The 71753-nt window shown below is 39.1% G+C and overlaps 2 protein-coding genes and 1 pseudogene across 10 annotated transcripts in view; 1 reads left to right on the top strand and 2 right to left on the bottom strand.

Annotated features, from left to right (window-relative positions):
• The window catches only part of TASL (TLR adaptor interacting with endolysosomal SLC15A4), a 22957-nt gene extending 8123 nt beyond the window's left edge, over nt 1-14834 (bottom strand). Inside the window, exons 1-6 of one of the 7 annotated variants that reach the window (XM_083881612.1) lie at nt 14695-14834; nt 13945-14022; nt 12304-12399; nt 10579-10774; nt 6675-6803; nt 1761-1846 (exon numbers count right to left, since the gene is read on the bottom strand). In XM_083881612.1, coding sequence (XP_083737738.1) covers nt 1761-1831 — 71 coding nt within the window. In that variant the 5' untranslated portion in view covers nt 1832-1846; nt 6675-6803; nt 10579-10774; ... (1 more) ...; nt 13945-14022; nt 14695-14834. Of the gene's footprint in view, nt 84-1386; nt 1496-1760; nt 1847-6674; nt 6804-9209; nt 9243-10578; nt 10797-12303; nt 12400-13384; nt 13567-13944; nt 14023-14694 lie in introns of those variants that run through there. The other 6 variants (XM_083881615.1, XM_083881613.1, XM_083881611.1 and 3 more) reach the window with 6 other exon arrangements.
• Nucleotides 14835-19911: 5077 nt separating this feature from the next.
• Nucleotides 19912-55613, top strand: GK (glycerol kinase). 2 transcript variants are annotated; one of them, XM_083885060.1, is made up of 20 exons: nt 19912-20027; nt 27690-27763; nt 28349-28455; nt 29000-29077; nt 30040-30119; nt 31118-31255; nt 31681-31790; nt 33137-33203; nt 35702-35737; nt 36338-36405; nt 37769-37811; nt 38488-38568; nt 40475-40553; nt 42392-42488; nt 44013-44097; nt 47387-47507; nt 47698-47841; nt 48429-48509; nt 49957-50043; nt 53203-55613. In XM_083885060.1, exons 1-20 carry the CDS (start codon nt 19962-19964, stop codon nt 53208-53210), a joined length of 1650 nt encoding a protein of 549 aa, XP_083741186.1. In that variant the 5' UTR covers nt 19912-19961; the 3' UTR covers nt 53211-55613. The 2 variants fall into 2 exon arrangements, with proteins under 2 accessions (XP_083741186.1, XP_083741187.1); XM_083885061.1 differs by lacking the exon at nt 49957-50043.
• A 12723-nt stretch (nt 55614-68336) lies between these two features.
• LOC310905769 (pre-mRNA-splicing factor 38A-like) lies at nt 68337-68936 on the bottom strand (annotated as a pseudogene). Its single transcript has one exon. The product of its transcript is annotated as a pre-mRNA-splicing factor 38A-like (transcript).
• Between the last annotated feature and the right edge of the window lie 2817 nt (nt 68937-71753).

Genomic DNA, 71753 nt, shown 5'->3' with positions numbered 1-71753 from the left:
TTTTTAATTACACTTCTAAGATAACATCTGTTTTACTTCTAATCCTCTAGAGCAAAGAAGTATAGAAAGAAAGTCCCTTAGGAGATGAGGGGGTTTTATAACTAACTGAACTGCAACATGCTGAACTTGCTTCCTCTTTTATGTCCAAATGAAACTTTGTTGTGAAACTGTGTACTGTTAAAATAACTCGTTGCAACACACTCAGTCCAGGCAGATGGACAGTTGTAAGAAAAAAAGCCCTGGCAAGTCAAATGCTCAGAACAATCTTAGAGAAACTGTTCATCTGTTGGCAGCTTACAGTGCACCCCATTCCAGCCCTCACTCTCCTTTTAGCTGACATGGTGAGACATCTTGACATATCGAGACTGTCATGCCAAATAAGTTGGAAGAGTGAAGTACCAAAGCAGAAATGCCTTGCACAGCATGCCTACTTTGTTGTCTGCAGACCCTTGTACATGTAATTTTCCACCAAGCAGCACAGCACAGCCGCTTTCTCAGATTTTGCTTTGGCAAGCTTGACAACACTTGTCAGGACAAAAGTTTGACCTGAAAGTTAGGCCTTGTCTGTTTTAGCGCTCAGTGCCATACCCAGGAAGTTTGTCTTAGTAGGAGCAGTGGATGAAAATACCTGGGGCAAGCAGGAATTCATCCACCAAGTGTGAGGTGTGAGAACAGTGAATATGGCTTTGAGATTGACGTTGGAATATTCCTTAAAGGCAGATGACAAATACTGTTTGAAACACATAACTGGACTGTTTGAATTGATCCCAATAGGACATACAGAATTTGCTTTAAGAGGTATAATTATGCATCCATATGTTGCAATAATAAGAGAAATATATTAGAAATGTATTTTAGTTCTCAGTGAATTTTAACTTCCTCATTCAGTACCATGTGTTTTTCTCAGAAGCCTCCAACTCTGCCAGCCAGAAACAATACTTCTATTAATGTCATTTTCCCAAATATTCACTATGATGCAACATATGATTGGGACCAATATCAAAGACTTCTTCCAAAGTCTTCTTAGACATAGGCATGAAGACAGTACAAGTGTCAGTCTGTCCCTACCTACAGATTTGTAGCTAATTCATACAACATTTTAACAAGTAATATTGTACCCAGACATATGCCATGCTAGGATCAACAGCATCCAAACAGCACAAAAACTGGACGAAACTGGCAGTTTGATGCAAGTCTCATCAGATATCTTTGCTATAAAAGTTCTCCCTGTGGAAACAAAGCTCCTGTTGTAACAGACCAACTGTTTTATGCTTAACATTAACATTATTGTAATTTTTGCTCTGATCTCTCATTTGTACTATGGATCCAATGTCAGACCTTGTCACATTTATACTGCCCAATACTTTTTTTTCCATGTTTCCTTACCTGGATGATATGTATCAAGAGAAGTAAGAAATAAATCTCTGTGAGGTTTTATCTCTTCTGTAGATCCAGAGAGCTTTATATTGACAGATGCTCAATATTTCTAGTTAGACTGTTGGGGGGGAAAAAATGGTAGTACAAAAAAAGCATTTCTGTAAATGTCCTCAGAGAATTTTCAAAATGTTTTTTTAATAATCTAAATCCATGCAAAACCAGGAAGATACAAACAGGCAGATACTTTTAAGTAAAAGTGCTTCTACTGTCAGAATAGCACAGCTATCCAGACCCACTGTAAAATCAATCTACTATCATAGATTTACCTAAGTATGGATTTAAGACTTATCTTCAGGCATCTAGATTTGGATAAACTAAATTACCCTGTTTTGTAGTGCATGTGGAATGTTTTCAGTTTTCTAGAAGAACTCAAACATTGTCTGCATTTCTGCATAGTAGCTTTGTGTACCTATGGAAGGGAAACATAAAACTGTAATTTCTTGTCACTGAAATTGCACATTAACATTTTGACATTTCTAGGCTTTCAGGACACCCACTTATTCTAGTGACCTTTTCCACATTCACTCCTGACCTTGGAAGAGTTATCCTCAGCTAACAAGCACTCTCCTATATGAAGTTTTGCCATGTGGCTGATAAACTGCTCTGAGTGCAGCCCTCTGAGGGCCAGATCCAGATCTGAATGAGCTGGGCACAACACAGCAGCACCTGACGCTTTTTGCAAAGATCCCCACATGCACTGTGCCTCCCATGCCCAGCAAAACAGATGTGAGAGAGAGGAAAGCTCCAGCACCTTAGGGGATCTTTCAGTCAGTCTCTTCATCTGTAAATGCAGCTCGGATTGTCTGAGGCCATGCCAAATTATTTTTGTCAGTGTAATTCACTACAGCAAGCCCAATGCATCAAGATTGTCTATCCCTATCCACCCCCACCTCTCCCCTCCCCAAACAAAAAAAACCCAAAAACAAACAAACAAACAAACAAAAAACCAAGAAAAAAAAACACATTTTGAGTAAATTACCATCTTTCCTTCTCTACCACATTATTCTACTCACAAGGAATTTCCTTGAGGAAATTGCTTTAATTTTGATCCTAAGTAGTTCTGATCCTTAGTTTTTTACTTCAGCTCAAGAGTTTGTCTTCAAGACAAATGTGCCAGTTGTTTGCCATTACTCTGCTTTGGTTGGCCTCTGCTTAGCCTGGCCTGTTTGGTCAGAGAGTGCAAAAGCAGCTGCCTGTCATTTTCAGGTGAAATGTTTATATTCTAGAAATTATAAATTGGAATCTTTTGAAAAGACAATATTCCATGGTGTTTTGTTACATTTAATAGTGGGAATAAGTGCATAAAATAAATCAATTTTCCTGTATGTATACTCAAGCAGGTATGTACACAGGAAGCTCTCTCTGGTTATCAAACTATTTTAGCTCCATTCTTATTTGGTGTGTCTATACCTTTAACCACAAGTTTTGAAATTGAAAAGGTTAAAGATACCACCTTAAGATTACTACCTAGTTTATAAGTGCTTTGTGCAATAGGACAAAGGAGTTATTTTTAGACCTTCTGATCTTTGGAAGGAAAGATTTTATAGGAAGCAGATAAGCATGCTATCCAGTACTCTATCATAAAAAAATAATCATAAATGATTTATATTCCTTACAGCAGCAAAATCAGATATATTTCAAGCTTTCCTGTATATGTGAAAGTTTAACTTGTTTTGACCTAAAAACCCAGTTTTCAATGCATTGATTGCACCAGTATAATCAATTTGAGTAAATCAGCAGTCTTTAAACAGGGAAGAATCTCCATCATACACCAAAATCTCTCCTCTTCCTTCATTGCTGGTAGTAGAAAATAGATCAGTAGAATTTTCTAGGTAAAATGTAGAATTCCCATCTTCCAAATGAGCGCCAGGCAAGTCTGGGTTTGAGATATCTCAGGCCAAAGGGGGTCTCCTGGATTAATTACTCCAGCCCTTTACCTGTTGTGTGGAAAAAATGTGGTTGTGACATGGTTGTCTTGGCCATGCATTTCCAAGGAAGAAAAAAAAAAGACCATGGATACACAGAGATCCCTGCCATTCTAGAAAAGGTGAAGGAGTTTTGATGCCCACCAAAACTGTATTTGCTGTTTCCAGCTGCCCATGGCTAGTGATTGCCCACACAGCAATGCGAAGTCTGACTGTCCTTGGGGCCCAGAACTTAAACTCCAGGAACTTAAGGAGCACAACACCTTCCACAACAAGGCTGGTGAAGGATTTGGAAAACAAGCCATATGAAGAATGACTGAAGGGGCTGGGGTTGTTTAGCCTGGAGAAAAGAAGACTCAGAGGTGACCTTATCACACTCTACAACTTCCTGAAGGGTGGTTGTAGTCAGGTGGAGGTTGGTCTCTTTCTCCACGCAGCAACTGACAGAATGAGAGGACACAGTCTCAGGCTGCATCAAGGGAAATATAGGTTGGATATTAGGAAGAAGTTTTTCACAGAAAGTGTGATAAAGTACTGGAATGGTCTGCCCGGGAAGGTGGTGGAGTCACCATCCCTGGATGTGTTGAAAAAAAGACAGGATGTGGCACTCAGTGCCATGATCTAGTTGAGGTGTTTGGGCTGGGTTTGACTCAATGATCTTGAAGGTCTCTTCCAACCTACACATTCTGTGATTCTGTTATATAGTCATATCTATCAAGTTCTGCACCCAGACCACGATACTTCAAAATGATGCAATTGTTTCATCATACAAGTGACCACTAAATCTTTTAGTTAACTACAGAGGCACTTGTACTTCAGTTACAAATAGGGTAATAATAGGGAACATTTGCTGCTTTTCATGCTCCTTGTCCATTAAATATACAATTTATTCTTGTGTTAAATTTCTCTTCTCCTTTGTGGATCACATAAATATTTAGTTATATGCAGATATCTCTACAGGTTCAATCTAGGTGCAAATCAAGGAAACAAAAGCAAGGCCTTGGATATGATAAAATTATAAACAAGAACATTGCACCCTCTGATAAAATCTCCAAGGCCAAGAGAAGTTTGCTTTGGGAAGAGATAACAGTATTGGATATAGCATATTGAAACTGATCTACATTACATTCCCAGCACTAGTCCTCTGTAGTAACAAGTAGCCAATTAGTGAAGTCTTTTCAGTTCATTTTCTTTTCTTCTCTCACTAATTTACACAAACCAGGAGACTGATCTTGTCACAGTTCATAATTCTTTCCCTTCAGTCTCAACCTCTCTTCATTCATGACCTCTTATTTACCTTTCTGTTCTGCCTGTATCCTTTTTCTCAATGGTCACAAATAATGCACTGATGTATCCTGAACAAAGTGCCTTATTGTACAAGCGATCCCACTGAGGGCAGAGACTATCCTGAGGTTTCCATGCATAACCACACATGGGCACATAAGCCTTTAAGCACTGCAGAGCGTGAATCAAATGAATCACGAGCAGCCTGTAAAGCATGAGAAGGCAGCAGGCTGGGCAAGCTGCCTTCTTTCCATTGTCTGTGTCTGGCCAAAAGCCAAAAACCTCTCTTTTTTTAAATGCTCTCTCGGGTTTTTTTGTTGTTTTTTTGTTTGGTTTTTTTTTGTTGTTGTTGTTTTGTTGTTTTTTTTTGTTTTTTTTTTTTTTTTTTTGTTTTGTTTTGTTTTTGTTTTTGTTTTTGTTTTTTTTTTGTTGTTTTTTGTTTTTTGTTTTTTGTTGTTTTGTTGTTTTGTTGTTTTTTTTGGCTCCAGCTAGTACCATGTTAACTTAAAAATGGATAGTTTTAAACCAACAATCAAGAAGATCTAAATGTAAATGCCATCTACTTTTTAGCACTCTCAAATAACAACATGCATAAAAGGTGATCTGGAGGGTGCAGATACATAGAAATATATTTACTGAAATCCTGATGCACACCACAGATACTATGCATGGCTTGCTCTTTGCTGCTGACTGAAATACCTCAGGGTCAGCAGCAGAGAGGAGCCTCCTCAACACACTGCGGAGAGTGCAAACCACAACTACTCCTCAAGCAATGAAGCATATTATTCCCCAGCTCACCACCCAGCTCAGCAAAAAGCTTTATCAGCACCTATAATGCTCATGTTTGCACCTTCCAGATCTTGTTAGACATTCTTCTGTGGTCATTTTTTAAGCTTCCCAGGATGCAGACATTAGTTCTGATCCTTTAATAGAGTTTGTGTTCTGGTAGGCCTCATCATTCCTTTAAAAGTCTATTTTTAGAGAGGAAGTTTGGCAATTACCTTTTTTTTGGGGGGGGGAAGGGTGATTTTTGCTCAAGATGTATCATTCCTCCGTAAGTTTTTAAATTTTCAAAATATGTCCATATACACTGAAGGTTTGGTGGTTTATCTCAGATTTATTTAATGATTCTCATACACTGAAAACTTCTTTAAATGCTCGAAGTTCATATAAATAATTTCAGCAATATTAAAAAAAAAATTATAAACCTGAGTGTGGATAGCAAATAGAAGTGACGAAAATCAGTATTTCAGGTATCATACAAACAAAACAGCTACTCCAAATCCCTGAACCCAGAGCATCTCCTGCAGAATAAAAAAGGGCTTGAGTTCCTGACTATGTCAGATCACTTCCTACCATAGGAAACCCCTAGGGATATTACACTGCATTCTTGGCTTCGCAAGTCTGAAATGATTATCCACAGGTGCTCACCTAATTAAGTAGAAGCTAATTGCATCTTACCTATCAGACAGAAAGGTGTACCATTGGATTACTGATAAAACTAGCCAGTAGGTTGGGAAGGAAATATTTTTGCTGCCTCCACCTTTTATTGAAAGAATCTTTTTGCAGATGCAGCGTCTACAGCAGAGATTCCAGCAGCCCACACCATCCTAAGGAGAGGGCAGCTTGACAGAGCTTGAATTTCTTTTCACAAGACTTTTTTTCTGCTTTCTTGCCTCTGGGTGAGCTCATGATTCCCTTCTCAGCAGGTCTCTAGATTTAATAAACTCTAAGCCTCAGCAAATCCCAGCTGATAAGAGGAGGAGCTTGTTCTTTCACCTGGCTGCACCTTGAGGACAAGGAAGACTATTCATCTCTGCAGGACAAGTGCACCACAGTATTTGCAGTTTTCTTCCTGGCTTTCTGCCAGATTCCCTCTGTGGCTACACACACCCTCTAGGATAAAACAGGATATTCCTAAGGAAAGAACTGGTTAATTATATTATAAAAGTTTCAAATGTCATTTCCAAGAACAATAAAGATTGAAAGAATGCCTACCTGTACAAAATCCTGTCATATGATACATACCCTAATTCCAATGCTTGCATTGGGTCTTTGTTAAAAATAAATCATGCATCCAGCTGCTAATGTACTTCTTGGTTCAGTGACAACTCTTCACTAGTGGACAGGATTTATGATCAGGCAAAGAGCTTTTATCTGTAAAACAGGACTCAGCAATAGATGAGGGCTTTACACATCTCTGTTCAACAAAATTGAAGGCAGTCAGGCTACTAAGAAATTACTTTTTTGTTAGTGTACCAAAATACCACAAAAAATGCAGAAATCCAAGAAGTGTTACAGCATTCTGGCTTCTTTGGGTGCATTGGCATGTCTGTAATTTCTAGGTAGAACAATCCCATGATAATTGGGTGATTTTCATGTTTGTTTTTTTTTTTTCCTCAAGTACTGGCTCTTAATTTGACTCTGATTTCTACATTCCTCCCTTTCTAACTCTTTCATCTTTCCAGCAGTCACCTTTTACAGCTATTCTAAATTCTGTATCAGTAACATTAATTTGAAAATTTTGTCTGAATGTAGCAATAGAATACACAATTGATCTGCTGAGTACTTTTAACAAAATAATGATAGAAAACCCTCCTGCACTTTGGTCCATGCAAGCTGTCACTGCCCACAGGGTTTTTTTTTTTAGTTAGGTAATCCTGGGCAACCATGCCATGAGAAAAGAAAAACAGGAAAAGCAGAAAATGTGAGGGTCTGGAACAAGTGTGGACAAATCTCTGGTTCCATCTGCTAAGAAATGATGCTCAGCACAGTTTCAGCTGCTGCTGAACATTATCCAGGGGCATAAGACCTGCCAAAGGAAGTGAGAGGGAGGAATGTTTTAATGGAAAACTTTCTGAAAAGCAGATTGAAAGCAAAGGGTCACCGGGTTGATTTTTTTAAAAGAGGTGGTTGCTGGAAAGGGGCAGAAAACCACGAAATTGAGCAATTACACAAGGCATGGGGAACCAGGGAAGCTTTTTCAGATGGAGCCTGCAACTGAGATTTTGCAAGGAAGACTAGTAGAAAAAGGTTATGTAGTTACATGAGTAAGAGGGAAAAAAAAAAAATCAGAAAAATGGATCCAGTGTGGTTTCTGGAGAAAACAAACATATTTATGTGAAGATGGAACTCAGTGAGTTAAGGACAAGTGTATGTTTGATGTGGTACTTAGGGAATATATGGAAGATGTATATATGTATTCAGGAAGACTGGGACAGAAACAATACAAAGATTTAGAAATAAGATAGAGCATTTTAAATTTAAAAATTTAAATTATGAGCCAGCAATGTGTGATTGTAGAAAGAAGGCAAATATTATCTTGTGCTGCAATAGGTAGAGCATTGTCTACAGTTTCAGAGCTGATCCTTCCTCTCTGCTCCAGCCTTGAAGATACCCAAAACCAAATTGACACTGCCCTGAGCAACCTGCTCTCACAGACTCGACTTTGAGCAGGTATTTGGACCAGAGGATTATCACAGGTGTTGTGATCCTTCCTGTGTCAGCTACTCTCTCATCCTAAACAGGAAGGAGGCAGAAAATACAGCATTTGGTACAACAGTCAACAAATATTTCTCTGCAGATGTTTGTTGCTACTGCAGCATAAAAGAGCATTGATGTGTGAATACAATAAAATGAAATACACAAATATGTGTGACTGTAAGCACAATGACACAATAGACAATAGCTGGAAATAAAACTAGACAAAGAGGTAGCAGAATAACCACAAAGGAGGAAAATTCAAAGAAAGGTTTTTTCCCCTCAAAGTAGCATTTTATACTTGAGAATTGGGGCTATATTGGCAACACTGCCAAAATCCTCTGTTTTCAAATGAGACCCGTAAATATTACATGACTAATTTTCTCAACTGGTAAAATCACTTAATAACAACCATGAGTTTACATAACACTTTCAGGGAAAGAAGACAATCTCTTGGATTTGATTACACAAAAGGAAAAAAAAAAAAGTGATTTCAGTAACCACTAAACAAAACAACAAAGACAGTGGCCATATATATTTCCATGGTGAAAGGTATGAGTGCTGCCATGAAGAATTTCAAAAGAGCAGAGAAATTTCTGAAAACCAGTAAGGAGCAGGAAACTTACAGATTAGGATAAAGTGGATTACTCCTAAGTCAGTATTAAGGAATGCTTGTATCTTTCTGGGCATTACAGAAATGTTGAAAAAGTGTAAGGCTGTAATGTCAAGTAAAATTTGTTCTTTCCTTTTTTTTCATTAAATTGTTTATCTTTTATTTCATGTTACATAGCTGGCATCTTTAATGACTTGGTAAAGCTACTGGTAAAGGGAAGAATGAGATAAATCATCAGAAATTAGAGATGTTTAGTATTTGTGTCTTTTTTTTACCTCACATCACATCAAGCTGCACAAACGTCATTATTTACACAGAAATTGTAACCTAAGTATTACAGTGACCTATCAGATATCTGTATCATCAAACTCAAGAGCTATTCGTGCTAAGTCAGACAAGGCAAAATAAAATAATAGAGGAGCTCTATAAAATAATTATACATACCAGATACCATGATAAGGAGCACTTACCAAGCATAATTCACATTTTGCTATGGATTTACTATTACCAGTAAAAGGGAAATATTTCACAATACCCTTGACTCACCCATGTGTGATACATGATGCAATCAATTTCCATGGAAATTTGTATCTAGCCCTTTACTAGAACAGTACTTTGAACCCCATAATATTATGCCTCGGCACAATTCAGGATTAAGGCTGCCTGCTGTCAAAGCAGGTTGTTTAGCACCCACAGACTGCTGGGAAAAGTGAGCATATTATTGACAATGTTCTATGGTGGCACTGAGAAACTCTAAAGTACAACTGCTTAGGTCAATGCTCCTGGTCTCTGATGACTACCCTGAAGGGTTGGCTTTTATTTTACTGAAGTGTTTGAATCACTTAAGTCGTTCTAGAGAGAAGGTGAGACTATGGAGACCATATCTCCACATCTCCCCACTTACATCCCACAGCTTCTCTGCAGACCCAGCTGTACCTTCAGTGGGAAGCATAAACTCTCCTAAATAGAGCAGCGGCTGCTTGGTCACTGCCTTGCTGCCTTTGAGATATGGTTAAGGAGAGGACAGAGAGGAGACAATTTCAGCCATTCTGTTGTTGGCTTTGCTGCCAAGCAATGTGTCCTCTGGGATGAGCTGAGCAGGTCTGACCAGCTCTGCACAGCAGTGCATGGGCACTTCCCATTAACTCTGTGGGTTCTTAGAGCAGCTCAGGGAAAAGGACAAACTACCAGCACCTTGACTCACAGCCCTGGCAGCTATGGAGAGAGGGGAGGGGAGGAGAAGCAAAGTTATCCCTTTTGCTGTTTTAAGTGTTAAATTGAATTACTTATGATTAGGACATACCTCTTACACAGTGGAATGTTTCTTAATGCAATAAACATCAACCTGACATGAGGAACTGTGGGTATCTTTGTAAAACAGGAGGGAAGGAGCTTTATCCTGTCCTCTAAAAAAATGTATTCTTATGAAACCACTTGAACACTTGTTTTAACTGAAAACTGATTTTTTCCCCTTAATTCTCCAGCCCTGGAGGTCCACAAACACAGAATATTATTGGACTGACCTGCTCCAGGTGACATCATGCATATTTAAAGGCAAAAAGCTGAGAAGGAACATTTGGGCCTCTTAAGATTTGAATTGATAAGACTTAATTTTTAAGATTTTCTAATAAATGGACACTCCACCTTCAAACAGCTTCTGTTGCAGAAAACAGACCAGTTCTTCATTCTTTGCCTTCTGAGGTAAATTAACTGAGCATTGCTCATGAAAGTGCAGAATGAACTTTCCTAGTGAAATTCCCTATAATCAAGACAGCCTAGGAACTTGAACCAACAAATGAGGGGCAGATCAACTGTGGAATAAATACAGCATCCACTCACCTGCTGTTCTACATGTAGAAGGCCACTCCACATGCAAGGAAAGTATCTTCTCACCTTTCTTCCACAGCAGCCTCTTCCTCAGTGAGCGATTACATATCAGATTTCCTTGGGAAGCTGATTGTTTGAAGTTTACCCAATGAGGGCTTTTTGCATAGCCAAAAGATAGTGTGCCATTCTTAAATCCTCTCTCTCCTGCCTACAAAGCTCCCAGGAGAAACCTTTGTGAGTGGGACCACATGTTTTACATACACTGTCTCAGCTGTCAAAATTACAAAAAGGTTACACCTGCTGCTGCTGTGTATAAGGAAAACAGCATTTCAGGCACACAAGACATCTGTGTTTTACATCAGGCTTCTAATAATTTCAAAATTTTAAAGACAAAGAGGCAAAAAGAAAATAGGAATTGGTCTTTTTGGAGAAGATATGGAGAAAATTCTTTTATTTGGATGTTGTGGCCTCTGATAAATTAAAGCACAGCATAACTAAATGTCTAGGCAAAAAACAGATGGTGTTTTCAACCTCAGAAGAGGGTGATGGGGGGACTTTCTAATTTCCCTTCCAACCTAGATTATTTTATGAAAATAATGACATTGAACTATAAGAAAGCCACCTACTACTCTATGCTATTTGATGTATATTGTGATGTTATTTTAATGTAATATCTGGAACTATTATATTATACAAAAAATTATCTCTTTTTTATTACATATATATATAAAAGAAGACTTTTACTCAATCATATGTATTATATCTATGTGTACTAATTATAATTATTTAGTATACACACCATTTATTTTCAAAGTTCACATCATGCATATATTGTGAATTAATAGAACTGTATTTCTATATGTTTCATATGCCCCCGAGATTTCTAATACCCTCAGTTCTTTTTTGTTTCAGCAGACTCACATGCTCCACCATCTGAGAAGTCTGTACAAAATACACCATGGATGTAGGTCTTTTCCTTTCACTCACTGTTTTCATGTTGTTTACAAAAGTACAGCAAACAAAAGAGTACGCCAAGATAAGAGAAATAAACTAATTTTTATGTTAAAATTTTAATCTCGTTTCTTTCTTAAGTAAACAGTGACAAAGCAAAGCAAACACACATATCAATCCCCTTTTAAGGCATCCACAGGAGAAAGGCACATCTCCTTGGCCTTCTTAAATTCACTGCAAAAGCTTCCTTTGACTGCAGGGGGAGCAAGAATTTTCCTAAAGTATTTCTGAAGCACTTAGCTATGGTGCACTCACTGTGCAGTGTCTTGCTCATTATCTAGATAATTATTTCTCCATAGAACAGAAAGAATAAACTACATAGCATATGAAACACTGAGAAGTGTGTTGCCTCAGGCTGACTCCCTGTGTAAACAAATGTATAAAAGATGCTAAAGTTAGTAATTTAATTTCTTTGTATTATTATACCAAAAATATAATTTCATACAGAATGAACAGCTAGATATAGATTTATCTTAAAATAAAAGGAAACTTATCTCGTTAGAAAGGTCATTTTTTCTACTTCTGCAATAAATAGATGAATTTTACCAGTGCTATACTGATGTTCATCACCTGAATGTGTAGCCTTATGATTTTATCTATGGCCCTATTTTGTCCTAATATCCTCAATAAGGAGTATATATGGACAAATCATTCTTTTGTAGTCATTAGAATTTTATTAAGCTGCATAGAAGAATCAGTGCAGCTTCTGGAAGCTAATGTACTCACAGGGATGATTCAGAAATAAGGCAGCTGGAACAGTTTCCGCCCCAGCTCTAACTCTGACCCCAAGGAGCTTCTGTTCCTGCAGAGGAGCACTGTAACCTGGAAAGAACCAAATGCTGTGAGTAAGCTCTTCTGATAATGAACCAAGAGCATTATTGCAATTAGCAGTTGATAACAAGGAGCTGCAATATGAAGGTTGGCATACATTCTGTTAACAAACCACTCATAGGTAGATTGAAATGCTAAAGGGCCTGGAATATGAGGGGATAACATGACTGCAGTGTGCTGCAGGTATCAGGAACTCACCTCAGGAAACACAAGCAGGAAACTATATATGAAAGGAAAACAGGAACCTGCTGTTGGGAAACCGCTCAAACAGTGGATAAATTCAATATAATTTGACCATGTATGGAACTCCACAATAACCCATTGAAATAGCCATAAGTGACAGCAGAGGTGGAGCCATCCTCAAGTTGCAAATATAAGCCTGTAACAAATACCTCCTGCTGCACAAGTGCTTTAGAATCCAGAATGCAAACCTGACCACTTGCCTGCAGTGCTCTCACCTAAGTGCTATCTTACTGTCATCCCAGGGAAAGACACCTCTTATCTTCACCTCTGCTCCAGCATCCTGCCCAGCAGGTTTGGCTGTAAACCAGCTGGGTCTGGCAGAGGCAGGTGTTAACCCCAGCGCTGCCCTGGGTTTCCAGGACTGACAAAGGCCTGGTGTCTATGCTGGATCAGGACAGTATGATCAGCAGTTCATCCTCACCTTCTAGGACTGGAGCAGGAAGAGCTGAACTGGTCACTGTTTCAGACAAGTGTCTTTGTGTGTCATGCTCCTCCATTAAGTGCACCAGGGAAGTGCATTCTTTAGATCAGCTTTCCTAAGGATTGCTTAAAATATGTGGTCTTGGCAGATGCTCAGAAAGCAAACAATAAATCATCAAAATGTCCAATTGAGACTTTGAAGATCATCCACATATCCACTTTCTCTTTGGGTGACTGGGCTTTTTGCCTTAGTGATATCTCCTAGATATGTCATGGCTTTCTCATGCCTTCCTCAGGATATTTTTGAGCTTACCTCACAAACTCAGCTACCCTCCACTACTGAAGAGCCTTTTTCTCTTGGGCAACTTCATGGATAGCTTAGTTATCTTCCTCTCTGTGTTTTGCTGGGAGTTTATTTTAGTGGATTACATCTGAGAGTTTCGTCTTTCTAGAGCAGGGTTGTTAATTTCTTTCTCCATGAGCACAGCTTTGAGGTTCTGCTTTGGCAACCACAGAAAAAAATATATGCAATATCACCCAGATTCATTTCAAATCCAATTCAATTCTCAATACAAACACAGCAAGACATCTTTTATGAAGCTAGTCAAAACTGGTGTTCATTTCATGTGCCTAGTGAGGAGTATTTTCCAGCCATCATGGGTTAGGAGTACTATTCCTCAATTTAGTATTCCCACTGTAAAGAAAACCATAAGATTCCCCTCCTACACTCCAGCAAAAGAGACAAAAGGCAGAGATTACAGGTTGAGATTTACTGTAAGCAGCAATGAGATAAGAAAGTGAACAGTAAAACAGGATTAATAACAAAAACATACAAGAAGTGGGTGATTTACACACAAAAAGATGCTCACTGACATTCCAAGAGATCCATCTCCTCTATATTCTCCCACTAGGCAAAGCTATACACAGCAGTGAGATGTCCCAAGATTTTCTCTTCCTAGGGCCACGCAAACACATCTCTCTCAGCAGGTGCCTGTACATTATCTATGACCCCCCCAGAACTCCACCTGCAGGTAAGTAACACCATTTTGCCTTCTTGGTAGAAGCAGAGCATAAAGACTCTGCAGAAGACCTCAGTGTAGCTGTTTGTGATGTAAAATTGGAAACTTCAATGTATTAAAGTTGTTCTCAAAAGCAGACAGTACAGTCTAGTCCTCATGATAATAATGCAGCCATTAACATCTCCAGAATTTCCTAATAGATGGCTAACATTTGATTTGATGATATGGAGGCTGAAGGTCTGTCAGCAGCTGAGGCAATCTAAGAGGTTGCAGCTGCTGAATATTTCATGCTGTCCCAGTCTCCTTCACATCATCTCCTACTTATTCTTAACCTTTCCCATGCTCCTTGCTGTGGTAAGCTCTGCTTTTCCACCAGCTCTGGCACTCATTACAGCAAGTGAGTCAATTCAGCTTCTTGGCAGAGAACAATCCACTTTTATTTTGTCTGGGTATGTTTTCTGCCATATAAATGAGCTCAGAGGACTTGAGAAAGGATCCAATAAAAACCAGATCCCTTGCACAACAAAAAGAAACTGCATGGCCAGGACCAGGATGGTAGTGGTAAAAACAGCATCCTTTAGAATCTGTGTGAGGCTAGATCTACTTAGCCTGTGGAATCCTGCCTCTGCTAGTCATAACCAGTTTATTCAGTCCTGTCCTCTCTGAGGGCAACGGGAATGTAGTTACTGATTCCTGAGAAAAGCAGTGGCCAAGGAAAGCAATGCCTTTGGACCTCAGAGAAATCTGTGCTTTAGCTCTGCTCTGTTAAGCACTTGCTACGTGACCATTGGCCTGCAATTTAGCTGCTCTAGGCCCACCTCCATATCTGTAAAAGAAAAAGCCACAGGCATTACATTTTCACAAGAGGTTTCACAGAGATAATACATAAAAACCCTTAGAGAAATGTACAGATCTTGAGGGCATCTAATTACCTAGAATAAATTACTAGATGGCTTTATAATAATCGGTACTGAATTCTCAATTTCTATCTGAGGGTGTTGCACAGTAATTCAGCATGCCATCACCCAACTGAAACAGAAAACCAAAAAGATGGGATATATTTTCTTTACTAAGTACGTATTTTCCTTATTAGAACATCTATTTGACAGTATGCTTTAATAAAAACTATCCTTCTGTACTCCCTAGAGACATATGGCATCTTCCACTTGAAACTTACATTCTCTTCCTTTGTTTTAGTTCTTCTGCATGATATAAGAGCTCAGGTTTGTGCAGGATTAACAGAATTTAAACTCATTGTAGCAACAGCCTCAGGGTCTTAATGTAGTTCTATTGTTGCTTCTTGGTCTTAATATCTTTACCACATATGAAAACCAGAGCCTAGAGTGTACATCACTAAATTTTCAACCTCCAACTAGGATGTGTAGAGGCAAAACTATCAAGTATTAGTATTTAGAGCAATTTGCATTTTTTCTAATCCTATTATCATAAGCAGCAATTTCACATAAGCCTATTTTTGGAAATATTCACTGTGCAGTTGTCCTAGCACCCTAGGACTTTATGATGCTTGCATCCCCAATCATCTGTTCTGTTTGTGCTGTATATTCAGTTCTGTACCTTTAAGACTGGTTCTGAGAGCAAAGGGAGGGAAGAAGTGATAAAAAAAAAAAGTGAAAATATGTCCTTTATGACCAGCAGTTGCCTTGGCTCTGCTAACTTAAAGCTAAAGAAAAGTACAGAATGAGCCTATGAGAATTGGCCCTATCATCATCTTATAGAACACTAATTAGATTAGCTCGTTTGATTAAATATGAAAAAAAAAAGCAAAATACAGTTTTTATGAAAACTGTAGAAAGTTAGCTCGTATTTGATGTCCTTTCAATGCAGTGTTTAGTTTCAGGAGTAAATTTTGCAGTAAGTGGCCATAATTTTTTATGGAAGTTAGAAGACCAAGTATTGTAATTAAGGGTTTTGAAGCATGGAGTAGCTATTATTACCACTAATTAATATTTATATTCTTTGAATTATTCATTTTAATTCCCATGAACATTTACTTTTATCTATACAAAATTCTTGTATTTTTTTTTTTTTCTGATTTCCCCATTTTGATTTGAATAATAGAGCTTTGAGCAACCTGGTCTAGTGAAAGGTGTCCCTAGTCATTGGCAGGGGAATTACCACCAGATGTACTTTGACATCCCTTCCAACCTAAGCCATGTGTGGTTCTATGACCCTTGTAAAGACTCACTAGCTTAATAACTAGCTTTTCAAAGGATTTAGTATTATCTGTCTTCAAAATGTGATTTTATTTTTATTATTGATTTATTGCTCACCAGAAAGACAGCAACTGCAACAATGATTACTCAGGGTCTGAACACTGTGCAAGTGATTCTAAATATAAAATGTCATTCAGGGAAAACTATTGTCTAATACCAGGTCAGAAGTAAAACATATCCTGCGAAACATCCATTGCCTCACTGCAGTCATGGCTTCACAATAAAACGGTTCTTGCCAAATGGTGACAGAGTCGTGCATGTGCCAAAACAAAAGTAGAAGATAGAACATATCATGGGTCACAGCAATGGCCCTGCCCTCCTCAGGATCCACGGAAAGGTTCCCTGCACACGGGAGCTGCAGATGAGCTACAGGAACGTGAGGGCAGCCAAGGTCACGGCCTGTTTGTGCCGGCTCCCTGCGCCAGAGTGACGGAGTTTATCCACTTGTGCAGGCACAGGCACCCTCACACATACCACTCATCTTCCCAGTAGGCAAAAGGGTGCGTGTGGCAGCGTGACTCATTACCCTGGTGCCCTGGACACTTTAAAAATACACCTGTTCCAGCCTAGCCCCAAATATGAGCCTTCTGTCCCTCCTGGAGGAACGTAAGGATCTGACATCTGTGAGGAAGTGCAGGATCTGACAGCCGAGCCCTCTCTGTCACTAAGAGGCAGAAGGGAAAGACAAGAACCTCTGGCATCCACTCTTTAATTCACACTGTATCACATGCTTGGAGTAGCCTGACACAGTCACATTTTGTCCTTAGCTTGAGGTCAGTAAAGAAGAATCAGCCACAAAAAGCAGAATGTAATTGCCAACTTCCCTTCACTCTGCTGAGATTAAAGACAAAAATCAAACTGAAACTAAAAAAACCCAAACCAAAAGCAAACAACTGGGTTTATGTGCTATTGAAACTAGTTCTTTAGGAACTAAATTATGTCAGCTCTGAAAAATGCACTGCAAATATTTATGTGCCTAATGAATGTCTTCCGATGTGTCCACTACCTTAAAAATACATTTTAAAAAAGTAGTGGGGCTGTATTCAAAGATGGAAAAACCTACCATCTGAGTTCAGTTTACAGAACAAGAGGTCAAAAAACTGCATGTGGAACAAAAGTATCATTTACAGGAATCTGCATTGCGTGGGCAGTTGAAAATAATCAGCAACTTTATGGATGTTACATTTTGAGGAACTGAATTCAAGTTTCTTATAATTAAGTCTTCCAAAATCAATGACAGCCTCCATTATTTCTACCAGGCTGGAAATTGTTATAGCAAGTATATCTAAATTCCAAAATCTCTCCTTCTGTCCAAAATAATACACACAAGGGTCTCAACTAGCACTTGAGCTTTATTTTCTTTTCTTTTCTTTTTTTTTTTTCCCATTTTGCAACAACTTCAGCAGGAAAACAGAACAGCAAACAACTTCAGCTGCCTTGTGTAGACTTGCCTCAGTGAGATCTGAGCAGAAGAAATTAGTCCACACAGATATCCACGCTCCTTCCTTTAAAGGAAGCTAATTCCTCAGCCGAGTGTGGCCTCACACCATTTTACTGTAAAGGTACGGCCAGAGCTCCACCCTTCCTTCCCCTGCAGGCTTCCCTGGGACAGTACCCTCTTATCCCTACTCTGCAAATAGCATTGCATAATAAATACTGCAAGGAAAAAATGTTCTATTCAAACAGTGAATAGGAATGTGAAGGAAACGAGAGCACACTGTTGAATGAGCTAGGAAGAACAAACTCTTCTCCCTGACTCAATTTTTTCTAGTTTTGGACTAAATTATTTCCCCTTTCTGCCTGTGTTGCATGTCTGTTGAGGGTTAAGGAAGTATCACAGGTTATTGCTGCCACGCCTCCTGTTCCTGGTCTATAAACATCCACAGCATTGCTAAAGAACACCTAAGGAAATGGCACCTCCCAGAGAATTTCTGTAACTCTTAATCCTTACCAGTACAGTGGTATTTCATGTTTTGCACAAATGTCTGCCATGATATTGCTTCCTCCCTTCTTGGATGTAGAGAGACCTCAACCTTTCCTGAAAATTGTCACATCCTATCTTGAGTTGAAATACACTAAGAATGCAATACTACAGCTTTTGAAAGAAATGAAAGAAATAACACAAATCCCACACTTTTCCTACAAATTATACTAATTAATTCAGATTTAACTAAAATCCCATGGGATTAATTCCTTGAATTCCTAATCTACATAGGGATGTTGTAGCCTTGCATAAGTATTCCTAATGAACTGGATTTCTTGGCCATGGCTTTAGAGTAGAAGCTCCCTGTGACAAGCAAGGGAAGTAGAGGGGGGATCTCTGGCAAAGCCAGAAGGGATCATTATGACCTTGTAATACAAACTCTGTGGATCCCTCTCTAAGAGCTGCAGCATGTTCTTGAGCAAGATGATCTCTAAACTATAGCTAGGTTCCAAGAAAAAAAATTACCAGCCTTGGCAATAAGATTTGAGAAGAATCAGTAAGTGAGAACATTTGGCAAATGGTCCAAGTGGTACTTTATTGTCAGTCTTGAAAATGTGGAGGTGGATCTTACCACAAGACTGTGTTTGCCTCATTTCAGATGTTGTAGTTAAGAGTGCAATGAAATCCCCCACTATTACACACGAGCAGTAAGTGCTGTTCACGCCCATCCAAGGCTCCTCGATGCCAGCCAAAGCACTAACAAAAAAATGAAGGAGCTGGGTAAGGTATCTCACAAAACATTCCTAAGTGGCAGCAATCAGATTTTGCTTATCACGGAGCAATTGCAGTAAAACACCCCAAGTTTGGACAACTACCAGTAATGTGGAGCAATGGCAAAGACAAATCTTTTTAATGGTGTTTGTGGGGGCTGGTTTACTGGTTTACCGTGTGTCACTGGGATCTTTTCAGGCCCTTCAGTCAGCATTGTTGGCTTTTGCAATTCCATCCCAGCTCTTACAACACCAGCGGTTTTTCTTGAACCACAAGTTACCAACACGCAGTAAGGAAGGAAGACCGAGATTCCATTTTTTTTAAGCCAATGATAATTGGGTAAAGCTTTAAAAGATAAAAGAAGCCGCTCTGGGGATGTATCATAAATACGCGTAACATATATTGGCGATCCATGATCAGCCTTGCCCAGCTCCTCAGCAGTATTTGCTCCGAACGAAGATTTCCAGCGGATACCCCGGCCTGGCGCCTCCCCAGCGGGGTCCCGCCTCAGAGCGAGTCGGGTTTCTTTCCGCTCTCTCCGATAACGAGCGAGACACGTTTCGCCCCGCGGAACGCCGCCTCAAGGCACAAGTGACCCGAAAAGGGCTCCCGGGGCCGGGTCCCGCCGCTCTCCCGGGAGTGACCCGGGCCGCCCTCAGAGCCCCGTGCGCGCTCCCGCCGCCCGCGCGCCGCCGCCTGAGGGGCGCTGGGGCGGGGCCAGGCCGGGGGCGCGCCGCGCGTCACGTGACACACCCCCCTCCCGCGGGCCGGGCCCCGCCCCCGCCGCTCCGCCCCCGCCGCGCCCCGGGCGCCGATTGGCCGCGGGCTGACAATGCGCGAGGCAGCGCCCCCCGCCCCGCCCCCCCGCCGGCTTCACCCCGGCCGCCACGCGCCGCCGGCCGCGAGCTGCCCGCGGCCGTTACGGGAGCGCTGAGGGGCCCCATGGCCGCGTCGCTGGGGCCGCTGGTGGGAGCCATCGACCAGGGCACCAGCTCCACCCGCTTCCTGGTGAGCACAGCACGGTACAGCACGGCGCGGCGGTCGGGGCGGCACCGGGGGCAGGCGGCGCCCCCGCGGCCTGAGGGGAGCCGCGCCTTTACTCCCCTCCATCCCGGCGGGAGCCTCTGCCGTGCCCTTGGGGAAGGGCAGGGGAACGGGCCCGCGGGGCCGGCCGGGCTGTCCCGGCTGCAGCCTCCTGTCTCCCGGGTCGGCCCGGGGGTGCCGGACCCGCCGCTGTCCCTCGGTGGCGTTCCCGGCGCGGCGCGGGGAGCAGCGCCCGTCCCGCCGGGGGCCGCCCGGGGCGAGCCCGGGACCAGCGTGTCCCGCTGCCGCTCCCGGGACTGCGAGACCCCCTGCCCCGAGCAGGCGGCGTCTGCGACCTGTCAGGTGTTCACTCTGTCGGGTATCTCGCCCCGCGTGGAATCAAATGGACTAGGTCCTCATGCACTGGGGAAATAGATCCGTGCGAGGTCAGTGGCTGTGATTAGCCGGTGTTCAAACAATGCGATGACTCCGCTGTGTTCCCCGCTAAACCTGCCCGGGGCCTGCTGGAGTGACTGCTGCAGTTCCAGCCCTAATGTCAGTGCATCCTATGCACTACAGGTATTCAGGTGGCTGAACCTGCACACCTTGTGAAACACTGATTTGTTTAAACACTAGAGGAAGATAAGTTTAAGGATAGGGGAATTGATATATTAATCGCATATTTGACCCTTTAGTTGAAGGATCTAGTTATTTCTGTATTATGCAATAGACTGTAACTGATGTTGCCATGTATGAAACTTACTATAGATACTTCTGGCTTGCAAATCTCTACAAATGTACTGTTCCCTAGTCAGTAAAGTCATGGTAGTTTGACTTAAAGCCCTATGACAATTTCCCCTATGGAAGTGGAATAGAGGTAATTACTAGATATAAAACATTGTCAAATGTGCAGGGTATGAATTGGGAAGATGAATGTTTTGGTTTGCCCTTACAGGTTCTATTTTTGTTGGGTTTTTTTTTAATGCTTCCCCCATGTGAAACGTTCCTTCTTGAAGCAGGAGACTAGAATATCATCTTGACCTGTGTTACCATTATTACTCAATATCACGACCTTCATGCGATTGTCAAATGAGAAAACACAGCTCTGGGGGTGGAGAGAAACTCCAAACTGACAAATGACACCAGGGGGCTGTCTTGGATGCCAGTCAGGAGTCCTTTTTGGGAACGAACTTGAAGAAGGTCCCTGTAATGCATTAAGAAGAATTCTATCTGCTTTTATGTATATGTCAAATTAACTTTTTTCTTATCTTAAAAGGATAACACTAGTAGAAGTAAAACTTAAGATCTTTTTACAAGTGTTTTTATAAGTTCCTCTTAGGAGGAATTTCTTACACTACACACATTCATCAGTGGCTTTTATGCAGTTGGGAGGATTTTACCTGTCTACAAGAGGATTCAGATGCTTCCTAATTTTTTCAAGAAGTATATTGTGTGTGTTACTTTTAAATTCTTCTTGTATCCATCTCAGTGTCTCTCAATTAATTTCGACATACACAGCATTATCTTAAACTTGGTAGTGTGGTCATGTCATTATGATAATAAAGTTACACGTGGACTTGAGCAAATAAGATACATGGTCACTGAGTTAAATCAGAACACAGGGGAGAGGGAAAGAAGAAGGTAAAAGGAGAAGGTAACATATGCAGAGATCTGACTCACCTCAGTCAATCAGATAACAACACACGTATCTGGAGAATTCTGTGCTGGAAGGGAGGTTGGAAGAAAGGTTTTATGTTGAAATATTTTAAGCAGAATGTAATATATTGTTGTCTGTGCCCAAAGTATTTCTTTGGCCCTGTTGGTCTTTTGCTTTTGGTTGTTTTGGTTACATTTCTCACTGATCTCTCTACATTTTATTTTTAAACATAGTGTTTCCAACAGTTTTTGTCTTCACCAAATTAAAAGTCAAAATCAACTTGCTGCTTACTTTGCACTTGTGTATTCAGCAGTTCAGAGCAACTCTTACCTGATTTTTAAAGTGGAAGACATATGATTTTGACTAGGTTAAAGAGTTCTTCTGGGTGAAAAACTCTCGGGTCCAATGGGGCCAAAGAGTGGTGTCAGCAGTTCAGAGTGTAAATTCACAATTCCAGGTGGCAGATTCACCAGTGGTGTCCACAGCAGTCAATAGTGGGGGCTGATACTCCACAGTATTTCCATCAATAGCCATGGAGATGGTTGGAATGTTCTCTCAGATGGGAGTGACCAGTTCACTGAAATTCCAGTTGGAGAAGGGCCCTGCCAGAATATTCATAAACTTAAAGTTTAACACTTGAGACAGAATGCTAAGAGGCTGCTTAGTGAAGAAAGATACTCCTGCTGGACATCAAGTTGGATATATGTGAGCAATACATCCTTGTGGGTGCTGCACATTAAGAAGAGTTCAGAAAGTAATTGTTGCCATCTGTGTAGCACTTAGGAGGCAGCATCTGGAACACTGTGTCTGGTGTTGGATGCCACAAGATGAGAGTTAGAAGAACTGGATTTCGTCCAGCCAAAGGAATCCCTGTGATGCAGCACAAGGCTGTGGAAGGAGGGTTTGGGAGGTCAGGGGTTCTTTCTTCACAAGAGAGGCTGAGGGGTGTCCACAGCTATTGAACCACAGTTTGTGGAGAACACAAAACCAGCCTTTTCTCAGACGTGCCCAGGAAAAGACATTGGGCAGTGAACACAAGCTGCAGCAAGTGAAATATCCAGTAGATGTAAAGAAACAATGTTTCACTATGAGGGCTCTGGATCAGGAGCTGAGAAGGTGTGTGGAATTTCCATCTTTGCAGATACTCAGTGCCTGACTAAAAAAGGCCCTGAACAGCCTGGTTTTAAATTAGGCTTACCTGGGCAGTGAGTTAGGCTAGGTGACCTCCTGAGATTCAGAGTAAATTATCCTGTGCACAGACAAAGTTTTATTTCTTCTGCTCGTGTGAGTGAGGAGGCTGTATGAGCACAGAGGCTAAAGAAGCACCAGAACTCAGGTGCATTTCTGTTACTGTTGCTCCTTATTTAGCCTTCCCTCTTGCACAGCACACATACCATGGTAGTTTTATCCTCCACAAACCCTATTTTGGATATTTACCTTTTTTTAACTACTTTTGCAAAATGAACTGTAATTATTTTTGAGATTGTAACTTTTCTGTTGGGTTGAAGCTGGGTAACAGATTCAGGGTTACCAGGGAGGGCACAGCTTCGAGTATAAGACAATTGTTTAAGACAATTGTTTAAGGCTCATTTTCTTAAAAATATCAAGTGGGAACATAAATTGGGTAGGCTAAGTAAGTGTACCCAGATGACTGAATTCTGGCCAAGATGTTTCACTGAATATTTTCATCAAATACTTTCATCTCTTGCATTCCATTTCTTACCATTCAAGAATCATAAAAATACACTATAATTTCTTTGGTGAAAATCTTAGGATCAGGGGCTAATGGCCAGCTGAACCATTGTTTGATCTATTGAAAGATATTTGCTGGATTGTGTTTCTGTCATTTTATGTAGGAAGAGCAAGAATTTAAAGACACAGTGAAGTACCTACACAATACTTTAAGTTCTAAGTTAGTTAGTTAGTGAGCTACAGAACATTTTTTTCCACCTCTGTGAAATATTTCTCTTTTCCTTTACTTCATCTCCAGAAGAAACAATCAAATAAAGCTATATCACTCTGCAAGCATTCTTTTCAATAAAAAAACTCTGATTTTAGATAAGTAAAACATTCACACCCATTGAGCTTTCTCTTCAGAGGGGAATGCATTTTACCCCTCTACTGAAGTATCATGATCTTTTGGGAAAGAGAAAAACTTGATTGTATAACTAACAAGAAGAGTTAAAAATGCTGTAAATACAGTTTTTTCCCCTAGCTCTTACCACTCAAAATACAGTGTAGTTTTACTTTAAAATCCCATAATTGTAAGCACCTCCTAGATGGTGAGGGAGATCTGTTCATCATGAGCCTTCCAAGAAAGGTAATTTCTGTGAGACTTGTGAAACTGTACTTATTCATAAATTCTGTCTGTGCTACTCCTAGTTAAATACTGGAGAAGGACTTATTGTTTGTCTCTTATCCTTGCCCCAGCTGGGTTGATTTCAATGCAGTTTCAGAACTCCAGCTCTGAGTTTGTTTGCCTGTGAAACCATGGCTATTCCAGCTTGACAGAAACTCATGGAGATACAGCATAGAATAACAGAAGTAGTTTTTCTGCAGGCAGTTACATGACAAAGCTTGAGAGATATGAAAAGTTATTTCTAAAAATCTTTTCTTCAGCTGTGCAGCTTCTTGCGTCACTTCCATGAGCCTCACATTTCTGTTCATTCCTTGAAAATTGTTACAACTGATTGATATGAATTTTTTCCACTAAGATAATAAAACATGAACATAATACACAATAATAAGTAATAATATGTAACTGCACCCCTTGATGTGATGTATTATTGACCCTATAAAAAGCTTGAATTAAGTGATCAGCCCCTGTGCCTCTCTGCTTGTTCATGTACGGGACACTGATGTAGGCCTTTCTTCTCTGCAGTCCTGAGACTCAAGGCTCAGGTTCTACTCCTCTGTTGGGAGTAAAGGGAGGATGTTATTTATTCCTTTTCTTTAATCTCTTACTGGAGAATTCAGTACATATCTAGTGGCTTTCACTTTCATCTCTGTTCAAGACAGCTGTACAAGTCCAAATAGCCTAGACAATTCTCCATTATTACTGCTGATAAAATTAGGGCAAAACTGACTTTGGCTTCCCCCCCACACACACAACTCAGTAGCATAAACTGGAATCAGTTCTTAATAAACATGAAAGGATGGAAAGCTTTTAGTCCCAACATTACAGAAATACACTTCAAACCTGTTTCAACAGGGATGTATTGACCTTATCTGAATTATTTGTATTTACTGGCACTTATTTTTCTATCTCTCCACTGTCAAACAGAGAATGTATCAAACAGGGACTGTATATGGATTTTTTTTTTTTTTACAACAGTAGTGTTTTTTTAGAGGGAGTGGGAAAGGAAGGCTTTGAGATCCCATCTGATCTATTTATTCCCTATGTTATTTATTATTTTGTCGGTTTAAATTTAGTGACTCATTCATCTTTCCACATATCAGAATTCTGTTTATCAGTGTAGAAGTCATAGAGTCATGGAATGATTTGGGTCAGAAGGGGCCATAAAGGTTACCTGCTTCCACCCCCACCATGGGCAGGAACAGCTTCCACCGGACCAGGGTGCACAGGGCCCCGTCCAACCTGGCCTCACACAGGGACTGCTCCCAGTGAAACGTTTTAATCCCTTGCCCTGAATAGCAGGGAGTGTCTGCTGCTTTTGTTGGGAATGTCAGAAGCTTGAAGGTTTGTTTGTGGTGGATTAGCAAAGTGTGTTTGCCTAGTTCTCTGTGGATATGAAAAAATCTGTGCATTTGTAGTGTTATTGCTTCCGTTGAAAATGTATTCCTTTCAGTTCATTGCTGTGTCTGCAAGTCACGCACTCCACATTCACCTGATGACTTTGTCTAATTGAATCTGTATTTCCTGCTACCAGTGGGAATCCTTTGCATTATCTTCTGTTTCAAGAAATACTGAATGATTAGTGGGTGATTGATTAGTGAGTGATTACCACATGATATTTAACATTGTTAGTATGTCAGATCTATACATACAGGTTAAATAAAAAGTCTTCTATCTTTCTGTCTTTATTCTAAAAACCTAGTAAATGTAAATATGCTTTGGGCAGAAAAGCAATTTCAAGTAAAGAAATCGTACTGCATACATATAAAATAGCCTCTCCTATTCAGTATTTTGTGTAGCATTTTGAGATCCATCTAAAAATGCTACACAACTTAATAGGTTATTAATACTTAATAATACTTAATTCTGTCTAAAATGCAATCAGTCTAAAAGTTGCTTTCAAGTGTGTAGTACTGACAGAGCTTTCTTTTTTATTAGGATAGATTCATCTCAAGCTTCAGCTGATAGATGAAACACAGATAAGTAAATAAAGCAAAAATAATTCAGTGATGCTCTTTCTATGTAATCTTTCTGGCTGATAGCAGAAAAGAATGATCATGTACCTTTTTAAGACTTCTTTTCTGGGCAGTGGAGCTTTCAGTATTTTCCAGAGTTTGTGATATTTTCATCCTTGGAGGTTTTTAAGACTTGCTTAGAAAAGTTCTTGAGCAACCTGATCTAATCTCATTGCTGATTCTGCTTTGAGCAGGAGGTTGTGTTGGAGATGGCTCAAGATTCCTTTCAGCCTGAATTATTCTGCAATTCTAATATATAAATAGAATGTTTCTAAACTTCAAAGTTTCACTCTAAATATACTCTTTAAGGTTCCGAAGAAACTGGAGAATCAGAACTTCATCTCCTTTTTGTCAGAGTTCTTCTAATAGTTTCAGAGTAAAGTGTCCTGTGTAGATGATACCAAGAGTTTATGGATTAAAAGCTTTAAGAGAATTTCCTAACATTTGTGGAATGAGAAGAGAGCATTAACAAGTATAGAAAAGATTCAGTTGTATCCTAGGGAGTGGATGGATATGACTGAATTTTGTTTCTTTAGCATGCAGGTGGTTTCTAAATCTGGCTGAGCTCTGCTTGCCATAAAAAGGTCGGATGGTGTCCTAGTGACGTGTTCTGCAGTTCACCTGAACCTGCTGCTGGATTTTACTTTCTAGGTCCCAGAACGTTCCTCATACAAAGATTCTGGTGGTGCTGGGGAGCAAGAGCCGTTCCCACAGGAATGTCCCCATGGCCCAGCCAGGCCCTCTGGCCACTCACTGGTCACTTCCATTGAGTGTTTCACCGCATGTCCCTCAGCTTGGCCTCGGCAGAGATTCCTTTTGGGAACAGGCCACTGCTGCTTAATGAGGCTGCTTGTGCATCCTTGATGAGCTTCTACTGCAAGGCAGAACCTCTAACTTGTGATTCTTTAAGAACACCCATTGATAGAGTCCTCGTGATTCTCTACCCTGCTGGGTTTTATTGTAGTGTATCCAAATTTAAGTTACTTTTCTGCATGTTCTTCTCTTTTTTGATGTGTTATGTTGCTGCCATGGTATTCTTTTCTTGTCAGATTGTTTGTGAGCTCTGTACTTGTAGTTTGGTTTGAAACAAAATGAGTTTTGCCCAGGTACTTTCTTGTTCTTCAGTTTGGTCCCTTGTATGTGTTGTCACAGATTTTCACTCTTCCTAAAAGTGAGTTAACCCAAGAAAGCACACAGATAACTCCAGCAATAGAGTGACACAGCAAGAGCTAAAGAAATGTTATTATCAACAACAGTGGGTATTTTACTGAGAAAGATTCTAAAATGCATCAGGAGTTTAGCCACCACAAGAAAAAATCTGGTTCTTTTCCAACCCATCAAGGAAAGAAAAAGCAGTTAAAATTGACAGAGTGACAGCAAAGTTTGCCAAAATAATCTTTGCCTACCTTAATTTTAAAAGTGCACATATCTGAATCCTTGTTATATAGATATTGGGGTTGATGATAGAAAATTACTATCACAGCATTGCATTGTCATGGTTGTCAAGTTGTCACAGCACTGCATTTGTTCAAAAGAATAAATGTTAATTATTGTTTGTTAATTATTGTTGTTTAAACTTCTGTGTTCATAGAAAATTCAATTGTGTAATTTATTTGCAGGTTTTTAATGCAGAAACAGCAGAGCTCTTGAGTCACCATCAAGTGGAAATAAAGCAAGAATTCCCTAGGGAAGGGTATGATTTTTTTATTATTATTATTATTTTTTCATTTGTGTACAGTTTGGTAGAGCTTATGATTTTTTTTATCTATGAGTCATCAAAACTGAAGCTGATTAATAATTCTTAGTAGCACAGTAACTGCTATAAAAGACTGGGCCGAACAAAAGGCATCAAACAGCTCCCACTGAGTGTCCGGAATGTGCCTCAGTTACGGAAACTAAAAGTTCTTGGTGTTTGGCTCTGATCTCTCATTTACATATTTAACGTCTAAACGCTGAAGTTTAAAACTAAAGTTTAAATGAGACTTAACACCTCATTTAAGGTGATAAAGCTGATAGTTTTTACATTTTACAAGTCTTCAGCTTGGTCCATGAAAATATCTTTGTTCCCTGAGGTTTTGTTTTTTTGTTTGTTCCTAACTGACCTACCATTTGCCGCCAATGCCCTCTGTATAGAACAAAACAAAACTCTTTGTGTGTAGATATGTAAAACATGTTTTTAGCTATAATTGTATTAAAATGCTCAGCTTCTTTTTCAGACTAGTATTCTTTTTTCTTTCTATGTTATTTTTTATTAACTGGTGTTCACTGTTTGTTAAAGATGGGTGGAGCAAGATCCAAAGGAAATACTAAACTCTGTCTATGAATGTGTGGAAAGGACCTGTGAGAAAATGAACGAACTGAACATAGACATCGCTAACATAAGAGGTACTTATGGGCAGAGGGCTTGAACATGCTCGTGGTTGAGCAATTCAGATACCATAGTTTGTAAGTTAATAAATAGAAACATAGCAGCATGTGCCAGCCTCAAACAAAATGTAAATTGTATTTGAAAGCAGTTTTTGGGGGAGGAATAATGAGAGAATGAGTCCCTTGTGTATATTAACAATGCAGAATCTATATAGTAAACTTAACCTAATCTTGTAAAATCACAGAGACAAGTGCTGAAGAAATTCTGAAATTTAATTAAGGACTTTAATTTAGGAAAGCTGTCTTCCCTGTCACTGTTGTTGCTGTCTCAGTTTGTGGCTAAGAGAGGTTTAGAGCATATAGGTTAATCAGCAAAAATGAGTTCTTAGAAGTAATTTCTAGATTATACCTTGAAAAAGTTGGAAGCTTTTTATTTCCCATTTACTTTCCTCTTCTCCTTTACCTGTTCCTCCCTCCTCTCCACCTCTCTGTCCCCTCCCTCACCTCCCCAAAAGGGGAAAACAAACCTTCTGAAAAGGATACTTTCTGTTTTGTCCTGAAGCCATTGGAGTCACCAATCAGAGAGAGACAACTGTGGTTTGGGACAAGACAACTGGAGAACCTCTTTATAATGCTATTGGTAACTATTATACTTTCTGAATACATAATATCATAATATGAACATGTTGTGAAAAAAAATGCTTTTGTAGTTTCCTGTGCAGATCTGGTTGTGGCCTAGCCTAGTAATTTATTGGATTTTTTGATGTCTGTGTTGTAAGATGTGTGTTTGTGTACACACCAGTGCAGTTTAAAAAAGCCTATTCCATAAAAATTATTACTTAATAGACCACTTCATTGGTTTTCAAAAAAAGCCCCCAGTGTTCCTGAGGGATTCCTGACACAAAATGCTCTAACTTGCACCCAATCACTTCCTTAGAAATTTTCAGGATGCTGTTGATTTAACTTTAAAGGAAAGTCATGTTAGGTAGGTTTAATGAATACTTATTGATGACTTAATTTATTTTTTTTTTAACTTGCCTTAGGTTTTTAGATATTGTCAGCTAAAAAAATGGTAACTGTCTAGAGTTATTTTTTTTAGGTCATGTCAAGTGACAGATAAAGTTGACATAGTATGACTGTAAAACCATTTGACTATAATCAAATATATGTAGTTAACAGCTTTATCTTTAACCCAGGTATATTTTGATAACTCCAACATAGCCTTTTTTGTTGAAAGTTTACATAGAAATAGTAAATAATCAACCTGCTATTTGTTTTGACCTCTTAGTTTAGTCATAGTCATCTGCTGCAAAGTAGCACTAGTCACTTGCTTATATTCTGATAAATATCCTATTTATGGAAAATCCTGCTTCTTTCTCAAATCATTTGTTCTTCTAAATCAAACGAATTTATCTAATAATTTTAATTTTTACAACAGCGCCTTTAGAATACAATGGCAATACAATATTCTTTCAACTGCATGAAAAAATGAAAATAGACAGGAATTCACCAGCAAGAGCTGTGATTTCATAGAAACAGGCTGAACATGTCACTTTTTGTGTATTAAATCACATGATCAATTAATTTTATTCATGTTATTAGTGTGGCTTGACCTGAGAACCCAGTCAACAGTTGAACGTCTTCTTAAAAGAATTCCAGGAAAAAACAAAACATTTTCTAAGGTAGGAAATATTCCAGAACATTTAAAAGGTAGCTGCTGCAATATATAATGTTTTGGATATATGTGTTTAAAATTCCCCAAAACAAAGTCAGATGTAGTTTCTGGTCCCTTCTTGGCTTGTCAGATCATAAAAAATGAGCATGAGACACCAATCTGAGACTAGAAAATGTTTAATTTCCTTAAAATAAATGTTTAACACTCATTTAATTTCTCACCACAGAAATTAAATGAGTAATAGTGATACCTAATCCTGTGCTATCTAGCCAATATAAAATAAACATTAGACACAAAAATTAAGATCAAGTAGATAAAAAAATGGGAAATAATTTACTGATATGAAATGTATTATCCATTCTCATACCTTAATATTGAAATTAATTACATCCAATCTGAGAACAAGAAAGATCATTCATAAAGAGCAAATTCTTTTTTTTTTTTTTTGTGAGCATATGTATAATAATTTGGAAACTAAATGCTTGCATAAAGGTGTAACAATTCTTTGAATAGTGTTGTCCTCTACTGATTGAATAAATATTATGTATTCTTTATATTATGTTTTCCTATAGGCAGGAAATGGATGTCAAAAACTGTATAAACTTACTTGATTTTCAAGTTCTAGTAGAATGCAAATTTAATCTTTCCTGTGTTTACCTGCTTATTTTTGTTGTTGTTACTTATTGTCTAGTCATATGGAGATATCCTAGATAAGACAGGCCTTCTGCAAACAACTTTTTCCACATAGATGATCTTTGAACTACATTTGATCAGCTTTGATCTTTGTCCAATGCCGCACTGGTCATTTGATTTTGATGTTTTCAGACTTGTGTGTTATATATTTGGTACTTATTTAAATAATTACACAAGTTTATGTAGTTTCTCTAAGTTTTGTATCTTTTTTTTTACCCTTACTGCCACCATTTTTACATATAACTACAGTATTTATGGAAAAAAAAACTTGCATGGTGTTTATTTCTATTTTTTTTTTTTTAAATTTTACAGTTTAAGACTGGTCTTCCCCTTAGTACTTATTTTAGTGCAGTGAAACTTCGGTGGCTTTTGGATAATGTGGAAGAGATTAGGAGAGCAGTTGAGGATGGAAGAGCTATGTTTGGCACTGTTGATTCATGGCTTATATGGGTATGTATTTGTGAGTTTATTAGCACTCTACTTAAAATTAATTTCTATATCATGTAAATCTCCATGCACATGGTACAGGATACCCACTGATGACACAATGATGTAAATAAAAGCTGCTAAAGAAATTCCAATAAAGTTCCTTACAATATGAACTTTTTACTATCCCTGTACCACTATAGTTTTTTCTAGATGCTTATGTGTAGTTTAACCATTATAGTTTGCTGTAAAACTTTGCTCACACTTTCAGAGAAATCTTGGACTTTTGAAAGGTGTATTAGGTCTGTCTCTTTAGTTGTTGCAGAAATACCAAAGTTCCTAATCCCAAGGTGAAAACTTTGTGATTTTGAATTTTTTTTCTGTAATTTGTTGAAGTAAGCCTGTAACTTGAGGAATGCTGTGATTTTTTTTTTTTTTTTTTTGTTCAGAGTTTGACAGGTGGAACAAATGGAGGCATTCACTGTACAGATGTCACCAATGCCAGTAGAACAATGTTGTTCAACATTCATTCCTTGGAATGGGATCCTGACCTCTGCAAGTAAGCTCAGTTTTTCAGCAATACTGTTATTTAGAGTTTCTAACTCATTTAAAGGTAAGAATCTCTTATCTAAACTAAGATCAGCAGGTACTGTTCTATTTACTGTTGACATTAATAACTAAGATTCATTGTTCACCAGGTGTCCAATTTACAGTTGTTGCTTCGCGTATCTGTCTCTCAGGTCAGCTCAGCGTCAGCTGGGCCACCCTGCTAGCTGTGATACGCCCAACAGTACCTTTGCGTGGGTCTTGGCTCCGCAGTGCTTTTGCCTTAGCTGTCTCGGCCGTGGTTCGAAAGAGGGGACACTCCAGGCTCAGGGAGAAAGGTTTTATTCGGGTAACTCAGGGGCAGCCCCTGGTTCCAGGCCTGTGCCTCTGGGGAGTGACCCCCAGCCTCGGTTACAGGGGGTTTTTGTTCCCCCAAAATCTCAGGGGTGGACACAAGTTACCAGACCAATGAAACAAGGCCAGGTGGGTAAGGTCAAAATGCAATACACAACATTAACAAATCAGGTGAATTTGGGATGTGGTCCTGTGAGACCCACCAATCCCTGTCAGACACCTCTCCTGAAGGTTCTGGGGCCTGGGGGATGGTGGACATGTGGGGGAGAAATACAATGGGATGGGGGAAAATACAATAGGATGATCGAAACCCAGGGCAGAGGATTAGAGTTGTCTTGACAACTCTTATCAACCTTTGATAAGCACAATCCAAGACAGGAACTTTACCAGGCTAGGGTTAAAGTCCAAATCACATCAAACCTACAACTAAGAAACTTATGATAACATTTCAGCACTCCCACATACAGTGGTCTGGATTAACTAAAAGTAGCAGAATCTTTCTGTAGGTGGAGGCCTGGTTCATGGAAACAATTGAGCTCAGTTGATTAGAGCATGATGCTAATAATGCCCAGATTGTGGGTTCATTCCCTGTATGGGCCATTCACTTAAGATCCTTGTGGGTCCCTTCCAACTCAGAATATTGTGATTTAATAGTTTCTTTATTACTTAATCAAATTTGTACAGCAGCTGGAGTGATAGTGTCTCTATTTGAAATTTGAATTAACTAACAAGTGTATTATTAAGATATTGTTGGAAGAGGCATGAATTTCTATATAAAGGAGTTGGATATGTCCTCAAAGATTGAAGTACATGCTCTTTTACTCCAAAATTTGGTGTTCACTGTAACAAGTGGAAAAACACATAGCTATACATTAAAACCTAGAAGCAAAAGTTCCTTTTATAGTTTTTTTCTTTATACTTTAAACTTATTTAAGAAAATAAATGCAAAATGCTTTCTGATTTAGCACTGACTATATAATATACATTATTTTTTGTTGTGTTCAGGTTCTTTGATATTCCTATGGAAATACTTCCAAATGTACGAAGCTCCTCTGAGATTTATGGCTTGATGGTATGTTTTCCAGTATTTGTGTGAAATTCATCATTCATATACAGTTATAAAAATATAACTGTATCCATTTGGATTTGACAGATTCCATAGATTAGGACTAATGGCTTTTTCTAGACCAGTGTTGTTTGATTTATGATTAGTATGGTGTTACCTACTGTTATATAATATTACAGGAAGTTGAGTATTTGATTACTTCCATGCAGCACCAATTCTTCTGACACAGTGGCATCTAATTAATGAACTTCAAGATTGGATAAACTGGACGTTGTGATTTTGCATTCTTTTTCCTGGTAATTTGAGCTATTGTTAAATAAGAATACATGTGTTTTGTAGTGAAGGCAAGTTACAGGATGGATTTTTTTAAATAGACCTCTTAACTCCCCTGAAATGTAAATATTTTTCCTAAAGTGCTAATGGAATTGCCACTAGAAGTCATTGCTGACATTTATTTACGTGAAGGTTGGATGAGAGTGAGTTGTATTAAGCTGAATGAGCAAGGTAAATGGAAAAAGATACTTCCTGACCACCAGAACAGAATTGCTCGTCACTTTAAATGTGAACTTCTGTTTCTCTTCCCCTTTCTTTCCATTTTTTTTTCTTTTTCTTCCTTTTGCTGGCTGTAGAAAATCTGTCCTAGCCGGGTGAGTAGAGGCTTCCATTAGGCTGACCACCTGTATCTTACCTGTTCTGCTCAGATGCTGTGCATTTTCCTTGGTTTAAGGATTAAGAAAAGTGCACTTTCTAGGCCAATAGTGCACTTTCTAGGTCAAATTTGTTGTGTGTTTCCAAATCTGAGATAACAGAATTAGAGTTCATGACAAAATTATTTCTAAAATGTGATCTCAGTGTATCTGTTTGTCTTGATTTCCATGCTGTTGAGTATTTCTTTTTATAGTGAGCAAAAAAATACAGCTACTGGCTAATAAATGTTAGCTATAGTATTTTATAAATGAGAAAAACTGTCCATTCTGTCTAAAAATATTAATTCTATGGTAGCTAAACTTCAGATTCATGTAGAGCTTTTTAGTGCATTTATAAACAGTTATCTTAAATCCAGTTAATTAAAATGAGAATTAAAGAAAAAGAAATTCAGATTGGAAATACACTTGCATGGCTTCACTGAAAATGCATTTTCACAATTGCACAAAAAACAATTTAAAGAAACAAGTAAAAATTGTCATGAAATAGTTAAATAATTAAATAACATTTTCAGGATGCCCTCACAAAGTTTGCTGAGCTGGGCAGAAATGTTGATCTGCTGGAGGGCAGGAAGGGTCTGCAGGGGGATCTGGACAGGCTGGAGTGATGGGCTGAGACCAATTCTGTGAGGTTCAGCAAGGCCAAATGCCGGGTCCTGCCCTTGTGTCACAACAACCCCGGGCAGGCTGGGGGAAGTGTGGCTGGAAAAGTGCCCAGAGGAAAATTACCTAGGAGTCAACAGCAGCTGAACATGAGCCAGGTGTGCCCAGGGGCCAGGAAGGCCAATGGCACCTGGCCTGGATCAGCAATAGCGTGGCAGCAGGACCAAGGCAGGGATTGTCCCCCTGTACTGGGCACTGGTGAGGCCACACCTCAAATCCTGTATCCAGTTTTGGGCCTCTAAGTACAAGAAATGCATTGAGGGGCTGGAGAGAGTCCATAGAGGGGCAGCAGAGCTGAGGGAGGGTCTGGAGCACAGGACTGATGAGGAGCAGCTGAGGGAGCTGAGGGTGTTTGGCCTGGAGAAAAGGAGGCTCCAAAGGGGACGTTACCACTCTATAACTGCCTGAAAGGAGGTTGTAGCTAGGTGGGGGTCAGACTCTTCTCCCAGGTAACAAGTGATAAAGCAAGAGCCTTCACAGCTTGTCAAATATTGGAACAGGCTGCCCAGAGAAGTGGTGGAGTCACCATCCCTGGAGGTATTTAAAAGATGTGTATATGTGGCACTTAGGGACATGGTTTAGTGGTGGACTTTGCAGTGCTGGGTTAACAGTTGGATGTGATAATCTAAGAGGTCTTTTCCAATTTAAATGACTTTATGATTCTGCAACAGGAATGTAACTGAAAAACTCTGATAGTGTTTGGAAGAAAGCCTATATTAGACCTAAAACTCTGTATCGTAAAATCAGGCATCTGCCTTTGCTTAGGATGTTACCACAGTCACGGTTTTTTCCTAACCACTTTATATTTTGCACTTCTGCATTTTACACTTAGCATTTGCTTCACAGCTTACACTGAACTGGATTTTCTGTGTAGCAGTATTTAAAAAAAAATTATGCTAGGAACTTCTGAGGTCACATAAAGTATATTTGTAATACTTCCTGCTCTCCATTTCTTAGTAGTTTAGACATGAGCTGCATTAAGCTGAACCAAAGCGTACGCCTGAACTGAACCATGTTGCTTACATGACCCTTCTTTGTTTTCCTTTAAGCATTAGAAGTTTAGCTTATTTTTCATTGCCTTCAATTCTAGTCATGGACAGCTAACTCAGAGTTTTTCCTTCTCTTTTTGCAAAACAGGAATCTGGAGCTTTGACAGGTGTACCAATTTCTGGGGTAAGTCCTACTTCAACTTAGATTCTGGCATGACAACCTGGAACTGCATTAAACATAGCTTCACAGGAAAAACCTTTAAAGATGAATGAATCCCGCTATGAGTTAAGTTTTTGGTTTTTTACTTCAGGTTAAATAGAAAGTAAACTTTTGAAGATGAATCACTATTTGGCTTGATCCATAATTATTAAGGTCTGGCTGTGGAAATACAAATGAGAGCTTTCATGTATATGTGTAGTGCTGTTGGAAAATTGGTATCTCTAAGTAAATGAGTAACATTACAAAATGGAAGCAAGCTCTGCTTCATATATATAAAAGAAGTAGATACATAATCCAGAAATGATGGGAAAAATCTCAGCTTTTTCCAATAATGTATAAAGATAGTAAATTTTCGTTTTTATTTCTTTAAATTGCTCACCATAAGTAGCACAACACATTTCATTTGCAGTTCTTACAGAGGGAAGAGTAATAAAAAGCATAGCTTTTCTCTGTAGGTTTTTACTTGTTTTCAGTTACCTGTATGCTACTAATAGATTAGAGTTATAGTCGAATATGTAATTCATGTGAGGACATTTGCTAAGAAAAGAAATCTCTCACTTTCAGTGTTTGGGAGACCAGCATGCTGCTCTTGTTGGGCAAATGTGTTTTCGAGATGGACAAGCAAAAAACACGTAAGTTAATAGGAAAGTAGTAAGATAAACACACTGCTCTGTTTTAAATTTAGTATTACGTTCTCTTTCAAGCAACTGCCAAGTTCTTTTGTAGTTAACCTGTAATTACAGATCTACCTTTTGAGTGTGTTGTCCCACAAAGTAAACTATGTCTTGACTCTTATATAAATAATGAAGATATTGAAGTTACATGGCTTGTGAGGTATATTTTTGGAACACGGTCACAGTGAGGAAAATCTCTATGTGACAGCAGGGATTTCATTTTAACATTCTTCAAAACACAGATTAAAACAGTTGCAATATCATTTAAGTGGTGACTTAAGGTTGAGCAAATCCAGGACGGTGAGTTAGATTGCAGAGACTTGAATGGCACAGCTTTGCTAGATGAGAAAGGTCCATTTCAATTGCAGTGCTTACTTTTGCTTCTGTGTCCAGCTCAGAGTGGAGAATTTTACATTTGCTTTTTCCTGTTTCTCATCCTCTTAGTGTCCTTTGTTGAAAAGAGCTGATCACTTAAATCAGGCAACTGGTATAATCAAACAATCATTGGAGGAAAAGCTGTCTGCTGAAATGACTTACTGTTCCATTTACAACCAGGTGCTTAACTAAGCATGTAAGGACATACACAGTATGGGAGTTTCACAGATATGATTACATATTAGTCTATCATGTTTTAATTCCTTTTTGTTATTGCTTTACTATTTCTTTTTCCAAATATAACTGAGGGCTATCTCAGTACTGGTTTAAGCTATTAATTCTGAAGGTTTTAAAAAGGTAAGGAATATTTTTCTCAAGAATAACTTCTTAGAGTAAGTTGGAGTGATTTGTAGTGTTTTGTATTCCTTATATTAAACTATGTTCTTGTATGAGTGTGTATGCACACACATATATGATTTCGTCTTCAAATGGGAAACATGCCATTTTTAGAAATTTTTGAATGGGATATGTCTAAAGAAAACCGTCTTTGTTACAGGAACAGAGTTTCTTAAATTTTCCTCTTTAGTATTGTGAAATATTTGTTTTATAAAGTTGCTTTCATAATCAGCTTAAATTGAAGTAGGTAAACACTGCCACCAAAGAGGAATTTACACTTAGTTTTCAGCCATATCTCTCTTTGATCAAGTGTTAGACAAAAAATAGCACGAGAGAGAGAGAGGGAGAGAGGGACACGTGGCTAGATTTTTCAGCTTCAGGCTGCATTAAAAATCAACTTTTTGAGAATAGTTTTATCATCAGTTAATGGTAGCAAAACCTTCAAGGGTCAAAAAGTGGTGTCTTGATTCTTCACAGGGGACTCATGGGTTGCAGTAACAGGTTATTCTTTAAACATTCTGGTTTTAACTTTGCTTTGCTTTCATGCTAGGTATGGAACAGGTTGTTTCTTGCTGTGCAACACAGGTCAGAAGGTCAGTTGCATTTTTGAGTTGTTTGCTGTTTTGTTTTTCACAATCTATTTAAGTTCTGAAGCACAACTGTATGTTAGGCATTCTTGGACTTATTAACAGCAATTATATTGCCAGACAAAGGGAAAAATATATACTGAAATCTGAAAGAATAAAAGTAGTATTTTTTTCCAAAGTGTTTCTGTAAGACTCCATTTCCTACCTCCTTAAGTTTCCAAACAGAACTTTTCTTAAAAAGTTTCTTGCTCTTTCCTTGCGTATGTTTCTTGTCATCCAGACAGGATTAAGTGTTATGTTATTTAACCACATGCTTTTTTCCTTGTCTTGGCTGTTTAATTTCTTCCCTTCGTTTTCTCTCATTATTTCTTTATAGTTGGAATTGAATAGATAGCACAAAACTATGGTTTCCTTCTCATTTAAAGACTCCCAATTCTTTTCTAAAGGTAGATGGAAAGATCTGCAGCAGCTTGTGGAAACAAGGATTAGCACCAGTAATCTGAGTGTTCTATCTTAGGTGTTTATTTAGAGTGACTGATAATTTACTTTGTTTAAACTTTGCATATTTCATTTGAAAGTATAGTCTCTTGTTTATTATAATTTGAATAGTTTTTAAGTTTTTATTTAAGCATTTTCTGCCTCTGTTCATGCTTAATCTTTTCTTTCCTCTTTCCCCATTTAGTCTGTGTTTTCTGAGCATGGCCTTATAACCACAATAGCTTACAAAATGGGCAAAGACAAACCTGCTTTTTATGCACTAGAGGTAAGTTCAGTCATTTCTTCCTTTTTGTAATGATACATGTTCTTATTTACTTCTGTTATCTGGTAGTTTTATGGTATTTTCAGCTGTGAGGAAATGAAAATAGCTCTGTGTTATGCTTGTGTGCCTGAAGGCTTCTCTGTGGTTTTGGTTGTCCCCATCTCTGATCTATATCATGTAATCTAATAAAAAGTATTTCTTCATTGCATTATTTATACTTTCAGAGCTAGATGGCTAAAACATTTTTTCTGTTACTCAGTCTCTCAAATCTTTAATAAATGCTATAAATAAGAAACCATAAATTTTTTAATACTAAATTGGGTTCAAAAAAAAGAGGGAGAAGTACTAATGTTTCAGTTATTACCTCATTATAAAAGTCCTAGCTAAATATTTTTATTTTGTTCTAATGGATTTTACTTCTAACTTTTAAAAATGCGAATCAAATTTCTGAGAAAAAAATCCTCTAATAATTTAGCTTTTTTACTTCTTTTATTCAGGTGCCTAGTTACAGAATTTAGTTTCTCAGTTCTCCAAACAAGTCTGAGGCCATCCGCATTCTACAGAAAAATCTATTCATGCTTAAACTTTGGGGTTCATTGTTCTAAAGCTCTGCTTCTGAAGCACAGATCAACTGAGCACCTATTTGGCACCAAAGCTTTGTTTAGAACAACAAATGATTTTTCTTCCATCTGTGCTGCTTAATGTGCTAAGTACTGTAATATAATAATTACTCTCAAAACACATACACTGAATGCTGATGTTGAGTTTTTGTAGACAGACTGTGTTTTCCATGTGAAAAAAAGACAATACAGGATTTTTTTTCACTGTGAGAATAGTTTATGGCTTATGGAACTTCATTAGGATATGGGAGGCTGCATTTATTTCCTTTTTCTTCCCTGAGGAAAGTGAATCTTGCATTTGCCATGACCTGGCAAACTGGGATTTTCATTTTGTGTGGGTGTGTGAGAGTTTTGTTTTATTTTTAACTCATGTTCTTAAAGCAGGAACTGAAACTGTCTTGACAGTGATTTGAATTCCTGCATGCTGAAACACCTGCACTTTGCTTCTTCCTCACCTCCAAGTCTTTAATGATATTGTCTGAAAAAGGCTTCAACAGAAGCTGGCAAGTGTGCTTTGTCCTATATCCATTCTAGAATCATCTACAATCTGCTGGTTGAGACACTGCAAAGAGGCAGAAAATGTGGATTCAGCATTTTCCTTTAATCAAACTGGTATCTTGTAACTGTAATAGGTAACTGCTTAGAAAACACCCCTGCTCCTTCTAGCAGTGGCTTTGAATGAAAATAGAATGCTGCTACTGCTTTCTGTGAAGCTTAGTCTACTGGACTTGGCTTTGGGGTTTAGATGGGAGCCATGCCATCCATCTGTGATGTGATAAAAGCCATTCAGGGCCATTTGCTGAGGCAACAGAGCAATTTTGCTGGCAAGTGCACCAGTGCCTAAATTTTCTGTCTTTCTGGATGTTTGTATTTAGACTAGAAATAATTAGTCTTGTGGTTTTTTTTAAATCAAAGCATAAAAATATTAATATGTCATGAAAAGAAGTCTGAGGCTACTGAACCTCATAACTGTATATTCAGAAGACAGTGTTAGGAGGACAAGAAGACTGCTTAGGAAATGTCATTGCAACTTCCCTTCATGGAAAAAAGCATTCAATCAGCACCTTTTCCACCTGGAGTCTGTGTAACAGGCTACCCCTTTTTACATGGCAGTCTCCAGATGCCAAGAAACTCTGTGGTTTGGTTGTGAGCTTACTTGAGAGTGCTTCAAGCTGTGACTGTTAGCCCTGCAGGTGGAGGCCACAGTGACATCTCCTCCCCAGACTTTTTAAAAGCAGCACAAAGCCACCAGTTGTTGTCTCCTAATGGAGTGACTTTGTTTCCTTCAGGGATCTGTTGCCATAGCTGGGGCTGTTGTTCGTTGGCTGAGGGACAATCTGGGTATTGCTAAGACTTCACAGGAAGTTGGTGAGTATGGAGTTGTTCAGTTTTTAACGTTTTCCAATGTCACAATGTCTCTATTGGTGAGTGAAAGCTCAAAAAAGAAAAGCTGGAAGGTGCATATATTTGGCTGTGTTTAAACACAACAAAAATTTACTTTGCATCCATGAGCTCACTGTCTCACTGAGTTTGGTACATGTATTTCATAGAGCCTATCATCACAGTCTTGGAAAGGCTTTGTCAGCTTTGTTCTGTTGCACTGTGTACTTTTTAGTAGTTTCCCTGGTAAACAGATATTCAGGAAGATACTACACTTACAGAGGATCTCCTGGTTTTATACAGTGTTGAAGTTTCCAGAGCCAAGAGTATTTAAGTCTGTATTACAGAAACCAGCACATATTTGATCCTAAACCTACATATTCTTGTCATAAATATGAGAACTTGCGGCCCTGCAAGTGCAAATATTTATGTAGAAGACTTCATATCCATTGAGTTAGGGATCTCAGTTTGCAAAATTTCCTTTTTTTTTTCAGCTAAGAATGCAGTAATCCTTTAACATTTGTGTAGCTGATGTTTTCTGATTCAGATGAACTGAAACAAACTGGTTTGTAACATAAAAACTACAAACATATCAAAATTCGGAAAATAAAAAATGTCAGAAGCATGCAAGGGCAAAAATTTGAACGGGACTGAGATTTAGGATTGAAAAGACATACATTATATATTTTTAATAAGTTGGTATCTTATTCAAATTCTAAAATTTAGAATTAAATTGTTTTGTAAAGCTTCAAAGGTTTAGCAAAAACTTAGAGCATCAGTCTGTTTTCTGAAAGAAAGCTTTAAAGATTATACAGAAGAATATAAATTGCTGTCACATAAATTAGCCATTTGTTGAGACCACAGTACCTCTTCACAAGTCTGACAAGTTTGACCTCTTTGGAAGGCTTGAGTTTCAGGACCTTTAACTTTGTCAGTGTTGTTAAAGTCATGTAGAGATTCATCATCTCTTCCTGTTTCACTAAACTTGTCTTTCCTTCTGCCTTCACTCCATTTTTTTAAGCAGAGTCTGTATGAAGGAATAATTTAAAAAGACTTTTTGAAGATGTTTTACTAATTCTTTCCTACACTGCTGAGTTTCTCTGATCAATGCAAACAGAAGAAATTTGCAAAAGCAGAAAGAAAATGCTTCTGTCTTGTTATAGAAAAGAGCTGTTCATTAGCATTATCTCTTTTGTCATTCTAAATGTCTTAAGATATTTTTTTAATTACAAATATTTTGTTATTGAGGAGTTCATATATCTACAGTTATTATTCTCATATTAAGAAACTTCAGATTTCCTTCTAGCTGGCCTTGTGATTAAATACATAAGCTGACAATTTGGAGCTCTAAATCCATTTGAAATTAATGGGAATTTAGTTCTTAACTCCCTTTGGTCTTGATCCAGTTTCAGTTGCTTGCCTTGACTTAAATGCAAGTAAAGTGTGACCTTTTGGACTGCTTTGAAGGTTGTACTGTTTACCCACGTGATAGATAACATTTGAAAACCTCACAAAATCTAGGTCAGAATATGGAGTACACAGTTTTGGGTTTCAGTTTTGATTTTTCATTTTGCATTTTACATTTCCCACAACTCCCTGTGCTCCATCTTCTGTTCATATTGTTGCAAAAGGAAAATTGGTTTAACAAGGAGCAGAGAGTCAGCATTAGTTGTATTTTCTAATTGTATACATGGCTGGATTATGTTTGTAGCTACCTAAGATATCCTGAATATTTTTCTTAATTAAATAATAACACTTTTAAATGTTGTGTTTAAGTGTTGATACAGTTGTGAAAAGGCTAAGTAAGTGTTTTGTTTGTACATTAGAAAAACTGGCTGCAGAAGTGGGAACATCTTACGGCTGCTACTTTGTGCCAGCATTTTCAGGACTGTATGCACCGTACTGGGAACCCAGTGCAAGGGGGTAAGGATCTGACTGGATGCTGCCTTTGCAGGGGGATTTAATCATTTTACCATTTAATTAAATACCATTCCTTCCAGGTATGTGAAATTGTCCTTTTTGTTGCCTTGATGTGTCTGGATACATCGTTCTCTGTGGTATTTTCATGAGCTACTATGTTTCTGTTTTCTATTTAACCTGATCAAAACAACTAGTGCTACGGGGAGGAAAGGAAGGATTAGCTAGCCTAGCTATTCATCCTCCTCTCCTTGTCCCCCTCCTAAAAAAAAAAAAAAAAAAAAAAAAAAAAAGTGTGGGACACCAGGGCAGGGAAAACAATTTCTGGATTGGAAAGGATTTTTATCTCACTAAAGTAAAAGAAGAGGTCTGCCTTCTTGTGAACTGTCAGGCAACAAAAGTAGTAAAGGATGAATTTTGTGCTGATTAATGTTTTTCAGTTCACTTTCAAACTATGTAATTCCTTCCCCCTTTGCCTCCTACCCCTTGTATACAGCTTTCTTTCCAGTCTATTGAAAATTCTTTTCTACTCCTTTTTTCCAGCTCCCTTTCCTTGTAGTTCAGACTCAACCACCTGGTAATAGTTCAAACAATTGGTTTTCATTTGTCTTTTCTGCTATTGTGAGCTTGCCTGCTGTTGCTGGAATCACAACATGCCATGGCAGTCATGGAAGCATAACAAATATAAAATTACTTTCCCAGGGTGGGAAAAGAAGTCTTAAAGGCTAACTTGTTCCCAAAATTTCAAGTAGTTGCATCTTTAGAATTTTGATGCTTCTTGTATGTATCTTTTTCTTTAAGGAAAAAGAAAAATCTCTGAGTTAGACGTTTTTACAGTTTTTCATATCACAGTGCTTAACTTTTTAATGGTTAAAAACTGATCTTACAATGGTAACAATGAAAAATGTCCTTTAATATCTTTGAACTTGCATGTATCCAGCAGCATTCCTGTGTAGTACTGTGCTGTTCCTCAGCTGTTGAAGTAGAATAAAAGATGGTTATTTGCTCTGCCCTTCAGAGTACATTGGCAGATTTCAGCTTACTCATGGTTAGATGTAGCATAGTTCCCATACCCAAAAATCTCTTTGAAGGTTCAGAAGCAACTAATGATCAGACTAGATCTGAAAACAATTTCAAACATTTAGATAACAGCACAGATCCACATGGGCTTTTCCTTAAAAACTGAAAGCATTAGAGAATTTATTAAGATTTTAGTGATAATTTATATTTTTGAAAGAGAAATCAACCTCAATCATACTTTTTTTTTTTTCTCCTAAAGACAGACTAGAATTTGTGGGGATGTTTATGTGTGTGTGCATGGATGATTTATGGCAACTGTATTGATTGGATCCTGAAGACACCTTGTCAGGAAAATGAGAGAGTTTAGATTAAAGAAAAACAATCTCTTGAATATTAAAAAGTAGTCTTCATACAATGGAACTGAATGAGATTTGAAAACTTAGGTGTGAAGTATAGGTTTATGTCTAATAAAGAAGAGTCTCCTAACTGGTTTTTTTCTCTCTTCAACAGTATCATCTGTGGCCTTACTCAGTTTACAAATAAAAACCACATTGCCTTTGCTGCACTAGAAGCAGTCTGCTTTCAAACACGAGAGGTAAAAGCACATTGTGTCCTCAATTAATTGTAAATTAGTGTGATAACAGGCACTGTAGTTCTTCAGGAAAAGAGGAAATTTTCATTAAAAGATTTTTAATGAATATTAGTCATATGCTTTATATTGTACTTGGATGCTATTCTTGTCTATACTTGTTGCTAATGTTGTAAAATTGCTCCTGTGGACTTAACTAAAATTGAGTTGTCCTTTTTCTGGAGTGGTAATGCTGCTTTTTATCAGCATGTAAAATGAGATGAACATATTTTGTGAATATTTTGAGGGACAGAACATCAAATGTTTAAAATGGCAGGGCCAGTGACATAACTACAAAGTCTCATTAGTGTAGGAACTTAGACTTACTGGTCTGGTGTGACAGACATGGCTTATGTTGCTTTTGGTACACAAGAACAGAAAGGAGTTAAAGCAAGACAGCAGCAAACATACCAAGGGAAATCTGGCTTCACCTCCTGCCTGTTCCATCCTTCACTGCCTCAGCTGGCATTCAGTAACACCCAACCAAAATTCTCACAGAGGAAATGAATTCCCCCAGCCAAATCAAAGGGATATCAATAGAAGCATTGAATCTTTATATCACCATCTACTCCTTCCTGTGTTTGCAGTCCCTGGGTTCCGTGCAAATACGGGAGGAAATTAAATCCCTAGACCTTGCAGGAGATAACAGTCAAGCCTTAATTTGATTACATGAATTAAACTGCTGTTATTTAAACATAATGATTTTTAAAATAGCATCTTGCTCAAACCATGTAAGATGAGGGAAGCAGTTTGCTGTTTCTGTAGTAACACAGAATAAAGTACTCATTGAAAAAGACTGACAGAAATTTCACCCAGGTTTCTGCTTTTGAAGCTGTGCTGACAGCCTCTGAGTCCTCAGAAGGTTGTGAAGGAAATTGGAAGTAGCATTCTAATTTTCTAATTCTTGTTCTAGAAGTCAGGGTAAAGTTATAGGGAACTGAACTGATTTGTTGTCTGCTCCTCTTTCCTTGTCCATCCTCCCATCCATTCCCTCTCATGTGACAGCTCAGTGAACTTTCCAGCAGAAAATTATCCCTTTTTTTGCTGGGCTATTTTTCTGCTGGATTAATGACCTCAGCTGCCTCACAGAGGCATTCAGCAAATGTCAGAATGCAAGGCAGGGCTTGTGGCTGGGAGTAGGAGAGGGGGGAATAAAACTGTCAGACTGAGTGAGGGTGGAGTTCACTGTTTGAACAGTTCTAACACTTCCCCTGACTTTAGTCACTCTGATTTTATCACAATGACAGAAGTGCCTGATCAGGCACTGGACACTCTTAAATGAACAGATTAAGTGCTAGATTATTTACACAGGTAAAATATATGTATGTTTTCTAAAGATACATCATTAGTTCTGCCTTGTCAAAAACAAAGTTCTTTCAATTCCAGTAAAAGCGGAAGTCTTCAGGAAAACTCTTCATTGGAGGTCACCTGCATTGGAGTTCCTGCCTGTTTGTGACATTCACTCCTGAATACCTTGTTATCCAAAAAGACAGATGGCACTTGTTAGATTTTTATCTTCCAGGAGACATTTTGGAAGAATAAGCAATTTTTCAGTTCTAAGAGTTGCAAATGCTGTCATTAGACAAAATCTGCATACTTGGATCCTTGCTCTTCATCCAACCTCAATACAAGAGAGATAGCAGCAGCAGGACCATGATTTGCTTTGTTCCTTCATCCCTTCCTGGCTTCTAGGATTCTTTTGATTATTTTTATGTCTGCTGTGTGCATGCTGATCCAACATGCTCTTACACAGTGGGAAACAAACCCAGAGCCTCCAATGGTGCTGAAGTTCTGAATGGTAAAAAAGACAGATAATACCACCTTAGACAAATGTAAAATGATGTATGTGAAGGAAATAAGAACTAGGATAGTTCTGCCAGCAAACTTTGTGCAAGTATCCTGGTTTCCATTTTATTTCTACTGCACTGAACATAGGCAGATACTGCCACCATAAAAACTGGCCTTACTCTTCTTACCTTGTAACTTTTAACCTTTGTTTATCCTGGGCAGTTCCTTTAGTTCCTTTAAATTTTTTTCTGGAAAGAGACCTTCCTGGCTTCCTTTCTAGAAGCTGGGACAATCTCTTGGGTAGTTCATCTCCATGTAGTTTTCACTGTCTTGCAAGCCTACTTCTTTTTTTTTTTTTTTTTTTTTTTTTTTTTTTTTTTTTTTTTTTTTTTTTTTTTTTGTTCTTTTTTAAATAGCATGTTGACTTTTTCTGGTAAATATTGTATTACTAAGGAACTTTGTGAGCTACAGAACAGGACAGAATGTATTGTAGTTTTGGTCTTTTTTTGTGGTCTGTGTTGCTTTGTCATTTAAAGCTGAGAGAAACATACTTCTTTTTTTATTTAAATACACTGAAAAATTACAGAGAGAAAATAATTCTGTACTTGTTAATGCCTAACTTGTGAACCAAAATTATGCACTAGCCTTATAAAGTGTAAATGAGACATTTAACTAACTGCTTTTACAAAACCCTACAAAAAACCACTATTCTGTATTTAATGGTGCCTGTGGAGTAATGCCATGGTGTTACCAGTAACTAAGGTTTGAGGCAAGTCTTATGCTCAAAAAATCATATTGAGAGGCATCAGTGAATTAAATACTCCATCTTAGTTAATTATCCCTTTGCAACCACTTCAACATTTTTCAGCTAGAGACTGTGTCCAAAAGAGGGAAACATAATTTTACAAAAAAAATTATACTAACAGTTTACTTTTGCTGTCTGTCATGTTTGATATAAAATTCTCAGTTTTCAACAACTAATTGGAAATATTTGAAGAGGCTGTTCTTTCAAAACATTTCAACATTCCTCAATTCTTATTGAAGAGTCTTCCAGATTGCCAGTCCAAATGTTTTAATTCTTCAATCCATCAAATTAGAGAAAGTATATAGACAAAGGATGATCAAGTGAAGGACTCCATTTATTATTGCTGCTTCCTTTGTTAGCTTTTATAAATGTTCTCATCAGCTTTGCTTAAAATTCCTCTCAGGCCACATAAGCAGCACATAGGGTACATCCAGAGTACCTGAGGAGAAAGGTGTCCTGCACTAGGATTTCTGTAATGGAGAGAATGCATGTGCTGTATATTAAACAAAACTGTGTTGTCTTTACATCTATTTTACCTTTTAATTTTTAGGAGAGAGGAATGAGCCACTTAACCCTCTTCAGCAAATGCTGTAGTATCAGTGTTTTACACTTGGAGGGTATTTCTGTGCAATGGAATTGTGACATGTATTACTCTTATTTAAGATTCTAGATGCCATGAACAAGGATTGTGGGATTCCACTAAGGCAGTTACAAGTAGATGGAGGAATGACCAATAACAAAATCCTCATGCAGCTCCAATCAGACATTCTCTGTATTCCAGTAGGTAAGATAAATGTACAGCTCCTGCTTTCTTTTTAATGCTGAAAACAACATTATTTTGTAATGGCTGTTGAGAACAAATTGAGTAGCTTGCTTTGTTGTTGTATTTTGATAGATATGTCAATCTTTAGTTCTGATGTCATCAAGGTGACTTCATTAAAAATCATTGTGGTCTTCTCTGTGTTTTGCTTCAGTAAAGCCATCAATGCCTGAAACAACAGCTTTAGGAGCTGCCATGGCAGCAGGAGCTGCAGAAGGTGTTGAAGTTTGGAGTCTGAATCCTGGAGATTTGTCAGCAGTGACATGTGAACGATTTGAACCACAGATAAACCCAGAGGGTAAAACCTTTTCGTGTTTTCTGAGTTGCAAAGTTATTTTTTTCACAGATGCTGACAGGACTCGTTTTGGGTGCTCTTCTTTTGGCTTTAAAAAGCCTACATTAATTACTGCCTTTTAGCTAGCTACCTTTCTCATCAGTTCTTAAGTGCTTGTAGACATGGAAAGTACGTACTTGACATAATTAATCAAGATAAATGCTTTTTTTGTCTTTTCAATTATTTCTTAATTTTTGGTACATAATTTTGTCTTACCATTTTGATTGTAATTACTTCTAGAATTCCTACTTCAAGACAGCATTTGAAGGATTTCTACATAAACATCAATTGTTTAATTTTGTCCTGCTTGTAAATCTTATTGGTGAACATGAAGAAAATATCTTCTATTTCTTCTTACTATGCATAACCGTGGGATTTGGGGTAGAGTTTTTTTGTATTCAGAAAAGGATTTTATATTACTTTCTCTGTGGAAACAAATTATACTGTGCAAAAGAGTGAAAAACTCGTATTGCTGTATCTGGTTCTAAATAATTGTGGTTGTATTTCTGTGCATTGAGAGGCTTTTCTGTTTTCTGATTTCCTAATTCCAGAAAGCGAATATCGCTATGCCAGATGGAAGAAAGCTGTGATGAAGTCTATGGGATGGGAGTCATCTGAAGGTCCTTCAAATGGTAAATCAAAATTAATGCAGGTCAAGTATCATTAATTAGCCAGTTAACCAAGGTAGCTCATCTTGCTTTTGTTGACCTTTGCTGTTCATACCATCTCTGGACTATTATAGTGAATACTTAAATCCTGTGGAAACAAACAGGAAAATAGATAACTGGCTCTTCCTCTTGAATAGCTGCAGGTTTTGCAGAATGGCACTGGTTTGCAAAAGCAAAAGTCTCACTGCAAGACGAGATACAGCACAATGGTTAGAGCACAGGGACTTTATAAACTTTCTTACACCATAACCTCATGCTGCAAAGGAGAAAAGTTCCATCCTGTGGTTTTGCTTGCTGTATCTTGCCTTCATTATTTGCCGTGTAGAAAGGAGGGTTTGATATCCACATCAAAATCTATTTGACCCGTAGGGGGTGAGGTCAAGGAGTTATCATAAAGTAAAGAATTACACAGTCCTATTGTTCACATACAGAAAATATGAAAACACTTTTGAGGGACTGAACAAGGTCTTTCTTCTGAAGTAGGAGGGCTTTCTCATCTCTCACATTTGAATTAAATTGAACCTGCAGTCTTCTTTGATCTATAATTTGAATTTTTATTTTAGTACTATTTTGGGTATAAGTTTTTAGTCCTGAATAATAATATAACACATCATTTATGGGCTTTATCTTTATTTGATTTTCCTTTTATCAGAAAAACTGTTAACATGAAATGTATTAGGTAAAGAATCCTCAAAATTTAAACTCTCCCCACAATCCAAAATCCACAGTTGGAGCCCTCAAGCTGCATGTGGCCACTTTCTTCTTGAAAGCTAAAATTTTCCTTTTGTCTTCCTTGGTTGGTTTAAATATTTTATTTAACACTGTGGTTTACAAACAGTTCTGCCAAGGCTGTTGGGAAGGGAAACAGGTAACTTAGCATGAGCAATGAAATTCCCTTCAGTATTGACTTGTATGATTTAGTACCCTTACATCTAACCTGATGCTTGTCTTACTAGGATAAAAAAACCTCTGCCTTGCAGTAAATAAATCTAGATTTCTTTTTTGTTCAGTTTATGTGAAGAGATATGTTTATCAAACCTTTAATGGTTTTCTGACCACCTGGGGGGAAAATGTTATTTCCCTTAGTTCTTTGAAAGTTTAGGGGTAGGTTAGGATTGGAGAACGCTAGAAATGGGCTCAACCTAGATCGTGCTAACAGTGGAATTTGGACTTGAACTTTTAACAGTGAGAACCTGTTTCAAATTACTATGGGAATTATGTGTAAAATTTTTTAGTTCTTCTGCAAATATCACTACATTTGTTACTTTTTACATTTACTTTTTACATTTGTTAATTTTTTTTACATTTGTTACTTTTCATATATATTTGACACATACATTGCAATTTATATATATATATATTTCTCTTTTGATTTGCTTGACTGGAAACACCATCCCCTGGATGCCATCAGGTGACAGTAGTATCTTCTGTAATCTGCCTTTGAGTATTTTTATTATGAGTAGCATGGTAATATTAATCGGAGCAAAGTACCTCTCAGGTTAGTTATTATTTGAACTAGATCACTGTAAAAACTATCTGCACTATTTTAAGTTTTGGGGTTTTTGAATTCCATCTGTCTGTTTCTAGCAAAAATGACTGATGCTTTTTGTTGTTCATGCACACAAACATTCAAGGGTGTGAATCAGGCATAATGTACCTCAGGGAACCAAGGGAATGCCATCTCAAATCCATCCTCATGTGCCATTTAATTTGTAGTTGTTGGATGCACATGAAACCTTGGACTCTCCCCTCCCTTTGTCTGTCTGTGCAAATTGCACACAGTTTATAAAAGGGATACAGGTTGGAGCAGCCTAGCAGAGTTATGCATTGCCTGCTTTACAGTGTGCATGACAGATAGAATAAGGTTCCATCCTTTATCCTGTATTTCTTCTTGCAATGTTTTTAATTATTTTGAGGATCTTGTTTAAATTAAGTGAAAACTTTTTTTTCTGTCCCTGAAAGGCTTCATGCACCTGTTTGATTTTTCTGGACCCCTTGAAACTATTGTATTGTTAGAAATCTTCCTCTACTAAATGGATAAAACATTCTTCTTGTACTTTGCTCTTGATGGATAAGTGAATTAATTTAGTCTAAAAAGAAGAGACCCTAAAAGGCTTAGCTGCAAAACTGGGAAGGACTGTGTGCATATGCAATGAAGATGCATCTTCAACCTGTTATTATACAATTTATTTTAAAAGAAAACTCGTAATATAGATGACAGTGCTAGTTGCTTATGCCAAAAGTAAGACATTTCACTAAGATATGATAAGAGAAAAGGAAGTTTGTTTGATGATATCATTTGTCCTTTGTCACAGAACTTCATTCCAGAGAAAGTATTCTACAGTATAGGCATTGTTGGTGCTTAATAAGCTGTTTGAGGGTTGTTTTGTTTTCTTTTTTTTTGTTTTGGTTTTGGAGGGATAGGCAGGGGGTCTAAGTTAAATAGACAATTGAGGACTCTAGCTTGCTTCTGTGGTGATGTGTTTGTATTTTGTTTCTACTCATTCAGCCTGAATTAACTATTCAATTGTAATTTTCCTTGCATGAAAGAGATGGTTGCAGCTTGTATAAGAACTAAAATCAAACTGAACAACTGCTAGGCAAAATCAAAATGGACAAATGGATTGACAGTGATTTACTAACTCTGGAATGTTATCTGTGAGTGAGAAAGATCTATATTATGAAGAGTAAAGTAAAAGTAAGAGTAAAGTAAAAACAGCTGTGAATAAGTGGGTAAATTTTTAACAAGCTGAACAAGGTAACAGGAATATAAATTCTAAATCAGGTGCTTCACCACATGGAGAGTACCTAAGATAATGTGGAAAATCAATGATAAATGAGCAAATAAGCAACTTAAATTCTGGGATTGCTTTTTAAAAACAACTAATCAGTAACCTGCATATTAAACTTGCACTGCTGGAACTCCTTTTTCTGCTTTTTCTCCCTTCTTTGAGCTTGTCAGGGCTTTTCTGACCCACGATTGGGAAACATATTCATCTCAACTCACTATGGCCTTAGGAACCCACTTTTAACCTTGTTTTCAGATAACAGTAGCTATTGATGTGGTTACTGTTACTTTGTGTATATAGTCATTATACATACCAGTATAATTACTTTATGTATGAATATATTGCATTACTATTTACATGGTAAGCTTGGGAAGAGGAGAAGTTGTGAGAAATTTCCTGCTCTTTGTTTTAAAAATTATGAGGTCACAAAAGGAGCAGTGAGAGTGGTGTTACAGGTTGTAGTTTTGCCCAGCTGCATGTTAGTGTAGAACATGAGATACAGAATTTGCACTGTCAGTTGGAGCACGGCTGCTTCCGCCTTAGACACTTGCTCTGAAAAATGTCCTTTTGTTTCTAAAAGCTAGAACTTGCTGACCAGGCTTTTTTTCTAATTCAGTGCAGAAACTCCTTTTAAGTAATTTGTTACATTTTATCTTTTAGTGAAACACTGTAACTCCAATGCAGTTAGCAGAGTAGTAGGTTTGAGGATTGAATTTAGGGAGGATTGAATTAATCCTTCATGTGCTGAAGCAGCAGTAAGTCTCACATAGCAACAGTGCTGATGTTGAACACGACTCTCTAGGGCAGGGCCATGACTTTACAGCTACTGAAATGTGAAGGAAAAATCTGCTGTGCCAGAATAGAGAACACGAGCATAGCAAAACCTCATCTACAGAACTGCTAAGCTGCCTTTTCACGTGGCACCTGATGACTAAACAATACTCTATATATAATTTCATCAAAATCAGGCAAATTATTTTGTTTTATGATCTTCATTCTTCTCTCCTGGAGAGAAATGGATGTTATTATTTGAGTATTGAAGCAAGCTGTGTATAATAACTGGAGTCCTTATGCTAAGATTTTTTTTACGTTTTTCACACTGGTTTGGAAGTTTTGGACATCAGAGAGATTTCAATATATTCCATAGCTATACTTTTTGTTTGTTTGTTTTGTTTTGTTTTGTTTCATTTTCTGTCAGGTGTGGATAGGAGTTAACTGAAAATGATTCTGTATTTCATTAGAGTCAAATTTAAATAAATGCCGTAGTGGCCTTAAATTGGCATCTCTCAAGTGAGGTATAGTGGGGATTTGCTATATATGGGGTCTTATGTGGCATGTAGGATATAACACTGTATTACCACAAAGTTTGACTTTATTCTCACAAAATGAGACAATGCTGATAGCAAAACTATATTCTCCCTGCTTGAATATCCTGTGGGGTTTTTTTTAAAGATTCTGTTTTTCCTTTTTAGCTTCTTGTGTTGTGATTCTTACAGCCAAATTGCATACTAATTTATATATAGGGATCACTGTGCAGTTCTGCAAAATAGTTGCCATATTTTCCAAATTTCTGAAAGTTGAGTTCATATTTAGAAGAAAATAAGCTTAATTTACCTTCTTTCAATACTTCTACTTGTTAAAAATTTACCCATCTTAGTAGTGTGGTCTCTGCTCCCCTACTGTGCACATCCCACACACTTAAGAGCTGCCTTATCTGGTGTCACAAGATACATCTAATTTATAACTGCAGTAGTTGAAAACAAACGTTGTTTTTACTGAATTCCTCTTATAGCTCAGCTGTGTTATAGAGTGTTACTAATGTTTTGGAGTAAGTTCTGTATTCCTAATGCACACATTTTTTATTTAAGGTAAATGAGGCTACTTATTGGACTCACTGGATGCAGCTGATTTTTTGTTTCGGTTTGTTTTGTTATCCGAAGAGATTCCACCACCACCGTGATTTTGCTACCTTTGTGGTTCAATCTATTCATGAATCCATCTGTCACCTGTCCCTGTGTAACTTCCCAGTGGTGCACTGAAAATTCAGTCTTCAGCCCTTCATTACTCTGTTCCCTTACCCAAATCAACTCCAAATGCACTGGAAGCCTTTGTGTGGATTATCTCACATCATTCTCTAAAATTTCACAAGCCCTAGCTTTGTCTGAGAAAGTGGTATGAAAAAAAAACCTGCTGTCTCTAAGGTAGTGATGGCAGATGTTTAGCTGTCCTTTTCAGGGGTTTGGTACTTCATGCAACACACTTCAGAATGTTAATGATTCACTATGGAACTTTGTAAACATCTTACAATTCTTCCAGCTGCTGTGAATGACTTTTCATATGCCAGTGGTTGCCAAAGATGTTTTATTGTAGTTGCCACTGGTCTGAAACACCTTCCATGGTACAAACCTTTTAAACACTAGCCCCAGATGGATTACCATAGCACATATTGCCACTGTTTGGCAATGAGGAGTTTGCTGTTATGGTCTACAGAGTATTGCTGAAACATTCTGTTGCAGTTGGGTTTGGCTCTGGCACATGTACTTGGCCCATCATAAGTATTTATGACACCAGGTCTTGTAGTTCTACCTTTAAAGAGATGAGAGACAATAGTGTTTTGGCTAAGGCCATGTTTCATCTTGTGGTTTTGCTAGCTTGGAAAAACAAGTTGGATGCAGCATGCTATTGACAGGACAGCTGGTTGGTCCTCAGCAACTGACAGCTCTTCAAACTGCTCTGTACAGTGCACTTTTCTTGACCAATACTGCTATATCCTGTCATCCTGCTTCAGTGACTATTTGTTAAACTTTAGAAAGTTGAAGCTAACTTAGTTTTCATTAAAGAGGGTCCACTCCAAACTAAATATCAGTGCTTTAGTTCTTGATTTCATTTAATATATCTCAGGGACCAAAAATTCCCTTTCAGTTTCCATGTCCGTAGTTTTAACTGGAAGTTGTTGCAAAATATGCTGGGACAATCCAAAACCCTGGCTCATAGAGTAAGTACTGGCCTGAAATGGGCCACTGGAATTTACAGACAATGGTGACAACTGAATCACATCCACTTTGAAATCTTTTGTTTTCCACATGAAAGGGGTGAGATAATAATCCTATCTTCAGCTTTCTTGTTTGTACCAACAGCATCCCAAATGCCAGCCTTATTGGTTAGGTCAAGGAAAAGGTGTTCTTGTGTAGTGATGTTAGATCAGTATGGAATGGCAGCAAGGTTAAATGTGGGAACAACACAGAGAATTTCAAAGATTTATTTAAATGCACTAGGAGTTAAAGGGAGAGGTTTTTTGTGTGCATTTGTTCTTAAAGATTTTTGTCTTTAATGAAGTTTTTCTTTGATTAGAGACTTAGTTTTTAAAAGGATGTTATGTATGTTCGAAGCAATGAATTGCACAGAAGTTCAGATCTGTACAATATATTTAATATCAAATGCATATTAATTGCCTTTTTATTGTCAAGTGCAATGACTTTTGAAAATGTGACTTTTAACTTAGAAGATAGAGAAGGAACATTTTTCGTCCTGTGGTTGCACGTATAACTTCAGCAGAGAGAAAGGATTTTGTACACAAGTGAAAATATAACAGCATCATTTAAATCCTGTCTCTCCTGTGAATACTCACATGTGAAGTGTGACAGCCAAAATTTCTGGTGTTTCCAGTTTGTTTTGGAGTGGTAAAGAGTGAAAAAAGAATATGATCCCACAGAAAAATTTTCATACTGCTTTACCTTACTCTGAGCTGTTTCTGGTCCCACTGTACTCCGAGGAAGAGGAGTGGAGCAGCCTCTGGAGCACAGGGAGCAGGGGCAGCACACACCTCAAACTCTGGACTTCTGAATATGACCTCTGAGTCTTGCCAAAACCACTGAAGTGCTGAACCTGGGAATGAATAATGCTGAAGTGTTGCCTTTGCCCATGATAAATGTGGCAGGGGGAAAGCTTGTGCTTAAGAAGTAGGAGAGGGAATTTTTGCTGCTTTTCTGACTTATCTTTTACTGGGAAACACAATTCCTATTAATTTTTCACTGAGTAAGAATCATTATTTTATTTTCAATTGCTGTTGCAAATGTTTTTTAAGAGTTTCACATCACTGTTAACTTTCTACCAACATAGTTGAAATATATTGTAAACTGCTTGTTGGCGGGGAGGGGACAAACTGTTAAAGTTAGCTTTTTGTGAAGCTGTGATTTATTTTTTTTTATGAATTACCAGTTTATAAATTCTTAATTGAGAAATGCATTAACTTGGTATTAAAGTACCATAAAAGAATTGATGTAAGGTGTTGGTGTATTCTTGCATATCATGTTTTAGACACATTGTCACTAATATTTTTACATGAGGCACAAGTATACACTGATGTATATAAAGAAGTAAAGCAGCCTCTCTGAGATGTCCTTCAAGTTGCTCAGATGTACAGGTGAAATACATGCAGTTCTGCATGCTGCTTCAGTGATGCAAGGATTCCAGGACTGGATTAGAAATCACATTTCCTCAAGTCCCTCCATGTTCAGGAAAAAGCAGGAAAACACAAGTAAAACGACAAGAAGGAACATGGTCATAGTACAGGTCTGATGCAAAGGTGGGCTGGGCCAATACACCAAACAGGTTTTGGTCTTATACCATAGTCTGGCAATGGCTACAGATTCAAAAGCCTTTGTGAGCTGGGGGGAGAAATGTTCATGAAATAGCAAACATTGTGCGGGTGATAGCTGAGAGCAGAAGGTGCTTCTGTTATTTTAAGACAGGAGCATGGGGTGTATCTGATGGATACATTTAAAGAGTACACCTGCTGGATTCTTACTCTCTCTTTGTGGCTTCCAGCTTCCTTCTACACATCCAGTGCTCCATGATTATCCAAGGATATGGCCCTCATCTGTAGCCTTTACAAATCCTTAGTCTTTACAAATCCTTGGTCTCCTATATGGAAATCAGTTGTGTGTGTCAGAAACAAACACACTGATACACATCCTGGAAACAAAAACACATTTAAATTTCACATCAGCACACAAACCTGAGGTAACACCTTCTCACCCAGTATCAGGCTTCTCTGTCTGCTCATGAGGCTCCAATGTCTTCCTTTCACATGGCAGAATTGCAACCTTGCCCTTAGCTGCCCTGCCCAAGAGCATACTCAAATTTCATGACTCATCAAGCTGGAATATTATGAGAATAGAATTTTATTAATTTAATTAGTTTCAGAATCTTATAAATATTATTTTTTTCAGTGAAGGCTCATACAGTGTCTGTTACTGGAACACTGTGCAGTATAAGCAAGCTTCTTAATATCCATGGCAGCATCCAAGCTCTAATCTTTCCATCTAATGAGCCCTAGATCTGTATCAGCTATTGGAATGCTGTCCCATTATGAGCTGTAGCTGGACCCAGTATGATTGCTGTATGTACATATATGTTTTTCTAATTACTATATTTATATATATAAAATACTGGAATTTATGGAAATAGTATTTATCAATCATGGAGATAAAGATGGGCAAATGAATAGCAGCCTTCTAAAGCTGGAAAGTGGCACAGGAGCATTGCTGGAATGATTTGTCCTGATGACCCAGCACTGTTCTAAGGGATCTCTACAGGGTGAAAAAATGGGCTGACAGGGACCTGACAGAGCTCTGCAAGGGGAAGTATCCCAGGAGGGGCAAACCCCTGCAGTGGGACAGACCAGGACCAACCCAGGGATGCAGCTCTGCAGGACAGGTCCTGGGCATTCCTGGTGGCCACCAAGTTGAGCCCTTTTTTCCAGCAATTTTCCAGCAATTGAACAAAGAAGGCAAACAGCCCCTCGGGCTGGGTCAGGCAGTGTCAGCAGCAGGCCAGGGGAGGTGATCCTTCACTCAGCCCTGCTCACACGCACCTGCTGCTGCCCACAGAAGCTGTGGATGCCCCACCCCCAGAAATGTTCAAGGCCAGCTTGGATGGGACTTTGAGCAACCTGGTCTAGTGGAAAATGTCCCTGCCCATGGCAGAGCAGCTGGAACTACGTCATTTTTAAGATCCCTTCCAGCCCAGAGCAGTCCATGATTCTGTGATACCTGGAGTGCTGCATCCTGCTCTGGGATTACCAGGATGAGAGAGACACAGACATAACAGAGGGAGAACTGTGACAGGCCATAAATATGGCTGAAGTGTTAGAGCATTTGTCATGGGTGAGAAGTTGAGACACCTGGTCACATGCAACATGGAGAGAGCTCAATTATAAATTCCTGACAAGAGGACTAAAAGCCAGACCCTTCTCAGTGGTGCCCAGTGACAGAACAAGATACAAAGGACACAGCTGAGCACAGGAAATCTCATTCAAACAAAAGGAAACAATGTTTTTCTCTGAGGATGGTCACACAAGGGAGCAGGTTGCTAAGAAAAGTGAGATCTCCATCCAAGATACTCAAAACCTGGCAGGACACAGCCCTGATCTCAGTGACCCTGCTCTGGGCAGAGGCTTGGCCCAGATAGAGGTGCCCTCCTGCGTTGGTTCATCTGTGGGGCTGGTTGGATCAGCCCCAGCTCAACCCCAGCGCAGGCTGAAGGCTTGGGCCAGCTCAGAACAAAGGCCAGGGGAAAGTCCATGCTGGTTTATTTGGACAAAACCAGTTCAGTTTGTATGAACCAGAAGTCACCCACTGTTGTATTTCAACATTCTTCAGCTGGCAGCCTTACCGTGTTTCCCTGTGTATGTATTTGCTTTGGAAGAGTCAGCCCGACTGTGTGGGCTGCTTATCTTGCTTGGTTTAGTCCTGAGAGACATTCTCTTAAGCAGTTCCAGTGGGAGTTAAAGTAAAATTACTCTTTTTCAGGTTTCTGATTGCTTTAATCTAACACCCTATTTTTCATAGGGAATTACACCACCAGGTGGTTCAAAGGAACCCAGAAGGCAAGCATGGGATAATGTGTTTCCAAAGACATTATAGTTAGCAAAACCTGAAAGTATGAGTTCCTTAAGGTTTTGGAATGGGAAGACATCAGTTTATGAGTAATTTTTTTTTTCTGTAGTGTTTTTTTCCTTCAGATCTATGAGCTGCCGGTCTAGGAGTTCCTTCCCTGACTATCCTTCAAAGTACATCCACTTCAGCTGGAAGGATCTCCTACACTGTTCCTTTTCAGCAGGTATGGGGTGCTTCAAGAACTGAAGATCCAGCAGCTCGAGCTTCCTGATCACCTGACACAGTTCCTAGGTCCTGTGCAACTAGAAAACAGACAGGATGGCACTGGCTATCAGTTGTCACTGTCTAGAGCAAACATTTTCCCTCCCACCACTAAAGCCAATTGCAGTTATATTCTGTTTGTTTTGGCAACAGGACAAGTTAAGCATGCTCAACAGCACATTTGTTTTGCTACTTCCTAAACAGCTTCAGGAGTTGGGGGTATATCATGTCAGAGACTTATTTTTGCTAAGCTTTCAGTCCTATCCCTCCTTCTTGCATAGGTTGTCTTGCAGGTGAAGCCATTGCTAAAAAATTACCACAGAGCTTATTGTTTGATAGAGATTCATTAATTCTTTGCCTTTAGCTTTTATGAGTACAGAAATCCCTTTGTTATTACTACTCGCTCTTCAACAGCAGGAGTCAGTTTGAGAGGAGACATAACACAAATATTAATGCTCTTCCCTGCATGATATTTCAGTATTAAAATCACTTTCTTCCACAAACACTAAAGCACAGTTCTGCCCCAGTGTGAAGGAAGGTTACTTGAAAAACTATGTAAACTGCTTCAATCTATATCAGCTTATAACTAGAACCTACTCCAAGTCTTCTGTGGACAGCATTTTTGGGAAATGAATGTACCAGTGCAGCTTGACAACCTTGATTTCTCAAGGGCAATTATTCTTCAGTTGTACAATTCTGAAGAAATGACTCTTCAGCGGAAGAAGGTGCTTTAGCAGAATAAAATGCTTTTAGAGATCTCAGAGTAGAAATACTGGAGGCATCAGATATTCTTCATCTTGGGGATTTTTTGAGGAAAAGGAGGGAATCTGGAACATTCAAGGCTGTGAAGCAAAATACAAGATGACAACTATAATACTGTTCTCATCTAACCTTCTTGTATTTTCAAGTCTCTCCACCAGGAAATAGGCATCTATCACCAACAAAAGCTATTTTTATGTGGACTCTAGTCCTCTAAAAGGTGCAGACCACCTCAAGTGAAACATGATGCCTCTATCCTTTGACACTAATACATAAACCTTAAATTGCACCTTGTCTTGCTTTGGATTTTACCTCTCTGATGAACTTCCAGCTCAAGTCAGGGGCTGCCATACCCAGTGACACATTTTGGACCATGCTATCATTACTTTAACTCTTGCCAGACTTCTTGTTTGACTTCTGATATCACACCAACAAACAAGTGCATACAAGGCAGGGTTTGTCAAACTTTGAAATGTTAAGTAATGTTGAGCAATGCTAAGCACAATTCATGTAAATATAATTAATGATTAAATTAAATGAAACATAATTGTGCCGAAAGATTTTATTTGCTAATCTTGAAATAGGTTATTTGCTTATTCATGAGGATGTGAAATACTGAGTCACAACTGATGTGCAGATGAGCTATGGTGTATATTGGAATATGCAGGTAGGGTCTTATTATTCACTGTGTGAGATAAGAACTTGGGAAAGGTAGAGAAAAAAACATACCTGAATTTTAGCAGTTCAGAACACAGTGTAACACAATAGGAGATCAATATAACAAGTAACAGGATGGTTAAAGATCATAACAGGAGGATAACACTGGTTAGCAGAATATCCTTGATGTATCTGAAATTGTTGGAAGATTTCATTATAGCTTCAATACAGAAAGCAAATCAGTTATTCCCACTTGCTTTTCAAAATCTGCTGAAACTATCACAGCAGCATTTGGCACGGTACTGTCAAAATGAAAATGTTGAAATCATAATTTAAATATTTATGCAGAAACATGAGTCACAGCTGTACTACCTTACAATAGAAACAAAGATAACATCAGCATGCAGGCAGCTCACTTATACACTGTAGAGCAGGACTGCCAAACTAGTTTGCACTAAACATGTGGTACTAATCACTTAGGAAAGACAGTGAGAGCTTTCATAATAAAATTTTAAAAAATAAGTGGTGTGGTAATTCTTGTTTACAGATATTCCCTTAAGATTGTTCATATTATAAATTTCCACCTAAAAGTCAGGAAGTTCCAGCACCAAGGTTACACACAGACCTCATAGTCCATATCCATTAAAGTATAATTAGTAATTTCTTTCTCTCAATGGGTATTTCATTTTGGACACTGCCTAGACTTTGAAATGACTGATGTTCCATAATGAAGAAATAGATGTATAGATCTCGTTTCTCTTTTATTTTGAAATTAGAGGTTTTGTAGAGCATAAGACATGGGACTGAAATTACACTGAGCCACAGCCTTTGCAGACACACCTCCAAGGTGCCTCTATCTCGTTCTGGCACCATAAACAACACAGACATGTTCAGACGGCTGCTAGAAGTTGTTGGTTTATTATTTTGGGTTTGCTTATCTATCACACTGTCTGGATGTGGTGTCAGTAAAAGCATTCCTGTTTCAGAGCAGGAACAAGGAGCTGGGGTTGGTTTCTCCATCTGTCCCCTCACCCTGCTACTGTATTGACCTAATGTCTTAGGGCAAATGGAATCACACACAGATGCCAGGTAAGATCCTGCTTTCAAAGCACATTTTCAGACCATGTACTCCTTTTTCCACTTTTATGATGCATCCTTTCTCTTGCTGGATGGCCACGTAGCTCCAGCCCAACAGAAACACTATACAGAGGGATGAACTAAACAAGAATTCTGCCAAAGTCCACACATTGAGTGTTTGTTGGGGTTCAGGATAGTGTCTCATGGATTTGGTCTGGCAGGTCTGGCTTACATCATGTCAAGAACAGAGTACTGCTTCTGGAAAAAAGCATTTGGGAGTGAGAAAATAAATATTTGATGGACTGCATTTGTATAAATTCAAATACTCCCTCTCTTTCCCAGGCTCAGTGCTGAAGCCAGGCCCACACAGCAGCCCCTGTGCTGAGTCACAATTGATGTGCAGATGAGCTATGCTCATCATGGCCAGGATGCTCTGCTGGGCTCCTGACATGGTGCCTGCACACCCCACACATAATGGCTCTCACTGTGCTCTCACTGGCTTTTTGGGCATTCAGGTGGGGACTGATCTAAAACCTCTGTATCAGCACCACAAAATTGCTCTACTACTGTCTTGTTTCTCTGCATTTAGAAAGGCTTTTGCAGAGCTCCCCTTGGCATCTTGGGCCTGAACTAACTCTGCTATTATCAGAGCAATTTCAACAGCTCATTTTTCAGGGCAAGTCACATAATGCTTCTAATTTAAACAAATAAGAACAAATAGAGTCTATTCAAAACTAATCTTTCTTCAGTGAAGACAAACTTCCAAATCTGCAAGAAAAGAAGTAATGGTGAGAATTTGCAAAACCCCCCAGTGACAGAATCCCTTCATTTTGGGTGTGTGCACAGGTAAGATTGATCAATTCTTCAGTCCCCGTTGTCCTTTCATTGAGTTTGAGTAGTGCCCCACATGGTGGAAATTTTCCAAAGGACAAAAAATAGATTTGTCACCAATGTCATTTTCTTACCAGAACAGATGTTACGGATATGTGGTCCTGACTGTAAACATGAAAATACTGTTTGATCAGTCAAGTAAGTACATTCCTGGCCCCATGTGTAGGGCTTATCATTTAGCAAAGCATATTTAATACAAAAAAGTCATTTGCATAGATATTTATTATGTTATTATGTTCATTTTCAACAAGTCTATATTCATTTTTCTTCTTTGACATTTTCATCATTTGCTAGTGCCACCTGGGTTAACGTTCAGTTAATGCCACAAGTGACTTGAAATAGTAAATAATTGTGCAATTTATAAACTGCAATATAAACAAAACAAAACATGTCCACATGGTTATGGTAAGTTCTGCTTTGAATCTGAAGTTTTGACTGATTAAAAGTTTAAAGCACAAATTGTATTTTCTGAACAGAGGAGCTTTCTTAATCACATTTTGCCTTTGCTGGAAAGTACCATCTGTTTATAATTTAAGAAAGATACTTGTTGACTGTATTAATTTCTCAAGAAAGCTCAATTCACTTATAAGTGAAGGCGCTCACTTGGCAGTTTGACAAACAGAAGTCCTTTGTTTATTCACAAAGGCAGCCGTGTGCAGGGAGCACACTAAGCTTTGCTCTCTTACCCTCGTCCATCACATTCCCAAGCAGATTCTTGCTGCCACTTAAATCTGAGACATCCTTTTGGGCAGAGGATGTGTGGTGAGATTACATTTGTCCCTGTGTAGGTCCTTGTTGGATGGATATGGAGGAGTGTTTAACACCATTGTCAGGAGGTGGGCAAACACCACTGGCTTTGTGTCAGTGCCTGTCGTGGTTTGAAAGCACAACGAGTGAGAGGCTCCAAGTCAGAAATATAATTTAATAAGAAAAAAGGTAAAAAGGTAAAAATAAAAATAAAATAAATGCAATAACACAAAGGACCACTGACAGAGTCAGAATACAACCTGAGCAGGATGGTGGAAGCAGTCCAGATGAGATGCTCTTCCTGAAGCAGTGATCCTGTAGAGAGGTCTGGGAGCTCTGCTCCTCTGGGAATCCAGTGGGTCAGGGCTGCCTGTTCTGTCCCAAATCCCAGCTTATATCCAGGTGAGAATGCTTGGCTCCTCCCCCTGGGTGGAGCATCTCACAATGGGATGATGAGTTGTGAGGTGGGTCCTTGATGGCCCATTAAACAGAGATAACTCCTGGAGTTATCTGTGAGTCATGGGCAAGGCATTGACGGGCCATTAGCAGAAGACAGCCCTACACTAGAGTAGTGCCCCACTTGGTTTCAACAGTTCATGAAGATGGTGATAGAATAAATACTTTGTGTACATCCCACACTGCAACCCGGGACAGTGCCCTGTGGCTGGATCCATCAGGCAACAACCTGGCATCATCCTGGATCCCATTCACCCACTTTCTTTCATTTTTCTTCCTTCATTCATTTCTCTTATCTTCATGCACTGACTGTTTTGATGTGGGCACACCCTGTTTAGGGGACTCAAAATAAGTCTAACAGCAGTGGGACCAGCAGCTGGCCCTAAACTCATGCCCAATGTGCACTACAAGCTGTCCTTTGGGAAGACTTCAGGATCTCTGAGAAATTATTTTGGACCTTCAAAGGCAGCAATATTCTGGGCTTGTAATAGGACTGAATAATTCACCTGGGGTCACACCAGGATTCTTTTGCTCAGGGCTTCACTCTCAAAGGTGTCAGCAGGACCTAAACAGGGAGGTGTAGTCTGGTCAAAGACCAAGTCCTTAGCCAGGATAGTCTAAGCTGCCACAGGCAGCTCCCACTCAGCCATTCACATCATGTCAGCTTTGCCCAGGTGACATTTAGAAACCTCCAGACTCTTTGACAAAAATAAAGCCAATTTAATACTCCAGAGTACTGCAATTGCTCAGGTTTATCAAATTTATCAAATAAATTGTGTAAAGGAAGTGGACTTAAAGCACTACACAGGTTTTAATTAAAATTTATTTCAGTATGTAAAAGGAAACCATCAACTTTTATAATTAAATCTTGGCAAAAGGATTTTAATGAAAATGCCAGTGTGCAAATTACATTAATTGTGTAAAGCTACTCAATATGGCTTTCTCTGCTGCTTTGCTGATAGATCAGGAAGAAGGATGAAAACACCATGCCAAAACCTCTCTGCATGAGAGTGGATATTACTCACTTCACGTTCTTTCCTGTTTGATAGAATGCATTAACTTTCAGAGGGAGGAAAGTAATATTCTCAGTGGTGAAAAACAGCTGGGTATCATTAATGGCTTGAAAGTGGAGGTGGTGCTTTCATCACTTCCATTTCACTTCCTCCTCCCTTCTGCCTCCTTTTCAGAGCCATAGCTTTATTTCCCCTGTTCTCACTTAACTGACTCCCAATTACAGCTTTGTGGCAAAATGAAACTGGATTTTTGGAGGTTTCCTTCTATATCTTGTCAAGCAAGACACTGGTGGGCAATGCTCAGCAGATTTGCTTTTTCTCTGGGTTGTGTTTCTTTTGTTGTCTGAGCCACCGCACAAAAAAATTGAGAGAAGCTCTTCTACGTCAAACCCCCTCATTCCTGACTCCTCCACAAGTGGAGCTGTAACTTTGATATCAAAAAGACAGACTTGTATTATGTTCCCTCTGTTTCCATTGGTGACTCTTGTCTCCACAATGGTGGCTGCAGCCCTCTGTGCACTCTGCTCTGGAGAGCCTTTGTTGTCCCCTTGCCCTGCCCCAAAGCCACAGCTGGGGCAGAAGGGAGGCTGTGTGCTGCACAGCCAAGGGGACATTTTCATCCTCTTAGCCCAACTCTGTTCTTCTTCCTTTCTGTGATCCATTGGCAGGAGGAAGGACAAACAGAAATGGGGTTTTATGTGGCATAGTCTTTCTCTCTACTACTTTTTTATGTTGTCTTTGCAGATAAAGAAATTTTGATGGTTTCTGAGAAATAAGAAATGGAAAGGCTCTGCCTTTTGCAGCAGCTGCTGCTTGTTGCTCTCCTCAGGAAGGAGTTGTCAAGCAAAGAGGGATTTCTCTGGGGCAGTCCAATAGCTGAAGACCAGATTTTGCAGGGTTAGCTCCAGTCAGAGACAAAATGCCATCCTTAAGGTCTGAAAAAGGTCACAAAACAGAATTGTCATCCTGTGTCTATCTATTCCCTCCCATGGCTAGGATCCAGTGTTATCTGGATATTACTGCACCCAACCTTACATTAAAGATGAACTTCCCTCTTCTCCCATACTCCTTCATCTGGTACATGTTTGTCTCCTGATTACTGCTCATTCCTTTGACAACAGGAGACCCTGCTGCTCTTTGTTTTATGCATCAGGAAAAGCCCTGGTGGCACTCCTGGATGATCAATAAATGAGCCACAGCCCACAGCATTTAATTATTTACAGCTGTGCCCCAAACAGGCTTCAGCGATACAGCTGTGGTTCTGTGGTGGAAGGTAAAACTCTTAATTAATAAATTGCTCATCCCAGAGGGATGGGGGTGGGTGTTTATCACTGCCACCTGCTCCTCTGTTACTGCTAGCCTTTAACTGGTGAGGAAAGCCAGGTCTCACCACTGCTCCAGGGATGGTGCATTTACCACATGAGGTAGGTGCATATCTTAAGGAACATAGGCAGGATAAAGGGTTTATTCTCTTCTTCTCGGGGACTACAGTTGGTTTTTTGGCCACTTTTTTGTTTGTTTGTTTTTTTGCTTTTCCATTTTCTCCTTCCCTAAGGATTGCTTTTCCACTAACCTTTTTTAACTTTAATTATTTTAATACTCAGTGCTGAGAGTTCTGGATTAAAGATACCAGTTGTAGGTATAATTATGTGCATATGTATGTATTTTATAGTTTCTACTTTTCACGTCTTCTCAGGCTTCAAGGAAAAGATAAATATCATTCTATTTTTCAAATAAGGTAGTGTTTGTTTTGTTGGACTTGGGAGCACATTTATGTCCTCTAATTGGACTTTGGAAGACAGTCCTCAGATAGAAGGTCTGTTTGGTTTCAAGGGATTATCTTCTCTTTATGTACTTTTTCTTTTTCTCTGTGATGTAGTGTGAGTATCTCAGGGTTACTCTACTTGAAGTTTATTATTTTTCCATTGCCTCCTTTTGTGAGCTGTTGAAAGAAAATCTTAGTCATAGTGCTTTACACAGTTGATATATGTCAAATAGGTGATTTTTATTTTTACCTCCCTTTTAAAATTAAATGGTATTTTCTGCTTTTTAGGATTTGATCTGTAACATTATGAATCATTGAAAAATTGTATTTTGATTTTTTTCTGGTGGGTGCACCAAAAAGTGAATACAGCAGTTTCTTATTAGAATGCAAGATGTTCACAAATTATTCTAAAATCAAAATATGAGTAGGTGGATGAATACATAAACTCCTGGCAATTATTGTGCTTTCCAGACTGCATGGTGGGACTTGTATTATTTATATTCTGTCACAGATCTATTACCTATTAACTGTGATGAGCCATCGGCTCCAGATTAAGTTTTGAGCCAGTGTGCTTGTCCTTGAATGATCATTTTTGTTTCAAAATAACCTTCATTCTCTTCCTGCTGCTTCTGATGGGGCTAATGAGCAAAGCTTGTCTAAAATCCCCCAAAGGCAGTTAAAAGCCCAGAATTTAATTGCTAGTTAGAAAAAACTTTTGCTGAGAACATTTCTATTCCAAGCCCTGAATAGTCATTTAAAATCACCCAAGTGATGTTTACGTAGCTCCTTCAGTATAAATATTTTGTAGTGGGCTGTTGACTGGGTCTCTAAATAATATCTTTGGGGCTTCCTCACGTCTTCTTTGCTCATGGGTAACCCAATTTATGTCTGAATAACTTCTTTGCTCATTTTCAAACACTGAAACTTCGTTAGAGAAAGTGGGGACAAGTGAGGAAGTTTAGAGGATGTGGCACATGCCAGGTTTTGACTGGGCATGTCAAATAGATCCAATGAAATGTTTACCCCAGTAGTAACTGAATGGGGATCAAGACAGGCTGTCTTCTCCTTATTTTCCTCAGTAGTAGGAGCAGCCTGGCAGTGCCTAAGGACATCTTTTGTTCTCCTTCCCATAACTAAATGTGCTGGTTTGAAAGTAAACCTGTGGGAGAAATGAACCCCACACAAATACCTCGAGAGAGACTGCAGGTCAGCGTTACAATATAATAAAATTACAATAAATGCAATGATAGAGAAAAGCTGGTTTAAACCCACAAAGAGTACAGCCTGGCACCCTGTTGATCAGGGTGAGGGTGGTGGCCACAGTCTGATTAAGCAGTGGTTGCAGCCTGTGGTCACAGGATGTGGATTTAATTAGTGTAGCCAGTTTGATAACCAAGATGCCTTGGCAAGAATAAACAGAGCCTTGAAGATTGTAAGAAGATTGGAGCAAGACTGGCAACAGGAAAAGAAGATTGAATCAACCTCTGCAAGGAAAAGATGTTGCAAAATGTATAAGTTTGTTTGTGTGATGTTTAACCTAACCATTGTAGTAAAAAATTCCTAGCCTTCCTAGAATAGTGTATAAGCATACGTAGCTCACAGTAAAAATTGGATTCTGATCACCAATCAGCCTTCTCTGTCTCTCTCTCAATCATTGAAGCAGTCTTGTTGAAAGCAGTGGTCCTGTGGAAGGACTGGTCCTTCTGTGGAAGTTTGGGTCCTCCTCTGGATCTGTCCAGTGGTTGTGGCTCTTCCAAGTCCCCAGAGCACCCAGATTATACATGGTCAGAGTCAGGCAGGAAGGTTCAGTACCTCCCCCAGTGCAGGGAATGTCACAGTGAATGTGTCTATGATTATGATGATGTGCTGGAGATTCAGATTTTGATCTGTGGTGCCTCTCCTGGGACCTGCTCTGGTGCCATCTCGAGATTTTGCTGTGATGCCTCTCCTGGGACAGCAAGGGCTGCTTCTCTCTGGAGAGCAGCTGTGCCTTCTTGCAGACCTGCTCCAGCTCCACCTGTACTGCACCACTGGAGATCTGCCAAGTTTCTCCAGGCCCCTGTACCCTCTCCTGCAGTAGTCAATTTGTTCCAGCTTTTCACAGACTCATTAGGTTAGAAGAGACCTCCAAGTCAAGTCCAACCCAACCCTAACCTCAACTAAACCATGGCACCAAGTGCCACATCCAGTCTTTTCTTAAACTCATCCAGAGGTGGTGAATCCATCACCTCCCCAGGTAGACCATTCCAACACTTTATTACCCTTTCTGTAAAAAACATTTTCCCAATGTGCAGTCTATGATTCTCTTGGCACAGCTTAAGACTGTGTTCTCTTGTTCTGTCAGTTGGTGCCTGAAGAAAGAGACCAACTCCCACCTGACCACAGCCACCTTTCAGGGAGTTGTGGAGAGTGATAAGGTCACCTCTCACTCTCCTTTTCTCCAGGCTAAACAACCCCAGATCCCTCAGTCATTCCTCCTAGGGCTTGTGCTCATCTTCCTCCTTCTCACTAGATTCTGCATCATCCATCTCTTCTTCCAGAGCATTAACACAAGGCTGGATTGCTCAGCTCCTTGCAGAATGTACTGTTTCTGCAGCTGAGGTAGGATGATACTGCATACACAGAGCAGCTCATCAATAAACTCATCCATGTGCATCAGCTCAAATCCCCCATGTCTGCTCTGACATTTTATATTCCAGTAGTCATTGTACAGTGCCAGTCAGCCTCATGTACAGCACTCTGAGCACTCATATGTACTTGAGGTCCTCATTCCTTATGAACTCTACAATGATGTCCTTCTCAGGCTGGATCTGCAGCATCCTCAGCATCAGACACAGGATGGGCGGGGGTTTAATGTTCCCTCCATAGACACCACCATGTACTTCATCTCCATGGCCTTGCCCAGCACCAGCTCGGCCAAAACTCTCCTTCTTCCAGTACTTGGACTGGTAGATGCAGGTGTGGATGATCTTCTCCCCCAGGTTCTGTGGGTTGGTGCTGTGGCTGCTGAGTGTGTCCTTCACCGTGCTGGGTGAAAGACACCACTCACAGCAGCTCCAACTCTGCTCCCCTTCCATAAGGGGCCTTCCACCTCCTCCTCCTCAGTCACTGTGCAGGCCAATCAGGGCTTGAGTTTCCTTTTCAGAACAGGAGTGACTGCCACTAGCTCAGGCTGTGCTGGCTCAGTGATGGGTTGTGTGGATGTGATGCCTCTTGCTTTGTTTCCTTTTCCCTCTGGCTTGGCTGGTTTGAAAGTAAACCAGCAGGAGAGATGGTGGTCAGGGTGGTTGGTGGCTGCAGAACTGTTGAAATGATGTTTGCAGTCTTACCAAAGGCAGTGCTCCTCCTGTGGAAGGTCTGGTCCTCCTCTGGGTCTGCTCAGTGGTGGCTGTTCCAAGTCCCCAATGTGCCCAGATTTTATATGGTCAAATCCAGGCAGGAAGGTTCAATATCTCCCCCAGGACAGGGTATTTCACAATGGAATGATGCAATCCTCTGAGTCACAGGATATTTTGAGGGCTCCTTGATGGCCCAGGTGGTTACAGCTGCCCTTGGGCCTTTGAGCCATTAGGGACCATTAGCAGAGATAAACCCCTTGGCCTGGGTGTAGTTATCACAGCTGAATCAATTTGTGAAGACAAAGAAAGGCTGCCCCGCTGCAGGGTTTGCCTCTTTCCCTTATCTGACACTCTGCTGGGGGTGGGATGTGCCCTGGGCACTGCTGAAAAGGACTCATCATTAAGATTTCATCAGGAATAATGCAGTGGGGGTACAAGCATAGTTTGGTTACACCCCAGCACACTAAACAATAGATTAAGTGCAGAGAGTGGAAATAGAAGTGAGAAGACTACCCACTGGAGGTTTTAGTAGCTCTGTTCCCAGAAAATCCTGTGCACTGGCCACAGGCTCATCCTACAGGCTTCAGCAGGCTGAGGAGAGCAGGCTGGGGGGTGTCACTGGTGAGGGTGTGTGCACACCCCATTCCACCATTTGCTTCAGGCATATTGGCAAAGCAGAGCTGAGGGCTGCTGCTGGGAGGATGATGATGGTCTGGTGACTGAAATGAAGAAGCAGCTGTCAATCCCTCACTCCAGTCACCCTTCCTGCCCGACACGGACCTCCCACAACAGTGGTGCACACAGGATTTACCCTGCTCCTACCCAAGCAGGACCCTCAAACAATGCTACAAATTCTGCATTTATTGGACAATAGTTCTATTCTTATATTAACTTGCTCAGGGAAAATTTTTGCTTGCTGTGTTCTTAGTAAATGCAACTCAGAAAAAGTTTTACTTTGATTTTAAGACAAAGAAAGCTATTGGCTTTTCAGCCTGGAGAAGAAAAGGATCAGGGACATTTCAGTGTGGTGTTCCAGTATCTGAAGTGGGCTTATGAAAAGGAAAGAGAAGAACTTTTTATATGGGGACAGAGCAAAAGGACAAAGGGCAATGATTTTTAAGTGAAAAAAAATGAGGTTTAAAGCAGATGTTATGAAGAAATTCTTCCCTGTGAGCTGGTGAGGCCCTGGCACAGGTTTCCCAGAGAAGCTGTGAGTGACCCATCCCTGAAAGTGTCCAAGGCCAGGCTGGATGGGGCCCTGAGCAACCTGGGATAGTCAAAGTGTCCCTGCCCAGGGCAGGAGGGCTGGAAGTGGATCACCTTTAAGGCCCCTTCCAACCTAAACCATTCTATGAGTCCATGAATTTAAAGTCTACAAGATACATCAAAGATTTCCTGACAATTTATAAGCTCCTTTCCCCCAGCACTGACACATTGATGCATCTTTCCTATGGAATAAGGCTGGAGTTTAAAGCAAGGGCATTTATTTGTTGGTATCTGCTTCTGCATCTCTATTTGAAATTTGATTTTGCAACTAAACAAAACCATTGATGCCACTTGATAGCTTAAGAACATAATTAAAAATATATATAAAGGAATAGTTTGTCATTATTTTATTCATAATTTAATCGTTATTTAAGTTAAATAAATATATCCAAATCAAAAGATGTTGTCATTACTTTTGTTGTATCACATCTTGTGCTTTTCTCATCTTTTAGCTGAAGGACAGGAAAGGATTTTAGTTTTCCCTGACAGTGCATTTTTTCTTTAAGGGCAGGCAAATGAAAAAAAAACCAAAAAAACTAATACCCAGGACAAACTGCTGGATGTAATAGCTCTGATCCAGGGAAATGTCTTCATTCAGAAAAGGATTTTAACTGTATTTTAACATTATCATCAGCTTCAGTGAGAGAGAAGTAGGTGTGTGTTTCCAGAATAAAAAATCAGCTTTGAACAATTTGCATCCTTCCTCTTTCTCCTCAGGAGGGACAGGAGGTCTGAGCTCCTTGATGAATGAGAACAATGAATATGCAGATCCAGCACAGCAGCCTCTTAAGGCCTTTCAGGAGACTGGTAAAAATAGACAGATCAAATAGAAGTAGGGGGAATCTCAGTGTGTATCTCACATCACTGGCTCTTTGAAATCCGGAGTGCCTGAAGCAAAGTGAAACCAGTGAATGTAAGGACAGGATGGCAAAACTGGAGTAAGAATTTTTCAGGGGAAAAGAGAAAGAGAAGTTTGAAAAAGTAATAAATGTTTCATTGCCTTAAATTCTGAAAGGGATTTGATCAATAATGGGAAATGTACCAACATATTTTGCATCTCAGTATTGATTTTTATGCTATATTTATCCTTTGAAAGGCACGAGCAGGTCAGTGCTTGAATCTGATAGAATCAGATAGAAGAGCCCTGAAAAGCTGAGGACTTTTATCACCCTCCAAAGCTACATATTTGTCACTCAAGATCACAGTGAGCATTTATTTTTGGAAAACCATCAGTTCTCTGTAGTATGTAAGAGAGAACAGTCCCAGTTGTCAGACAAAAGCCTGATGTTT

The sequence above is a fragment of the Zosterops lateralis genome, assembly GCF_965231275.1.
Source record: "Zosterops lateralis genome assembly, chromosome: 2".
NCBI classification, from domain to species: domain Eukaryota; kingdom Metazoa; phylum Chordata; class Aves; order Passeriformes; family Zosteropidae; genus Zosterops; species Zosterops lateralis.
Note: the sequence above shows the minus strand (reverse complement) of the source record. Positions and strands in the feature narration are given on the sequence as shown.

Bases quoted from the DNA above. Each gene is read 5' to 3' on its own strand.
- GK (XM_083885060.1), top strand. From the start codon at position 19,962: ATGGCCGCGTCGCTGGGGCCGCTGGTGGGAGCCATCGACCAGGGCACC. The intron at 36,406-37,768 runs GTAAGTTAATAG...CTTTCATGCTAG, and splicing joins GATGGACAAGCAAAAAACAC to GTATGGAACAGGTTGTTTCT. The intron at 44,098-47,386 runs GTAAAAGCACAT...CTCTTATTTAAG, and splicing joins TCTGCTTTCAAACACGAGAG to ATTCTAGATGCCATGAACAA.